At 54.9% G+C, this 62741-nt stretch overlaps 2 protein-coding genes across 6 annotated transcripts in view; both read right to left on the reverse strand.

Moving 5' to 3' along the window:
• Positions 1–254: 254 nt before the first annotated feature.
• PAK4 (p21 (RAC1) activated kinase 4) lies at positions 255–46657 on the reverse strand. 5 transcript variants are annotated; one of them, XM_059904315.1, is made up of 10 exons: positions 46481–46657; positions 11915–11988; positions 10317–10574; positions 6954–7415; positions 6330–6761; positions 4835–4968; positions 4432–4558; positions 3163–3288; positions 1764–1898; positions 255–1241 (listed from the first exon to the last, which is right to left on the reverse strand). In XM_059904315.1, exons 3-10 carry the CDS (start codon positions 10518–10520, stop codon positions 1086–1088), a joined length of 1776 nt encoding a protein of 591 aa, XP_059760298.1. In that variant the 5' UTR covers positions 10521–10574; positions 11915–11988; positions 46481–46657; the 3' UTR covers positions 255–1085. The 5 variants fall into 5 exon arrangements, with proteins under 5 accessions (XP_059760298.1, XP_059760301.1, XP_059760299.1 ...); XM_059904318.1 differs by lacking the exon at positions 46481–46657 and adding an exon at positions 22911–23014; XM_059904316.1 differs by lacking the exon at positions 46481–46657 and adding an exon at positions 21169–21370.
• A 4647-nt stretch (positions 46658–51304) lies between these two features.
• The window catches only part of ACP7 (acid phosphatase 7, tartrate resistant (putative)), a 12366-nt gene continuing 929 nt past the window's right edge, over positions 51305–62741 (reverse strand). The window contains 16 exon segments of the mRNA XM_059905474.1: positions 51305–51415; positions 52855–52933; positions 52935–52990; positions 56078–56149; positions 56268–56335; positions 56427–56484; positions 56577–56684; positions 56770–56816; positions 56819–56883; positions 56982–57044; positions 57266–57359; positions 57362–57388; positions 58489–58671; positions 58969–59094; positions 59097–59168; positions 60405–60421. Coding sequence (XP_059761457.1) covers positions 51305–51415; positions 52855–52933; positions 52935–52990; positions 56078–56149; positions 56268–56335; positions 56427–56484; positions 56577–56684; positions 56770–56816; positions 56819–56883; positions 56982–57044; positions 57266–57359; positions 57362–57388; positions 58489–58671; positions 58969–59094; positions 59097–59168; positions 60405–60421 — 1246 coding nt within the window.

Raw genomic sequence — 62741 nt, forward strand, 5'->3', positions numbered from 1 at the left:
ACTGGTCATCATGGCACATGGACTGGTAAACTGGCTGCTTCCAAGCCTGGTGGGGCATCAATCCAGCCCTGTAACCGGCTGCTTGGACCTGGAACTCCTGCCCACCCACAGACACGGCCCTGGCCCTGAACTGGGCTGGAATCCTGGGGTCAGCCAGGCCTCCCTCCCAACCCTAGAGCCCCTCCCCATCAATTCTCTCCCCAAGACGGCCTGGACGGGGGTGGGGGGGCCTCTATGCACACTGCACACACACAAAACAAGAAACTGGTTTAATTGTAAAACTAAGTTGAGGGAGGGGCGGGCGGGGCTGCGCTGAGGGGGCAGGAACCTGATTCTTCAAGCAGTGGTCCTGTCCCCAGTGCCACCCCGCGGGACAGGAACCATCTGTCCCCAGATGGGGGCTAGAGTGTTATAAAATGACAATATAAATAGACTTCTAGAAAAGAGGAGGCTGTCCCAGGTGCAGTAGTCATGTTCTGCAGAGGCTGGGGGTGGGTGGGAAGCCCTGACCCCTGTCTCCGCGTCCAGCCACAGAGAGGGGTGTGGGGCAAAGGGAAAAGGCCACTCTTCAGACATTCATGATCGACCCCCGCAATGGCTCAGGGGGGAGGGGCTGTGGATCAGGCGAGGTCTCAGAGACACGCACTCGCAGGCTGGAGGACAGAGGAGCTGGACCTTCTACATGCACACACGCATGTACACACACACGCGCACACACACACACACACACACACACCTCTTTCGTAGTGTTGTCTCCACCCCTGGCGGCCCCCACTGCAGATTTCCAGTGATGGGAAGGCCGCCCGTCCTTCCTGGAGACAGTACAACACTGGGGCGGGCCTGTCCCAGAGGGTTGGCGGGTCCTGGGAGCCTCGTGTGCTCCCACAAGTCCCTGCGTTTTTTTAAAAGTCACAAAATCAAAACGGCAGTTCAGTAGTAGGGTCCCGCACACCCCCCAGCAAGGAGGGCAGTGCCATACAGAGTGTCTCCTGGGCTGGGGGGGGCAGGGGCCGGCCCTCCACTGGCCTCTGTCAGGGCAGGGGTGACCCAAGGGGCTCTTTGGTTCAGGGTCAGGGCGCTGGGCCTCATCTGGTGCGGTTCTGGCGCATGAGGGGCACGATGCTGGCGGGCGGGCCCGCTTTGGCCAGGAATGGGTGCTTGAGCAGCTCAGCCGCCGTGGCCCGCTGTGCCGGGTCACGCACCAGCAGGCGGTCCAGGAAGCCCTTCAGGGATGGCGACACCTGTCAGGAGGCGGGCGAGAGGGTCAGGGGGTCTGAGAGCCAGCTCCACTGCTCACTTGCTGCGGGGCCTCAGTTTCCTCCTCTGTCAAATGGGCTGACAACATCTACTGCCTAGGGAGGGGGCAAAGAGGTCCCAGGAGCTTGGCCCCAGGGGCTCATTCCCTCCCCATTTACAAGGTTCGGCAGGACCTGGCAGCAGCTGGGCCCTGGAGGCACCCCTTTCTCACCAGGCAATTCCTCCACCAGGAAGGCCCCTCTCCTGGATCTGGCTATGCTGTGTGCGTCTAGCCAGGCCAGCCTAAGCACAACCTCCGGGATGCGGGGTGGTGAGGGCACAGAGTTCACACAGACACTCGAGGCCTGGGGGACACGGGGGTGACCCAGCACACAGTAAGCGCCACCTTGGGAGGGAGCCATCCATACCCCAGTGCTGCCCGCACCCAGCGCTCTGCTTGGGTTCGGGGCTGGGTGGAGCCCTGTCCCCCCACCCCAACCTGCCTGCCGCCTGCGGGAGGGGCCCACCTTGTGCAGGTTCTTCAGTCGGGGTGGCAGGTTGTCCCGAATCATCTTCATGGCTTTGAGGGGTGGCTCATTGAAGTAGGGGGGCTCCCCATCCACCATCTCGATCACCATCACCCCCAGAGACCAGATGTCCACCTGCGGTGGGGATGGGGCAGCAGGGCTGAGCTGTGCAGGCATGGCCAGTGCTCGAGGGACACCCACAGAGGGATGGCCCTGGTTCTGTCTTTGCCTCTTCGCTCCTGGAATCCTTGGGCCCTGAACACCCTCGCTGATACCCAGCCTGCCGGACCCTATGCACTCCTCACCCAGGGAGCCCTCTGAAGGGTTCTGCCCACCCAGCATCTATCCCCTTCTTTTTTGCTAACCCCCCTCCTCCCCCTGGGTTCCTCTGGAGAACCCCCTCTCCCCTACTTCAGTCCGTGGAGCATGACCAGGTAGCCTAAGCAGCAGAGTCCAGACACAGTAACTGGTTCAGGAACGGGCACAAGACCCAAGCTGAGCCAGTCACAGTCAACCCTGAAACTTCAACCAAGATATTCAGGAAAACAGTAGGGCTCATAGGCAGGGAGATGTGTCCTGGAGTTGCCAGGGTCATGTCTGCTTTGACCAGGGAAGCACCTGCCTGAGTGAAGACTACAAGGGGAAAATTCTAGGGACCCACAGCTTTCCATTTTGCTAAATCCGTTTGAGATGGTTTTGTCACTCACAGGCAGTCCTGACTGAGATGGTCCCTCAGAATCTCCTCCCAGCCTCCCCTCCCAGTGTGACCCCACTCCTGCCTGAGGTTCCCCCAAGATGTGCTTCCAAGGGCACCCTGGCCAGGCCCTGGGTCAAGCCTTGTTGACGGACTGTGGAGGAATCCTCAGGGCCACAGGCCACAGCTCAAAGACCAGGCAGGTAACAGCAGGGAGTGAAGCAGGTCAGTGTAGGCAATAAAGATGGGTGGGGACCATGGCCAAGATGAAGGCGCCCTGCACTTTCTAATGTGGAGCAGCCCCTGAGCACCTGCTGATTGCTGCCGTGTGGGAATTTGGCCTCCCCATGGCCAGAGCTCTTGGTTTTCTGACAGAGGATAAAATTCAGACTTTCACGTGAGAGCTCTCTTTTTAAAATGCTTGCAAGGGCGTCTTCAGAGCACATCGGCCAGTTTGTGGCCTCTGCCCCAGGCTGACAGGCAGGGCCAGGGCCACTTCCGCTCAGCATTCTGTTCCCATTGCCAAGCACTGGCCTGGCTCCAAATGAGAACCCAGTCAGCAATGAGTGCACGCCCGCATGCCTACTTCCCCCCCAAAACTGTCCCCAGGGACTGAGCCCCCTCACCCCCAGCACTCTGGCTGTTCCGGACTGTCACAGCGTAAACCAGTGCCCAGAGCGGGATGACCGGCCGCCTCTGGCTCACCTCTGGCCCGTAGGGGAGGCGGGAGATGAGCTCCGGGGCCATCCAGTAGGGCGTGCCGACCAGGGACTTCCTCCGCGGCACCTCCTTGCTCACCTGGGCACAGAACCCAAAGTCCGACAGCTTCACCTGCAGTAGGACGTAGGCAGTAGGGTCAGAGGTGCTGGTGGGGGCAGGGTGAGCAGAGGCATCTACCTATTTGATTCCTTGGCCTCGGGCGTGCTGGGTCTCCACGATGCTGCCCAGAGGTTACAGCCTCTGGGGAGCTCTGCCGTCTCCTGGCTGGGGCCCTCAGCCGTGTCACCTGCCCAAGATCGCACCATCTGCCTCCGTGACAGGGTCTGCGCTGGGGCTCTCGGGGGAAGTGGCCCGAGTCCCAGGGGTACCAAAGGCTGGGCGGGGGCTCAGACTGGGGCTGGCTCCCAACGCTGTGCCCTGGGCCCCTGCTTCCCGGCAGGAAGCACACCTTCAGCTGGCAGGTGTGAGAGGGATGCAACCCTGTCCAAGGCGGGTACAAGGGGACACAGCCTGCCTCTGCAACAGCTACGTCCCCAGACCAAGGATTTATACCTTTTTTGGAGCCGTGGGCCCTCTTCGGACTCTTGAGGACGTCTATGGGTCCTCCTACCCCCAGAGAGCACGCTCACACACGTCCCCCAAACACATCTGCAGACATCTTTAGGTGTTCGTGGACCCCAACTGAGACTCCCGGTGAAACTGAGCCTTCCCCCCACCCCCCGCCTCTGCTGACTGGCTTAACTTTCCTGGGGGAGGGCGGGCAAATCACCAACAAGAATTCGGTGAAAGTCAAGGGCCCCCTCCCACTGAAAATCACGTTCACTCTTGGAATATAAATGCAGGTTCCGGTCACTGTGAGGCTCATCCATGGACCTCAGACTCAGAACTTCAGTCCAGAAGATGGGAGACAGGACTGGAGTCCACAACCCACGCCTGGATGCCAGGCTAGGAGCACGTTCTCACGTGGCCGAGAGCTGAGGCTGGCCACCCAAATGGAGTCTCCCCTCTCTGGGCCCAGGGCTAGACTACAGTTCCCAACGGCCTGTGCTGACGGCAGAGCCCCCACCAGCCTGAGCCCCCTGACCGCAGGGAGAGAGGCCCCACTCACATGGACCCCTGACTCTGGACTGCTGCACGAGGAACGAATGAACTTACTGCTCCGCACGCGACTGAACTAGGGGGTCAGAGCACACCCCACCAGCAGAGGGAGAGCTGGGGAGAGGCGGGGGAAGGCCAAGCCACGCCATTCCTCACCCTGCCATCGTGGGTCAGCAAGATGGAGTCGCTCTTGATGTCCCGGTGGATGACCCCCTGGGCGTGGAGCACGGACAAGGCCTGCAGCACGGCCAGGCACACGGCGGCGATCTGCTCCTCGTTCATCCTGCGGGGGTGGGTGGGTGAGTGACGGGGACAGACAGGGCCCCGCCCTGGGGTTTAAGGGGGACACAACACTGCCCTGGGGTTTGAGGGGGACATGGCCCCACCCTGGGGGCCGGATGGGGACAGAGCCTGTTGGCTCTGAGACATGGCCCCACCCCAAGGGGTCTGGAGGGGGCCAGTCCTATCGTGGGAGAGGTCTGAGGGGACCCAGGTCCACCCTGGGGAGCCGGGGGAGACAGCAGGCTGGCTGTCACAGGGTCCAGCTGTCCAGCAGTACCTGGTGTGGGTGACGATGTCGGTGAGGGCGCCTCCCTCCAGGAACTCCATCACCACCCAGAGCTCGTCCCCGACCAGGTAGCTGTTGTACATCTCCACCACGTTCTCATGCTGGTAGTCCCTCATGATCACCACCTGGGCGTGAGAGGCCGGGTTGGCGCGGCGGAGGGAGGACTACCAGCCCCCACCACCGGAGCCCTCGCGCCTCCCTCTCGGCCTGGGTGTGGGCCCTGCCACACTGCGGGTCCGGTTCCACCCATCACTCCTGCTCATCGGGGTCCCCCTGGGCTGTCCTCCCATGGCCAAAGTCAAGAGACCTCAAAGGCAGCGTGGGCCTGATGTCTGCACTCTATTCCAGGGGTGCTCCCGCCCCGCACACACCCGACACTTCTGATGTTGGTCTCTGACCAGCCCTGAGCTGGTCCGCGAGTGGCTCTGATGGCCAGGCTGGTGTTGGGAGAGGGAGCTGGGACGAGAGCGTCTAAGCACAGGGCTGAGACCAGAAGGCCAAGCAGGTATTAGGCAGGTCAGCTAAAAGGCGGGGGCGGGGGTGGGGGAAGAGATTTCAGGGGCAGGAAGGCCTAGCAAGGCAAAGCCTCACGGAGCTGGGGGAACACGATGCCCACAGGGGCCACGTTACACTGGGGCACAGCTGAGGAGTGTGGAGAGGTCAGGAGGCAAGAGCTAGAGTCGGACGACCCCGGACCTGACATCCTCCTGGGACTCCTGCATCAGAGGCCGGGGGCTGCTCCCAACACAGATTCCTTTCGGGAAGCAGCCAGGGGTCTGCCTTTGCAACACGCTCACTGGTAGTGAGACCCCAAGGGCCAAAGCCTGAGGTCAGACAGAAGCGAGGCCTAGATGGGGGCGGATCTCAGATGCACGGCCAAGAGGCCAGGCCTTTGTCCTGAGGGCACCAGGGGGCGCTGCAAAGGGCAGTAAAGGGGTGTGTGGCAGTCCTTTGGCTGCGGTGTGGGGAATGCCCAGGGGGCAGGGCCGAGCAGCAAATGGGCTACACGGGGATGGGGACGGGGAAGGAGTGACAGGCTCAGGGCTGACAAGCCGGGGTGGGGGCCGGGGAGGTCCAGAGCTCTGGCCTGGGGACAGGTGTGGCGGGGCCTCTCTGAGACAGGGAACCAGGAGAGGCAGGTTTGGAGTACACGCTTTGGGGCCAGAATGGGACTTGGTGGGTATGAGGGGCCTGGAAGGCACGCAGAGGGTGGGGCTCAGGGGGCTGAGGGAGCCTGGAGCTGGGGCTCGGGGCCTGGCCAAGAACAGGACAGCCGTGGCCGTGGGTATCGTGGGGACAGAGGAGACAGCCTGGGGAGGTGGGAGGTGTGACGAGTGAGGACAGGAGCCGGGCCCAGAACCCAGCCCTGGGGTACCCCATCCCCGAAGGCCCTCTCCCATCCTCACCCCATGTGCCCTCAAAAACCACGGGGCAGAGGAGCCCCAGGAGGAGAGGTGAAGGGCGGGGGCGGGGGCAGCAGGCCCACCTCATTGAAGAGCAGCTCGCGCCTCTGCTGCTTGCGGAGGTCCATCTTCTTGACGGCCACCAGCCTGCCCGAGCTGCGCACGGTGGCGATGCACACGATGCCCGTGGAGCCCTCGCCGATCTTGATGAAGTTGTCCAGGTAGGAGCGAGGGTCGCCGGGGTCCACCACCAGTTGCAGGGCAGCCCGGAACTGCTCGTGGGACACTCGCTGGGGTTCCCGCTGTGGCGAGCGGGGGCCGGGGGGCCCGGGGGCGGGGGGTGCGGCGAGGGTGCGGGCTGGAGGGGCCAGCTGGGGCTCGGAGGCGTGGGGGCCCAGCACTCCAGGGCTGGGGGGGCCGTGGGCTCGAGCGGGGGGCCGGGAGGCGGAGGAGGACTGGGGGACGGCCAGGCCCCCCACCGATGGCCCATTGGGGGCCACGTTGTGAGGCTCCCCCTGCAACAGAAAAGAGAGGCGGCTGTCAGTGGAGGGGCCAGAGGGACAGGGACCCCGGCTGCGGGACAGACACATGGTGCTCAGGATGGAGATGGACGGTGGGCTGGGCACGGGTTGGAGTCGGTGGGTGGCAACGGGGAAGCTCCGGGCAAGGGGACAGTGGGGCGGTCCTGGGGCAGGGGGAGCAGTTACCTGGGCGCCCCGGGATGGGTGGTCCGTGTCGGCCCGCGGGTACGTGTTAAAGGGCCGGCCAGCTGCCACTTTCGCCCCGCTGGCCAGACCGGCAGGCTGGTGGGGGGTGCCGACGTCGGGCCCAGAGAGGGGGCGCTTGTCCCGGGAGGACTCCTGGGGCCCCCCTGAGCCCTCCCTGGAAGACTTGGGCCTCTTGTCCGGCCCCACCCGCCGCCTGTCTCCACTGCTGCCACCCGCCTCGCTGCGACCGGCGACCCGGCCTTGACCGCCTGCCTTCTCTGGGCCCCCTCTGGCCGTGGCGGCCTGCTCCATGGGCATCCCGTTTTCCTGGCGGGCACGGGCAGGTGGCGGCGGGCTGTCTCTCCGCAGGGAGTTGGAGCGCGTCACCGACATGTTCTCAAACTCGTCGAGCAGCAGCGTGAGGGCCCCATCCTTGGCGCCTTTGCTGCCCCGCACGATGGTCTGGGGTCCGGGGCAATGGCAGGGTGGGGGCCGGGCAAGGACGAGGGGGACACAGGACGTGTATCCGACACACGAGGACAGGACAACACAACACACACAGAGACAAGACAGAGACGGAATGAAGAAATGCCATGGGATGACGACAGGGCTGGGCGGTGGGGGGGGGGGGGGGGGCAGGACCAGGGAGGCCCCTGCTGCCCCTCCCCCAGCACCCAGCCATGGGTGGCAGGAGGGGAGCGGAAGGAGAACCTGCCCATTGGTCAGGCTGTTGCCCCCCAGCTGGATGCACCCGTCTTTTCCTTGCTCTCCAGACTGGGGGGCGGTCCCTGCCCTGTGGGGTGCAGGCGAAGAAGGGCAGAGACCACGCCACCCCATAATCAGCCCCAGAGAGCTGCAAATTACAGGATGCTGGGGCCAGGGCCCAGCTTGGCACTTCCTCCCCTGCAGCCCGCCAGGGCTGTTAACTCCAAACCACGCTCTCTGTTCCTCTGGAGGCTGAGGGTGGGTTAAAGGGAGAGTCAGAAAGGTTTGGGCCCAAAGTAGAGGGCAGGAGTGCCCCAGGAGCAGGGCTGGCAAATGTGAATGCCCATGTAAAGCCTGTCCTGAATCCACCCTCACCCGCCATGGCCACCATCCTGATCCAGGTCACAGCCTCCAGGGTTCCCCCTGCCCCCGACTCAGCTCCAGGCACATGGGCCTCCTAACTGCTCCTAAAACACACCGGACACACTCCAACCTCAGGCACTGGCTGTTCACGCTGCCTGGAACATCTTCCCCCAAGTTTGCCCTGAGCTCTCCTCCCCAATGCACCCCCCTTTCAGGTCTTTGCTGGAGGCTTTCGCTGACCACCCATAGTCTGAAACGCCAGCCCCTAACACTCCCTGTCCCCCTCCCCTGCTTTCCTTTTCTCTAGAGCACTTAAAACCAGCTGACATAAAGCATGCGCACATCTGTCCATGGCCTGCTCCCCCAGTGCAATGATGGTGAGGGAGGCCATGGTTTCCTCCTGTCTGTTTCTGTTCTGGCTGCATCTAGCACCTAGAACAGTGGCTGGTATGCAGAAGGTGCTCAGTAAGCATTTGCTGAACCCGTGAGTGAGTGAGTAAGGCAGGCAGGCTGGGAGGAGGCTGAGGGGAGCAGAGCCCATGCCCCTCAGCCCTGTGCTGTCAATCACTGGCAGGCAGGGACATGGGCTGCCAGACATCCTAAAGCCAGAACCACCTCAAATGTGCAGAAACACAGATCCCACAAAACCCACCTACAGGCCACCGTACCCCTGTGGGGCCAGCCCCCTGCCTCTCCAGGGCTTGGCTGCCAGCCTGGAGGCCTGGCCTTGCCCAGGGGCCCAGGGAAGCAAGGGAGACACCTGGTCAGGCTTTGGTGCTGGAATAAGAGGTTGAGAAGTCCCTGGGGGTTGGGGGAGGGTCTGGGAGGACTAGGGAGTTTTCCAGCTGAGGGCAGCAAACACAAGTGCCCACAGGGGCCCCAGGATAGTGCCAGCCCGTGTGGCACCTTTGTGTGACTTAAGGTGCCCCTTCCTCCTGGCAGACACAGTCCCAGGTAGGGCTCGTGGCTGGCAGGCCGAGCAGGGGCTAGATTTTAGGAAGCGCCCTAGTGTGGGCATAACCAGCAGACAAGCAGCCACAGGGCCGGGTAGGGGATGGAACTGAAGTGGGCTGGGTGGGGTCTGCGGGCCCAGAAGAGCTGGCACCCTGCCTGCGGCGGCAGCTGCCCCTCCAGTGGCCCCAGCCGAACTGTCAGGAGAAGCCAGAAATAGAGATTTGGATGCGAAGTCTCTTGCTTTTTTAGGCAGTGGCAGAGAATTCAAAGTATCCAAAAGCCCCCTGCCTGGGGCACATGAACGCCTCAGTGGGCTGCCAGCTGGAGACCCTGGGGGAGAGCTTGCGCCCGCCCGGGGCGGGCAGGATGAGTCAGCCCTGGGCCTGCCCCGCCCCCTGCCCCACCCCCGCCCCGGGGCACGCTGAGCCTGCTGACCAGCCCGCCCATCTCCACCCCTCCGAATAACCCGGGTTGCGTGCCCGTGGCCCTTCCCGGTTCCCACTGCCCTTTGGATATCCCACGGATAAAGTCCGTGCTCCAAGGCCGGCTTCGCAGGCTGCGGGGTGCTGCACCCCCCGCCCCCAGACCAGCCTCACCATAGGCCACGCCTGGCACTGGGACCACGGACACAGGAAGGGGGTTAAGAACATGGGCCTTGGAAACGGACCTTGATTCAAATCCCAACTCTGCCCTTTTGCTCAGATGGCAGGGAAAAAACCCAAACCAAAAACCCCCCAATGCTTCATGTGGGCCGCTTCCTCCACTAAAAGCCCTGCCTCTCCACCAAAAGCCCTGCCTCTCCACCATTTGCCCGAATGCCTCCTCCTCATCCTTGGCCCTCAGGGCTCAGCTCCAGTGTCCCCGACTCCACGAGGTTGGCCTGGACCCTGGGGCTGGTCAGGAGCCCCCTCTGGGCTCCCCCAGCCCAGCCCTGAGCACTTGGGGCAGTCGCCATGAGGGAACGAGTCTGTCCCTCGCCCTGAGATGGGAGCCGGGTGAAGGCCCAGGACAAGTCTGTGGTGCTGGGGGCCGGAGCACAGAGCTCAGGGCGCGAGGCTCCAGGACAGGAGCACGACTTGGGGCTGGTGTGGGGGACTGTCGGAGGGTCAAGGTCAGTGTAGGGTTCTCAGCAAGGTAAGGGGTTGGGGGTCAGCGCTGAGGCCAAGTGAGGGATCAGTGGGTGGAGGGGTGAGTGAAAGGTGAGGATTGGGCCATGTCTGTGTGGAGGTCAGCAAGGGAGGCGGAGGTGTTGGCCGCAGGGTCAAGTGTGGGGTTGAGGGCTGGGGTCACCCCGAGGGGGTTGGCGCGGGTCAGGAGAGGCGGTGGTGGGCACCAGCATACCTTGGGGGCCCCAGACTGGATGGAGGTGATGCAGGCGGGGTCGACGAGGGGCTTGGGCCGGCGAGCTGACTCCTCGATCAGGCTCTGCCACTGGCGGGGCAGCCCCGTGAACTTCTGCTCGTGCTGGTCGAAGCCCGTATGCACGCGGTGCTCGAAGTTAGACGGTGCCGAGATCTCGACCCGCTTCTTCTTCTTCCCAAACATGGCGCCAGGCTCTCAGCGTGGTGAGGGCGCAGACTTGGGCTCCTGCCGGCAGGCCTGTGGGAGGGGACGGCTCGCCAGAACCTGCTATTTCTCCTCGATCCTCTGGCCCCGCCCTGGTCCTATCCATCCTCCTCTCCTCCCAGGTCTCCCCACTCCCCCCAGCCCCCTCCCCAGTCTGTCCCCCACATGCAGCCCAAGGGACCCCGTGAACACCCGAGCCAGGCCCCTTGCTCAGAGCCCTCCTGTGGCTCCACCTCACTCAGGGGAGAAGCTCAGTCCTCTGGTGGCCCGCCCCACACGACCTGCCCCGTCACTTCTCTGCTCTCATCTCTCCCTCTCGCTCACACTGGCTTCCGAACCTCAGGGACTTGCACTGGCTATTCCCTCTGTGGGGAACACTCTTCCCCAGTATCCACACACATGGTCCCCTCCCTCCCTTCCTTCAGGTGTCAGAGTCGTTGGTGACTCCTTTCCTGAACACCCCAAGAAAAAGAGCCCCCATTCCCCATTGTCCTTCCATCACATTTCATAGCATGTTTAACTTCTGGAAGTTCTGCTGCTCAGTCTTGTGTTTACTAGTTCAGTGTTTACAACCCCCATCACTAGACTTTCAGTGCCCCAGGCCAGGTCTCACCTGCCCAGTTTCCTGGCGTCCCACTCCCTTGTCTCGGCCACGCCCAGCACACAGTATGGGCTCAGTGACTGGTTCCTAAAGGCCCGCCGACACTATCCCTGCTTTGCCAGCCTGCACTCTGGGCTGGAAGCACCACATACCTTTGGTTACTTGTTCAACAAATGGTTACCAAGCCCCTGTCCTATGCGTGACCCCTAGGCAGCCTCACTGCTATATGCCCACTTTACAGATGAGGAGACTGAGGCTCAGAGGAGGGAAGTTCCTCACCAAGATCACAGAGCGGGGAAAGAGCCACTTCATAACAGTTACTAACAGACCAAACAGTCCCTGTCTTTAAGGCCTGTGGTCTCCAGTCCTGTACTCAGAACAGTACCAGCACAGAGTAAATGCTCTATGAAAGCTGATTTAAAAACCAAAGGGGCCGAAGAGGACATGTGTGATGGTGGTGTCCCATAGGGTGACCAGAGAAATGATGGGCAGGGGAGCCAGATGGCCAGAGTGCAAATCTCTCTCTGTTGCCTACTACGTGTGACCTTGGGCAAGTGACTTAACCTGTCTGTGCCTCGGATCAGCCCCCACAGGGCTGCCTGGAGGATTAATGAGTTAATACGAGCAGAGCTGGCTGCAGGGCTGGGACACGGAGGGAGCGCCCCGTCGGCATTTGCTCTTCTGATGATTAGGATGACTCCTAGCCATGTCTGGGGAAGGGGGGCCCAGGTGCTGCCCCCCAACCCGCACACGGGCCCTGAGTCCCACAGACCTGGTTTGATGCTGGCTGTGCTAGAAGTGCCCTTGGGCACGAGATGTCTCCTCTTGGGGCTTCGGGTTACTCATCTGTAAAGTGGGAAGAACGCATCGTTTGTCCATTCATTCGTTTGCTCATTCATTCAGCAATAACTCACTCCTGTGTGCCCAGCCTTGTGCTGGTTGGTGCTAGAGATACTGCGGTGATGAGACAGACTCTGACCGCCCAGAGTGGTCGGCGCTGGGGTCACAGAGCGCCAGACCCAGCCTGGAGGGATGGCAGGCTGGGGATAAGGGAGGTTTCCCAGTAGAGGGCCCGTGTGAACTAAGACCCAAAGAACTAGGAGAAATGCACTGGGTGGGGACTTCTGTCTGGTTCATGGCTGGCTCCCCAGAGCCTGGCACAGTGCCCAGCACAGGGTCGGCCCCAGGCTCAGAAGGCTCGTGACCTAGCGAGGACGCCTGCGTGTGTCTGGCATGCGGCCCCTGCAGCCCCTGGTTCCACTCCTGGCTCCTTTCGCGGAGCAGCTCTGTGAGGTAAGGACGAAGAGGCCGCCACCCCCAGGCCAGAGGTAGGGCCATCAGTGGGCAGCGATCCAGGCGAACCGGTTTGGCAGCAGGAGCCGCCCAGTGGGAGGCGGGTGGGGACCCAGCAGCCAACCTGCCTCAACTGGCCTGGGCCTCCTGGCCAGCAGGTGACCAGAGCCAGGGCTCCCCCAGGGGTCCAGTTTCCCTGCCTGCTCTGGGGTGGAACAGGCCTGGCGAGGGTGGGGGGCTCTCTGCCCCAGCCCCTTCTCTACCCCCCAAGCCAGGAGCCCCTTCAGCGTCGCTCCCGCATTCCAGCCCCCGGGACGCTGCCTATCCCGCCCGCCCAGGCCTCCATTCCTGGCCCACCTGCCAGAGGCCCTGACCTACCCTGTCCTCTCTCCAGGCTTCTCTGCCCTCGACTCTCTCCCAGTTCCAGCTCCCAGCCTCATCCCTACACGCTGACCTTCCCCCATCCTCCCCGCTCCGCTCCGTCACTCCAGATGTGTACCCCATGTCCCACCACCTCCTCACTGTCTTCCCAGATTTGCCCCCGTTTGGCCCCGGGCCCAGCCTCACTCCTCACCTTGGCCTCTCTCACTCCGCCTGCCCATCCTCCGCCCCCCAGCCCAGGACCTGCGGGCCCCAAGTCAGCTCCAAGCCCTCTGCGCCAACAGGGTTAGCCACAGGACCCCCACTAAACCCAGGAGAGGGAGGCGCTCAGGATCCAGACGGGGTGGGCAGGAGGCAGCCTGGAAGACGGGGCAGCCAAGCCAGAACCCCTGCCGTAAACCCCCAAGCCGCCTCTGCCCACCGCCCCCGGCCCCGCCCCCAGCTGCCTGTGTGACCCGCAGGGGAAGGGGACAGAGGGGCACACCTCCGGATACTTGCCTGGGGCCAGCCCTTCCCTCTGGGCGCTGCGTGGAGGGCAGGACAAACAGAGGAACCAACCGTGTTTATAATGATCGGCGGGAGCCCCACCCTGGGGCAGCTCCAAGCACTGCCGGCTCCCCCGACCAGAACCCCCCTTCCCACCAAGTCCCCGAGCTGCTGACTTTATGGGGGCCACAGAGGGAAGGGAGAGGAGCTGCTACATGTAAAGCGGCCTGCGCCAGCAGCAGAGGGGGCGGGCAGAGTAGGCGCTGGGGTTCCCAGGCAAGCCCAGAATTTAGGAGTCAGACAGCCCAGGGCCAAGAGCCCAGCTCTCTGCCTGTGAAGTGTGGGTGAGCTGACCCACCGTGGGAGCTCACTGCGTGGCCCTGGGCGAGCAGCTCAGCTGCTCTGCGCCTCAGTTTCCTCTTCTGTTAAAAGAGGACCATGACAGTACCTGCTTCCTGGAGTTCTTATAAGGAGTCACAGAGAACCCAGGCACTGATGGCCTGGCCCCAAGGCCAAGCGCACACAGCAAGGAAGCGCGCGGTAAATGTCGGTCACCATCCCAGCAGCAGCCAACACTTGGGGAGCACCTACCGTGCCAGCCCCTCTCCTAAGCACTGGACCCGGAGTCCCTCATTTAATCTGCACGCCCAACCCCAGACAAAGGGGCCGTTTTGGGCCTTGTGCTACAGACAAGGAAGACGAGGCACAGAGAGGGCACCCCACTTGCCCAGGTCACACAGCTTGGGGAGCAGAGCGGACACAAGACTCCAGGCCTGTCTAACACAGAGCCCGGGCCCCGCCAGTTCTCGGAATCACGGCCGGTGCATCCTCGGAGACTCGTGTGTGCCCGGGCCTGCTCGGTGTTCTGTGTCTAATCGCATTCCACCCTCACCGCTAACCTGTGAGACAGGCACCCTCATCCCCAGTTCACGGGTGGGGAGACTGAGGCTCAGAGAGGGGAGATCCTTTGTCCAGGGCACCTAGAATTTGAACCCAGGCAGTCGGGGACCAAAGTCCAGGCTCTTACCCACCTGTCCTGCGGTGGTGCTTGTTTTTGTCATTACCATCAAGGTCCCGGCCTCCAACCCTTCCTCACCCCTTCTCCACCCTCTCTATCCACACCCAGACCTTGCTCTTCCTCTCCTGCCCTGACCCCACCTGGGGGTGAGGGTCCCCAGCTCCTCCGACCTGCCCAGGCCCCCAGCGGTAGTGTGGGAGGCAGCACAAAGTGGGGCTCCGACCACCGCCACCCCCCACCCAGGGCTCCTTACTCGCCTTTTCCACGGGCCTTTGGCCTGTCGGTCTGCAGCAGAAAAGCTGTCCAAGAGCCAGTCCCCACCACCAAATGTGGTTTACTGAGGCTCAGCCCCAGCACTCACACCCCTACCACCACTACCATCACCACCACCATGGGGGACCCATGACCCTGCGCAGACGCCCATGCTGAGCTCACCAACTCCCCGGCACTTAGGTGGAGTGGCTATTCTCACTCCCATTTTGCAGATGTGGAAACTGAGGCTCACAAAGGTGAAATCTCTCACTAAGGTCACCAAGCAGAGGTGGGCCTGGAAGACAGTCTGATCCACTAGAGTCAACATCCTTAAACTCCTCCCCGTGGCCCACGAGGTCCTGAGAGATCTACCCATCAGCTCGCCTCCCACACGGCCCCTCGCTCACTCTACCCCAGCCACTCTGGCCTCTTCACTGTTCTTCAAATGTCAGACATGCCCCCACCTCAGGGCCTTTGCACTGGCAGCTTACAACTGCCCCCCCACCCCCCCTGCTGGAACTCTCTTCTCAATGATCTCCATATGGCTCCCTCCCTCCTTCCCTCCACCCACGTCTGTGCACAAATGTCCCTGTTCCTGTCCTACTACCCTCTATGCCCCTTTCCTTGCTTTATTTTTCCTCATTGCACTCACCATATACTGTGTGTGTATGTGTTTGTGTGTGTGAGATTCTTTAGTGTCTGCTTCTCCCACCAGAATGTCAGCTCCACCAGGGCAGGGCCTGTCCTCTGTCTTGCTCCCCACTGTACCCCAATGCCTACAACACTGCGTGGCAGGCACTCAAGGAACACTTGGTGAACGAACACATTCGCCTGTACCCGCTATGCTACACCCCTGATCAGACACCTCAGACTCTGCCCAGGCAGTACCTGTGAAACTCTGGCAGAGAAGCCCCTGGAACTCAGAGGTAGAGGGTGAAGTAGTGACCCCAGCGACACAGAACAAAGGAGGACAGGGTGAAGCCTGCAGCCACCAGCCGGGACATAGATGCCTCTGAAGCCCAGTGTTTGATCCTTCAAATGCAGGCACATTTCCATCCTACTCTAAAATGTTTATTTCAATCAAAAAAAAGTCTTTTGAATTATTTCACATGTGGGACGGGCAGTTTCCGACCTGTCCTAGCAAAAGCTTCACATTTTCCAGTCACCCCCTATGCTCATGTGTTCTACCATCTGACCTTTCATGAGAAAAAAACGGCACCACTCTCCCCACCAAGGAAATCAGCGCACGTGGAAAGAGCCAGATCTGCTAGTGTGATAACACGGTCAAGGGAGTGTGTGTGCACGTGCACGTATATGTGTGCGTGCGCGTGTAGAGAACTCCTTCCCTCCTGCCCTCCACCTGCCCCGGCAGCCCTGAATAAAGCTGCCCCCCTCACCACCCCGCAGTGGAGGGAGCTGACTCAGCCAGGGCCCCAGGGCGCAGGGGCAGAGCAGAGGATGCGGCAGGGGTCACGGCCACCCCTTCCTAGTCACCAAAATGAAACTAAAGCAGGAAGGGGACGATGAAGAAGGGCTCACTGGCCCCAGCCTGCACTCAGCGCTTCCACCACTGGTTCCCGCCCACCCTTCTGCCATGATCTTCACCCACCAGCTCCAGAAGCCCCTTCCCTGCCTCAGTTTACCGCCTACCTCCCTGGGCTGTGCTCTGATGATGGAGGGGGGGAGTCTGTCTTAACGTGGCGGCCCACGGCAGGCTCTCACTGCCCCCTGAAACCCCACACCGTTCCTCCTTCACACCTTTGCTCAGCTCTTGCTGCCCACCTGCGTGTCCCCCCCCCACCCCCGCATTCTCCTCCTGCCCTGAACCTAGTTCCACCAAGGAACCCTCTGGCACCTTGTCCCCAGAACCTGCCTCACGCTTTGGGACTGACACGTGCTCAAGCCCCCTCCTTGGCAAACACCTACTCTACCCACAAATGATCCATCACACTCAGCCCCCCACCTCTCTATCCAATCATCAATGTCTACCGAGGACTGATCTCTGCCAGGCCCGGGGCAGGACCGACAGCAGAGGCCAGGAGCGTCAGGAATATCCCCGCCCTTGCAGAGCTCACATCCTAGGGGAAAGGAGACAGTCAATAAATGAGATAAATCAGAAAAATAGCTAGTAAGTCAGGTGGTAAGTGCTGAGGAGAAAAATACAGCAGGGAGCAGGAGAGTGTGGAGGGCGAGGGGAGGTGGGAATTTTCAACGAAGTGGTCAGGGAGGGCCCTGCTGAGGAGGTGACACTTGAGCAGGGACCCGAGTGGAGAGAGGAGAGGGAGCCCTGTGGGCAGCTGGAGGAGGAGTACCCAGGCAGTGGGAACAGCCAGTGCAAATGTCCTGAGGCAGGAACATGCTTGATGTGGTCAAAGAGCAGAGAGGAGGCCGAGTGGCTGGAGCAGGGTGAGAAAGGTGAGAGAGGAGGGCAGACTGTGTAGGCACTTGTGGGCCATGGGTAGGACTCTGGCTTTTTTGTTTGAATTTTTTTTTATGTGGACTATTTTTAAAGTCTTTATTGAATTTGTTACAATATTCCTTCTGTTTTATGTTTTGGGTTTTTGGCTGTGAGCCATGTGAGATCTTAGCTCCCCGACCAGGGATTGACCAGGGATCAAACCTGCACCCTCTGCATTGGAAGGCGAAGCCTTAACCACTGGATCACCATGGAAGTCCCCAGGACTCCGGCTTTTACCTGAGTGAGACGGAGCAACAGGAAGGTTCTGAGCAGGGGAGGGATGTGGCCAGACGCAGGTGTGCACCTGCTCCTGGTGGCTGCGTGTGGGGGCAGGGCAGGAGCAGGGACACGTGGGAGGAGGAGGGTGCGACAGTCCAGCAGGAGAAGAGGGGGGATGGGACCACGTGGAGCCTGTGGCGGCGGAAGGAACAGGCAGGTTCTGGGCACCCTGTAGAGGCTGAGACGGCAGGATTGCTGAGGACTGACACCACCTTTTGCAACAGCTGTAGCGTGAGCTCCACGGGGGCAGGGGCTTGGTCTGGTCCTGCCCATCGCCGCATCCCCCAGAGCCTGGCATCCTGGCATCCGGTCCATGCTCTCCCAGCCCTTGGCATCACCTAACATGTTATACGGTTATGATTGTGTCTGCTGTCTCCCTGCTAAGTCGGTGGCTCGGCGCAGCCAGGAGCAATGCTCTGGTTGGTTACAGGCTGGATCCCAGGTCTCCCCTCAGGGGCTGCTGGGTGGATGGAGGGGACGCACGTGTTTCAGCGCTGACTCTGGCCTATGCCTGCACCAGGCATGCGGACCAGGGCGCAGTGAACCCTCCCAGTGGTTCTTGGGTGTGTGGGTGGAGAGTCCTCTTCCTCCTGTTTCCCAAACGAGAAAACTGAGGCCCAGAGAGGGGAAGTCACTGCCCAGGGCTGCCCAGCGCCAGGGCACAAAAGCGTCGACTCTGACCCACGGAGAAGGCCTGTCACTGCCCCCTTAAGCCTCCTGCTTCCCAGCAGCCCCGGCTCCAGACAAAGCTTCAACTCCAGACAAAGGATCTCAGAGGTTTATGGGACAGGAACATGAACAGAGACAACTCTACTTCCGATGACCAAAACCAAGATCAGACAGGCTGCTGTGGTTAGCAGGGAATCTGAAGAAATGTTAAACAAAACTCTGCAGGGCTTCCCACCTGGATGAAACTCCCCACTGTGACTTAGCAAGGCCCTGCCCAGTCGGGCCCTGCCACCAAGGGCCCCCATCTCCTCCCTGCACTTCACTCCAGCTACGCTGGCCTCCTCCTTTTCAGTCTTGGACACATCAAGCTTGTTCCAGCCTCAGGGCCTTTGCATCCATTGTTTCCTCTGCCCAGAGCTGCATGGCTCCCTTTTCTTGATCTTCAGGTCTCAGTGCAAAGAAAACCTCCCCTGAGAGGCCTTCCCTGACCCCCCGACAAAATTTGCACCCCTGCTTTATACTTCTCCGTGGCATTTATTATCATCTGGCATTATATACCTGTTGACTGTTGGTCCCCCCTCCTTCCCCTCCCCGCAGCAGAGTATGGGCTCCCCAGGAACAGGGGCCTTCTTCTGTCTCACTCTTGTCGTACCCCTGGCAGCTAGAGCAGGGCCTGGCACACAGCAGCTACCTGGAAAATATCTGTGCAACGAATGAGTGACGCCATTGCCAAAGTGACGAGGCTGGACCCTGAGGAGGAGCAGGGAAGGGTGGTGGGGGCAGAGGGCAGCCAGGAGTCCCCAAGGCCTGTCCACACTGCCTGGAAGTCTGACCTCGATGCCTGTGAAGGAACTGAGCCTCTTTAGAGACTGAATCCAGCTATTTCGTGAATGACCTGGGGTGTGTTCCAAACACAAGGAGCGCCGGCTGTGAGCCCACTTCCCCAGGCCCTCCCCGCCACACGGCCTAGGCTGGGAATGGGAGGAAGGGGTGGTACATTTTGGCCAGAATCAGGAAGAACATCATACAGGGGATGTGCCGCCAGAGATCCGCGTTCCCCACGATGGGTGAGATCCCATAAAAAGACACAGATGGAGGGCCACCCCAGCCTTGGGGAGCAGGGCCTGGAGTCGGCCACGTGGGAAGTGAGGAGCGGCCCGCTCTCCGTGCTCTGGCCACATAAGTGCCATCCTCCCCTCAGCAGGCCTCTGCACTGAGTGTGCCGGACAAGGACTCAGAAGGCAGCCGATGAGTAAGAGCGGACGGCCCAGGCTCGTGCCCGCTCCACCACTGCCAAGCTGTGTGCCCATGAGCAGGTGACTCTGGGCCTCCGTGTCCTCATCTGCAAACTGGGGGTAACGATGGTCCCTATCTCCTGGGAGTGTTTGGACGATCGAACAAGATGACCCATGCAAAGCGCTTAGAACAGTGCCTGCAGCCAAGTGGGTCCTTGCTACTACAGGCTAGCTGCTGTTATTATTACTGGCACTGCTGTTGTTGTTGCTGCTGAACGAATAAAGGAAGGAACAAATAAAGGACAGAGGATGCTGAGCACCGTCTCCCAGAGCAAATGTGCCAGTCTGACTATCTCTGTTTAAGACTTTGCTTCTCCAGGGCTGGGATGGGGGAGCATAATGGGTCCCCGTTATGCTCTGATGACCCCTGCCCTCCCAAAGGACAGGGCCTGGGGCCCTCTCAGCCACCCTGTGTCCCCAGCCCTGCCCAGCACAGGGCGAGGCACAGCTCAGAGAGTGTGGCTGAATGCAGAGATGGTGTTTCCTTTACCCCGAGGTGCTCTACGCCCCCAGGGAGGCCAGGCGGCTCCTGTGGCAGCCCCAGGCTCGGGTGCCCCCCTCCCCGCCTGGCCAGGCTCAATAGGGCACAGACACAAAGGGCACTGCTGGTGTCCCTCACCCCCCGGAGGTGCCCAGGGTGGGGATGGATGCCACAACAAACCTGAGAGTGTGGGCGAGCCCCCAGGGACTGGGGAAATCAGATTAGACTTCATTCATTCCTCCCCTGAGGTGGGGCAGGAAGGAGGGAGGGGGCAACAGGCAGAAAAGAGGCTCCAGTGGCCTCCCAGGCCCCTCCAACCTAAGTCCTTCCCCTCCACACACACACACACACACACACACACGCGCGCGCGCGCGCGCACGCGCGCGCCCGAGACACAGAAGCAAATGAAGTCGCTCCACAGTGCACAGCTGTCCGCAGAGACTGACACAGACGTCCAGCCACACAACCACAGACACACAAGAACACACACACTGGTCGCATGGAAAAGTCCCCACGCAGCCTGAGGCGGAGCAGCCGCTTGCCCCACACTACCCGGGCACCCTGCTGGCGGCTGTACAGGGGCCTGGGCACAGAAAGGAACATCCCACCCCGAGCCTCAGCTCCCGCCTCAGGAACACAGGCCCCAGCAAGTGGGCCGGAGGCAACTGTGAGGTGGCAATGGGAGAAGGTGGGGAAAGCAGTCTTAAGAGGGGTCTGGCTCAGAGGAAGTTCTCAGAATGGAAGGGCCGCAACACTGGGGACCCACGGCTGGGACCCCAAGAAGTCAAGGACCCGGGAGCCCCTCCACAATGTAAAGACCCGTACACCCCAGAGATGGAGGGACTCCGGAGAGACCTAGAGACACATACAAGGATCCTGGGGGAACCAAATGACACAACGATACGGACTTTAGCCACCACCTAGAAACACAGCCACATGCTTGCATACACATAATCCCACAAATGCTCCGTTATGGCTGGACTCACTTGGGGGAAGGCAGACCCCAAGACCCTCCACACACCTAGGAACCCTCCTGAGACAGAGTTAAACCATGAGATCCGCACACAGACCCAGGCATGCCCACAGCCAACTCCAGGGTCACCAGTGGCCCAGGGAGGCACAGCCCCTTGGAAACACCTCCATGCAGACCAGACCCCAGGAATGTGCTCCCACAGAGATGCTCGGGGGGGGGGGGGGACCTGCGCAGAGGTGTGGGCTAAGCCCCAGCAGACAGACACCTGCCACCGCCAACACGGACACACACACGGCCACCCCGCCCCCGGCCCCAAGAAAGGTGTGGCCCCTGGCTCACGTGCTTACGCTGGCTCAGGTGGCTGCGTGTCCGGGCTGCCCTCCCGCAATCCAGGCAGCCCTCCCCCTCCTCCACTCCTCCCCAAGGCCTGGGCCAGCTCACCTCCACCATCCTCTTCCCTCTGTCCTGGGCCACCCGCAGTGGGGCAGGCCAGCAGACAGATGCTTCCAGCTGAAAGATCAGGGAGCTGGGATCAAGGGGTTCCCCTGGCCCACGGAAGAGAGCTGGCTGGGCCCTGCGCCCCGGCCTCCCTGGCAGTGGCTGGTGACGCGGCCCTGCCCTGGCAGGAGTTGAGCTTGGCTGTGGCTCCAGCCCATGGGAGGGGGAGGGGGAGGGTGGAGGGTGGAGGGTGGAGGGAGGGACGGAGGGAGGCGGGGCTGAGCCTGGAAAGCCTGGGCCACGGGGCCCACAACTGTCCCAGCGGAGGGAGGGGCTGGGCAGGGACACAGGAGCAGGGGACCCAACCACAGACCCTGCTTCGGCAGGGTCAGTCTCCCACCACACACACACACCCCCATCTCACTCCCTATGCCAGGCCAGGTGCCAGGGGCCAGGGAAGAAGTGGCTCAGCTTGGGGCTGAGTGCCCGAGAGTGGCTGGCGGGGCAGCCAGGTGTGAAACACTGGCTGGGGCTGTGGTGCAGGACACAGCGACGGGGGATGAGTGGCCCCTTTGACGGGGAGGGTGGCTGGAGATCCGGGGCTCGCTGTGTCCCCCTCTCCCCGCACACCCAGGCTGCAATGCCAGCAAGAGCCCCAGAGGGTGCAACGAAGGGGGCCCCTCCTGCTCCGCCCCACTCACCCATCAGGATGAACCCGAGACTTGCAGCCTCACCAGGGGAGAGCACGGTGAACAGCCGCCAGCCCCATGCCCCGGGCATACCTAGGCGTGAGAGCGGGGCTGGATGGCGGGAACGCGGAGAGGGAAGGGTGGGGACGGCTGGGACTCCCGTGTCGCTATGCTGGCTGTCTTGCCAGGATGTAACTAACCCTTCTGAAAATAAGTGGCCCAACTTGCCAGAGAACTTCCTCTGGGCCAGGTCCTGCTCTCAGCATCGACACACATTAAGTCATTTTAGCTCACCACTGCCCTAAATGGGCAGGTACTTTATCAGGCCCATTTTACAACAGAGGAAACTGAAGCCTGGAGAGGCTGAGTGACCTGCCCAAGTGGGCCGTCTGTCCCAGCGCCTGTGTCCTAGACCAGCCGCTCCGAGCAGGAGGCTAGGGGGCCCAGAACCCCTATGGCAGAACAGGAGAAAAGGACGCTCAGAGAAAGGGAATCTAGAGGGGGTTGTGCGGGCCCCGCCCCACCTCTGCCTCACACCTTCTCCCCCCTTCAGATCTCACTTTCTCTGAGATGCCTTCCTTGGCCCGGGGCACAGCTCCTGGCACGAAATCTGTTTCTTTCTGTCTCCCCTGTGGGGGGCAGGGGCCGGGGCTGCCCAGTTCATCCCTTTACTGCGGCCCCTCCTGCAGGAAGCCTTCCCTGACACCCCGGGCTCTATCCTGACCTGTTTGTCTCCCCCATTGGTTCACACATTTGCCCCACTCCTGGCACATACCAGGCAAGCCTGTCGGAGGCCCTGGCAATTCAGCAGTGAACAAACCAGACAAAACTCCCTGCCCTGGGGGCGGACGGAAGAGTAGGACTGCTCCCTGACTTGGGTGGGGGGCGGGTGGTCGTGTGAGCGGCGGCAATGACCGGATTCAAGCAGGGCCCTGGGCCCTGGCCAGGTACTCCGCTGACGGGGAGCCCAGGGAGAACAGTGAGTGAGCAGGTGGCCCGGGCGGCAGGTGGAGAGAGGTGCCCGGGTCCTTCCCACTCCGCTGCTCCGGCACCTACCACGGCTGCTGCCCATGCCGACTCCTCCAGGGCTTCATCACGGGGACCAGGACGACTCACTGGCTCCAAGCGCCTGGAAATCCCGTCTACCCCCTTCTGTCTACCACCTGCTCACTAAGCCAGGGGCTTCCAGCCAGGCCTGGGGCCATGGCAGGGCAGGTTTGGCCCCTCCCGCCCCCCCCCCCATGCCCCAGATCCCAGGCCACCCCCTCCCCCATCAGGGTGGAGCACCTGTCAGGCAACCACCCAGAGAGGAGCCAAATGGGGCGGGCTCCCCAAACCGGACCGGCTGGTTTGGGCTCTGGTGAGGAAGGCGGTCAGGACTGGGCAGTTCTGACCAGCCAGGGAAACTAGGTCCCAAGGGAAGGGACAGGGGAGTGGGGGAGGAAGGAGGGAGCACTCCTCCTCCAGGAGGAAGTCTCACTGGAAACAAGGGGTCCTCCTGGGGACAGGCCTCAGGGGCAAGGAGAGGTCGGTTCAAGAGCCGCTCACACCGGAACAGATCTTCATTATCAAACTTTATAAACACACCCCAAGCTAGAGACTAAACCAATGAACCCCCATAAAATCCATCGTTCGGATTCTCAACTATTAACATTCTGCCACATTTAGGCTTCATCTATCCCCTCCCTTTCCTTTCCTTCTCTCCGTCTCAGTCTCTGTCCCTTTATAATATGGAACATAGTTCGAAAGCCAATGGCACCAAAGGGTAAACAGTGACAGGACGATGCCCTCCTGCCCTGCCCCACCCCAGCTCAGCCCTTGAGTCACCTCTACTAGAATTTGTTTTCTTTCTGAGAGAGCTTATGCACACGTGTGTGTGCACACGCGCGCACACAGAGATACTTACACACTTTTTAAAAAGCCATAAATGGCAGCACACCACACATATGATTCTGCACCTTGCTTTTGCCAACAGCATTCCTTGGCTCCTCTGCGCCACTGGCACCAGGAGGAGTTTGGCAGTATCCAGTCGAGGTGAAGACACACTGGGGACCTGGAAAGTGCTCTCCCACGTCTGCTCCCAGGCACACACGTGAGAAGGTTCACACAGCACAGTCTGAATCGGCGAGGGACTGAAAACAACACAAATGCTCGTCTACAGGAGATGGACGATGAACTGTGATCTACTAGCCTCATGGAACAGTACACGACAGTGAGAATGAATGACCCACAGCTACGTGTGGATGGATATCAAAAACAATATTAAACAGAAGAAGCAAAACAAAAACCGATACATCCTAGGACTTAGTTCAGAAATAGTTTAAAACCAGACAAAATGAAATATGCTCTTTAGGGATGCATACAGAGGTAGCAAAACCAAAGAGAAAAGCAAGGCAGCAACTGCCTCAAAAATCAGGGGAGAAGCTGCCTCCGGGGAGCAAGAGGGCTTGGAATGGGCTTCTGGGGGGCTGGCACCATCTGTGTCTTCAACTGGAGGCGGGGGTTACGTAGGTCTTCCCTTTAAAGTAACTAGTCATACTATACATTTTTGCCTTAGGTAGGCTAATAATTTAAAATAAAAAATATATATATGTCTAGTGATATTTCCATGCTTCCATCTCTGCAAAGCACAGCCTTGTTGCTTTAGCAGCTGTGTGGAAGGGCCACGATGTCTTGAGCCAGTCCCCATGGGGCCAGGTCAGTGGTTTCCAGGCATTTGCTCTCACAAAGGGTGCAGCACTGATAACCGTGTGCAGATGTCATTTCACAGGTGTGCCAGCATGTCTGTGGGGCAAATGCCTACAAGTGGGATTGCCGGGCAAAGCTCAGCACTGCCAAGTTGCCCGTTCTCAGCCCCTCCCTCGGCCTCACGCCCTGGGTGTTGTCAAACTCTCCCATCTTCCCCAGTCAGACAGGTGAAATCTGGCCCCTCAGCCTAGTTTTCATTTGCGTTTTTCTACTTAGTAATTGTGCATCCTTTCATATTTATAAAAGCACCACAATTCCTTTTCTGCTAAGCGTCTCTTCAAAGCCTTTGCCTCCTGCACGTCGCACGGCATGGCCAAAAAAAAAAAAAGTTTGATTTTGGAACTTTCTGGGTCCGTGCTTCCAATGCAGGGGGTCTGATCCCTGGTCGGGGAGCTAAGATCGCACATGCCATGTGGCATGGCCAAAAAAAAAAAAAAAAAGCCGTTTCCTATTTTTCTGCAAGGGTCAGGGAGACCTCTGTGAACTCACCCCAGCTATCCCCATGTCTCCAGCCTCATCTCCCCAGCACCACCCCCAACCACGGGCTCCTTCCCACATTCATGGAGTTTGTCAATAGAAATCCAATGTGCGTCCACCAAGTCCAGTCCCGGCTGGCGTGATGGTGCAGCATGGTCCCTGCCCGCTGGGGCCTGCAGTCCAGCATCGGCTGATGAAGTGTGAAATCCCAGCGGAGACGGGTGGCTGGAGGGCTGAGAGCGCGGGGGAGGCAGGCTGGAGCAGGGCAGGAGCCAGGCCACGGGGAGGCGGGGGAGCAGGGGCAGGTGCTGAGGACGGGCTGGCATTTGGGAGATGTAACCCTGGCTGCCTTGTCTGTGGAGGATGGGATCAAGGGGGCCTGAGCGGGTGTGCGGACAAGTGACGAGACGGAAGCAGTGCTCCAGGAGACTGATGAAAGCAGCCAGGATGGCTGGACACGGAGAGAGGGGCACAGACCAGAGCTACGTCTGCCCCCAAAAAAGCAACGCTTGTTGATGAGTCAGATATGGGGGCTGAGGGCAAGGCAGGTGCCAAGGGTGACTTTGAAAGTAGGTAAGCCCTGGTGCCATCTTCCACGCAAGGGAGTGCGAGAGGGTCTCCAAATATGCCAGGCCCAGGCCCTAGAAGAACTCAATTGTGAAAAAGGTGAATAAAATGGGAAGACTCACTTTCCCCAGTAGTTTCCCCGATAGTTTAAGACCAGCTGTACAGGCACAGTAATCAAGACAGTGGGGATAAACACAGTAATCAAGACAGTGGGGATAAACACAGAGCCCGGTGAACGGAATAGAGAACCCAGAGACGGACCCTTACAAATACACCCAACTGGTTTTTAAAACATTGATTTTTTTCACTGTGGTAAAATATACATAATATTTATCTTTTAACCATTTGTAAAGTGTACACTTCAGTGGCATTAAATACATTCACAATGTTGTGTAACCACCTTCAAGGCCTATGCCTCAAACTTTTTCATTATCCCCAACAAAGACCCTGTACCCATTAAACATTAGCTCCCCACTCCCTCCTTCCCCCCAGCCTCTGGTAACCTCTATTCTACTTTCTTTCTCTAGGAATCTGCCTGTGCTAGGTGGAATACGTAAGTGGAATCTCACAATATTTCTCCTATGTCTGGCTTATTTCACCAAGCATGTTTCCAAGGTCCACCCACATTGTAGCATAAATTAAAACTCCATTCCTTTTTATGGCTAAATAATATTCCATTGTGTGTATGCAACAAATTTTGTTTATCCATTCATCTGTTGATAGACACTTGGATCGTTTCCACTTTTTAGGTATGGTTAATAACGCATCTATGAACATTAAAGTATACAAATATCTGTTCAAGTCTCTGCTTTCAGTTCTTTTGGATATGTACCTAGCAGTCGAATTGCTGGGTCATATGGTAGTTCTATATTTAACCTTTTGAGAAACCACCAAACTGTTTCCCACAGCAGCCGCACCATTTTACATCCCCACCAGCAATCCACAAGGGATCCAATTTCTCTGCATCCTCACCAATACAGGTTATTTTCCTTTTTTCTTTTGATAATAGCCATCCTGGTAGGTGTGAAGTGGTATCTCACTGTGGTAACTTATTTTTGACAAAGAAGCATAAGCAATTCAATGGAGGAAAGAGCATTTTCAACAAATGGTACAGGAACAATCAGACATCCATATGCTAAAAAATGAACCTTCACCTAAACCTCACACTCGCACAAACCTTAATTCATAATGGATCACAGGCTTAAAAATAAAATGTAAAACTATAAAACTTTTAGAAAGCAAACAAATCTTCAGGATCTAGGGCTAAGCACAGAGTTCATAGACTTGATACCAAAAGCATGACCCATAAAAGGAAAAATTAATAAAGTAGACCTCATCAAAATTAAAAACTTCTGCTCTGCAAAAGTCCATGTGAAGAGGATAAAAAGCCACAGATTGGGAGAAAATATTTGCAAGCCACATATCTGACAAGCGATTAATATCTAGAAGTGATAAAGAACTCTCGATACTCAACAGTAAAAAAAACCAAACAATCCAATTAGAAAATGGGCAGGAGACATGACACATTTCACCAAAGAGGATACACAGATGGCAGATAAGCTCATGAAAGGATGTTCAACATCATTAGCCATTAGAGAAATGCAAATTAAAGCCACAATGAGTTATCATTACATGACTATTAGAACAGCCAAAATAAAAAATAGTGATAACACCAAATGCTGGTGAGGACACAGAAAAACTGATCACTCATACACTGCTGGTGGGAATGTAGAATGGAACAGTCATTCTGGAGAACAGTTTGGCGGTTTTGCATCTACCTTACTTTCCAGCAGTTGCACTTATGGGTATTTGCCCCAGAAAAACGAAAATTTACATTCACACAAAAACCTGTATGAGACTGTTTATGGCAGCTTTATTTCTAATAGCCCCAAACTGGAAACAACCCAGATGTCCCTCAGTGGGTGAATGGTTCAATAAACTATGGCACATCCACTGTTGAGCAAGAAAAAGGAATGAACTATCGACACAGGCAACAACCTGGATGAATCTCCAGAGAACTATGCTGAGTGAAAAAAAGCCAACACCAAAAGGTGACGTACAGTATGATCCCATTTACATAACGTTGAAATGAGAGAATTATAAAAATGGGGAACAGATAGATGAGTGGTTGCCAGGAGTTAGGGACAGGCCAGGGAGGAGATGTGGCTATAAAAAGGCATCAGGGGGGATCCTTGTGATGGAATGTTCTATATCTTAACTGTATCTGTGTCAATATCCTGGTTGTGGTCTTGTACTAACCATAATTTTGCAAGATGTTACTATTGGGGGAACTGGGTAAAGGGCACAGGGGCTCTCTCTGTGTTATTTCTTACACCTCCAAGTTAATCTACAATGATCTCACAATGAAAAGCTTAATTAAAAATATTAATAATTTATTGAAAATGCCAGACCCTTTCCCACCTTAGAAGATGCTATTCATTCTCCTTGGAACGCACAGCTTTCCACACACTAACTCCTACTCCTCTTACAGCCCTCAGCTCAGATGTCGCCTCCTCCAGGAAGCCTTCCCTGATTTCCTAGGGTGGAGCCAGGTCTTGCTTCAAGTTCTCGGGGCTTCCTCCACCAAAGCCATGACACTCAGGTCTGTGCTTTCCTCAGGGTCACTCTGGGCTGTCACTGCTTAGTGCTGTGTCTTTCTCCCATCACTGGACATGAGGGCAGGGCCTCGGACAGACAGGTCACCATCCTGTCCCAGGCATCAGCCAGCACAGGGCTGGACTCAGAGGAGGCACACAGTGAAAGAGTGAGGGACAATAATGACAATTAATACTCTCAGCTAACACTTGTTAAGAGGTTTCTATGTGCTAGCTCTCTTTTGACTGCTTTACATGGATAAAATAACCTTTATAACAATCTCATTTTACAAATGGGGAAAATGAGGCCGAGGGGGGGCTGGAGGGGAGCCACGAGCCCAAGGTCACCCAGCTAGTAGGTGGCGGAGCTGGGTAGCAAACCCAGGCCTTCAGATCCAGAGCCTTTGATAGTCATCTCCACCCCACAGGGCTTCTCCATGAAAGGCTGGATGAGACTGGCTAACAGGGGAAGCAGAGGGGCAGAGGAGGCAGGGGAAGAGAAGAGACCCTCCCTGCACCCAGCCCCCAATCCATTCCCACGTGGAGGGGGGGGGGTCTCACCCTTCTCCAGGGAAGGCCCCTCCGCGGAACTGACAGACCTGGGATGGTACCAGAACCCCCTTCACACCTTAACAGGTGTCAGGGAAGGCCCCTTACAGGTCAAGGGCCTATAGCTGAATCCCAGTTGTCAACCTGGGAAGCTGGCAGTGCCCTCTATGGACAGGGAGTACCCACCTTCATTTGAGGCAGTGGTGTCACACCCAGCTGGAGCAGGGGGTGGCAAGCCGAGAGGAGCCCCAGAGCGCCCTCCTGCGGCTCCACCGGGGCAGGGCTGCTTTCATCTGGCTACGGGGAGGGGCTTCCATCTGACCCGTGCTGGGGAGCATTCCCACTGGCATGCGACTTCACTTATCCACCCTATTGAGAGCAAGCCGCAGCTGAGTGCTGGCGGTCTGGAACCATTTACATAGTTTTAAAACCTGCAGAACAATACGGGATACTGTTTATGGAAGCAACAAGGAAGCACAGCGAGTACCTGCGGGAGGGGACCCAGGGGACTTGAACCGTGGCAAGCGTTTTTCTCTCTGAGTTGGGCAACAGGCCCAAGGGAGTCCCGCAGGTGATTCTCTGATCTCTTGAGGGCAACTGTAATCTTTCATGATTCACAAACGAACAGGCAACAATTAAAAGGAAGAAAACAGGGCTGAATTTATTTGATAAACCTGGAAAGAGCACACGAAGGAGGGGGCTTCTAGGGTGCTGGCAACGCTTGTCTTCTTGATCTGGGTGGTCGTTAGAAAGGCGTGTGCTTTATAATTATTCACTAGACTGAACAGGGAGGTCTTACGCAGTTTTCTGTGCATGTGTCATATTTTACACTCTGGTGCAGGTAACACCAGGGGTAGCAATTCTGACAGCTGGAAGCTTCCTCCATACCTGCAGGTGTCCACAGACAGTCTCTTTTGCTCTCTCTCTGTCCATCTCTCTCTCTCTCTCTCTCTCTCTCTCTCTCTCTCTCTCACACACACACACACACACGCGCGCGCACACACACACACACACACACTCCCAAGGCTGTAACTGCTGCCGCGATCAGAGCAGTAGCCCTCCTTGGCCCCTTGCAGCTCTTGGCCTGTTTCCTGCAAAGGAGACAAAGGCCTGGAAGCAGCCAGACTCCGCCTCAGCCCCAACACCCAGGTCTCTCCACGTGCCCAGCACTCTGGTGTCCTGCGCGGATCACACTCCCCGTGGAGCCTTTCTGGCCACGGGGACGTATCTATCCACGGCGTCCCTACCCTGGGGTGCCACAGCCGGTCACCCAGAGTGGAAGGAGTTAGTTAAGATTTGGTAGAGTCCCCAGGGTGGGGACAGCCCTAGCTGGCTCACCTGTGCCCTGCGCTGGAGACACAGGACACCAGCGAGGCCAGCTACAGAGCCTCACGTGCGCGCACCACACTAGTGCAAGACAAGGCAGTGAGCAGGGTGCTGTGAATGCCTCCATGTTGCGGAGGAGGAAAGTGAGGCTCAGAGAGGGGAGGTGCTGGCCCAAGGTCACACAGCATGTATCAGAGCCAGGATTCCATGGCAGGTCTGACCCAGGCCAGAGTCCACTCACTTAACCACGTTCAGGCTCTTATTCGGTCTGTACTCAACAATTCTTTATTATGCACTCAGTATGTGCCAGGCATTGTTTTAAGCACTGGGGATACAGCAGTGAGTAAGCTAGTCCCTCCTTCCCAGAGATGACATCCTAGTGAGTGAGGGAGTTAAGACAACACAAAAGTAAACAAAAAAGTACGTAACAAGTGGGAGAGGGGACGATGGGGGGAGGGGTGTCTCTGAGGGGGCGGCATTTGAGCCAGAGCAGGGGAAGTGAGGGAGCCACGTGCGGATCTAGGGAAGAGCTTTCACGGTGGAAGGAACCACAACTGCAAAGGCCCGAGGACTGAAGCCTGCCTGGCACATTCCAGAATGCCCGAGGAGGCCAGCCAAGGAGGCTGGCGTGGCAGGAAGGGAGGGAGGGTGGAAGGGGAGAGTGGCCCGGCTGAGGTCAAAGAGAGTCTACACTAAATGCAGAAGAACAGCAGCTCCTGGAGCCCAGGCCTCTTGACCACAGCCCTCCAGGGGAGGTGTGGTCCCCCTACCAGCATCATGTTACAGAGGAGGAAGCAGGTGGGGGATGGGAAAGCTTCCCAGGGTGGCCCTGCTGGCCAAGGGCAGAGCTGGGGCAGGAGTCCCTAAAGCTTAACCACCAGGCCAGGCTGAAGAATGGGGGTGCGGCTCGGGGTCAGGGATGGCTCTCAGCTGGGGGCCTCTGGTCCCAGCAAAGCAGGAGCCCAAAGCTGTGCACTTATGACGATGGTTCACTGGAAGCCAGAGGCTCACACACAGCCCTTTGCTCCCAGGCCCCGGTCGTTCTGAAAGTCAGGCCTTTGGGTTCCTCCTGCTCTGCTCTGCTGTAGCTGGGTACCAGCCTTACTAGGAGTGACTTAAGCATTTTTTTTTCAATCCACTCACTTAAAAAAAACAAAACCAAAACTTCATTTATTTTAAAATAGTCACTCAGACACAAATGTTGGCCTGATGTTCCTACAGAGCACCACCTATGAAATAAGGGAACCTGAATCCAATAGCGCCTCTAGGCCTAAGGCCCAATATACAGGAAGTACAGGGGACAAAGGAACATGTGAAATGACACCACAAGGATGCATCAGTGAGATCCAGAGTGTGGAAACTTCCAGAGGAGAGAGGACCAGGGTTTTTGATGGATCAAGGACTCAATAAGCAAGCACAGGAAAGAGCCGACAGGGGAAACCCTATAGACTACAGAAGACTTAAGGGGCCTATCAAGCAAACGCAAAGCAGACCTTGCCTGGATGCCAAGTCAAACAAACACACTGAAAAAGGATGATAAGACAACTGGCGAAATGTGAGGGTATTAAGGAAGTATTGGTTCTTTTTCTCCTGTGACAATGGTATTGTGTGTGTGTGTGTGTGTGTGTGTGTGTGTGTGTGTGTGTTTTAAAGATTCCTTATCCCTCATAGGCAAAAAAATCTGAGATATTTATGGCTGAAGTCTATGATGTTTGAGAATTGCTTCAAAAGAATCAGGGAGGTGGGGATGGGGTACAGATGAAAAAGCTGGTGGTGACTGATAACTGCTGAAGCTGGGGACGGGGACGGGGAAGTGGGGAGGGCATCAGACCATTCTTCAGAGCATGTGTGGACACTTCAATTATACAAAGGTTTTAAATGTTTTGCAAAAGGAAATGTGACCTAGTCATAACAGTGAAGAATTATGGATCGCTCACCCCGTGAAACTTAATTACTAAATCCAAACACATATCCTGCCTCTAATAACTGTAACAGTAATCACGGCACCAGTAACCAGAATGACATAATGATGACAGCCCTGTGCTGAGCGTTACACACACGCTGACTCACTTAATTCTCGCAGCTACCCTGGGAGGCAACAAGAATCCTTCTCCTCCTGCTCCAAATGGGAACCAGTGCAGAGAGGCCCAGGGCTCAGGGCCTGGCCTCAGGTCACAGAGGAAGCTCTGCTGGAGGCGGTGAGGCCGGCGGGGGAGCTGGATGCCCAGCCCTTGCCGGGATGGGGCCGGAGAGAGGAGGCCAGGGCGCCCTTGGTGACTGGGGACACACAGGGGCACTGGACTCTTGGTCCCCCTCGTTCCCATCAAATAACGGCTCCTGCAATGCAATATTCACATCTTAGCACAAACCTTTCCTGAAATTGAACCGTGAGCCACCCCCCGGGAGCCTGAAATGGTCACCAGCAACAGATGACAACACCAGATCTGGGGCCCACGGGACTTGTTAGGCTCCACCCCCCCTGGATGGTCCTCCCCGCGAGGTTGCAGAGCCAGCCCCAGTACCCCCTGCCCCTGACCATCAGCGGGATGGGTGCCCTGCCTCCCACCCTCTCCCACGCCGGGTGCCAGGAGCAGCAAGGGAGGCTGGAGTGCGGTGACGTCAGCATCCTTCCCGTCCTTGTCCTGGGCCTGTAGAAACCATCTCCCCTCTGTGGCTTCAGCAGGATCCTGGCTCTAAACAGGGAAGCTAAGGAAGCCTCTTCAGGGGAGGAGGGAAGCAGAAATTGAGGGAAAGAGGGAGAGAGAGGAGGCAGAGACACAGGTAGAGAAAGACAGGAGCGGGGCGGGGACAGGAGAGAGCTACTCAGACAGGGGCCTGGAGGGCCCAGGGATGGGAAGACAGGACAGCGACAGAGGCTGCACCGCCAGGCACGGACACCTTCTTTGGGCCTCAGTTCCCTTGTCAGTAACATGGGAATAATAATCATATCTTCCTATAGTGTGCTTATGGAGGTGACATGACTTAATCACGCCATGTCAGAAACCCAGGAAAGTGCCCAAACATCGCAAAAGCTAATACATGTTTTCTATCATTCTGTAAGCCAGTGGCTCTCATCTTGGTTCAGAATTGCCCTAGAGTCACCCAGGGAGCTTTGAAAAAACCTCACAAAACCCAATGCTCAGGCCCCACAGCCAGAGATTCGGATTCAAATGGTCTGACCCTGGACCCCCGCATGGATGCCTGCACCAGGTAACCCTAATGTGTGGCCAGGGGTGAGCACGGGATTAGGGGTGGGGGGCCTGGACACAGTCCCAGGCCTGCGTCCTCGAGGGGTGGTGTAAAGTGAGACAGACTGATGGGGGTGTAGGCCTGAGGGGCTGAAAGGGAAAGGGCGGGGCAGGGTGAGCGCCCAGGAGGCCCCCCTCTCTGCCTGCCCACCCTCCCCCACCTTAGCCACCGGGAGTCTGGGGCCTGCTGAAGAATGCAAGGAATGAAGCCAGGCCTGGCACGGCCATCTCCAGGTCCCCTCCCCCTTCACAAACTCCTAAGAGCCCTTCCTTGGTCAGGCCACTGGCCAGATTGCCAACCACCTCCCCCGGGAAGGCCTCAGCAATCACTCAGTCCTCCGGGCCTGAAGCCCGCGCCCAGCCCTCTCCTCAGAGCACCCATCCTGCACCCCTTCTCCTCTTGGGTCCTCCGCAAACCCAGTGCTGGACCACAGGGCGCAGCCCAGGCGCGAAGCACTTATCAGTGGTGGAGGGAGTGACGCTGACAGCCAGCCTGTGGCTGGAAGAGTTTATCACCTGCTCTGGGGGCAGGAGTGGCCTGAGAAGGCTTCCCAGAGGTGGTGACCTTTAGGCCAGGACCCAAAGAATAAATGAGGTGAGAGCACTAAAAAAAGGCCAGAGAGGCTGAAGTGCAGCCGGCAAGGGAGGGGGACAGGGCCTTGCTGACCAGAGGCGGGACTGGGTCCCCCACCACCCCAGCAGTGGGAAGCATAGAAGGATTTTAAGCAGGGCGGGGACCTACTCTGACCTCTCCGGCATCTGCTGCCCTCCACTCCGTTCTCTCCCAGGGATGGAGAACCACAGCTGGCCTCCTGGGGGTGCCGGGGTATCCCCAGATCCTGCCATGGCCACGGAGTAAGGGCTGGGCCCTGGCTCCTTCCCGCCACGCTGTAAGGAGACCCCAGCAGTGCTGCTTCCTGCATCCCTGAGCCTGTTTCCCGATAATTAAATCGTAAGCTGATTAGTCAAGGAAAACCTTTAATTAGCCCTTGAAATCATTCAGGAAAATTACAACCTCCTCTCTGGCACCCTGCCTGCCCTCTGCCAGGGCCCAGGGGCGGTGCCAGGGAGAAAGCAGGGAATGGGGGAGGTGGGCTCCTGTCTCTGCTGTGAGAGCCTCACCCAGCAAAGCCAAGCCCAGTGAACAAGGCGCCTCGTGGGAGAGGAGGCCGCAGGCTCCCCCGCCACATCACACAGTGCCTTGGAATAAATCCAGCAAGCGGTGGGCAAGGCCCAGGCTGGAAAAGTGTGATACTTTGCTGAAAGACATCAGAGAAGACATAAATAAATGGAGAGACAGACCACGTTCATGGACTGGGAGACTCAATGTCACGTCTGTGTGTGTGGCAAGATGCTTGTCTCATATCTAAATGGAATTATGAAAAGTCAAATGGCCGAGACACTCGGGAAGAAGGACGTGTGGAAGGGCTTGCTCTCCACACCATCGAGACTTACTATCAACTATAGAAATTAGGACAGTGGGGTACTGACACAGGAATAGGCAAACCAAGCATGAGAAAGGAAGAAAGTACCCAGAAACAGGCCCACTTATACAGAGAGAGAATTTATGACACAGGTGGCAGGGGAGATATGCTGGTTTGTAATAAATGGTACATGGATGACTGGGGATCCAGATGGAAAATGTGAAACTGGGTGCCTATCTCACACCACACACACACACACACACACACACACACACACACACTCCAATTCCAGCACAAAGGAAGACTAAATGTGAAAAGTAGAACTATAAAACTATAAAGGAAATGGGTGATAACTGACTGCATTAAACTTAAAGGCTTCTGACTGTACTGCTGAACTGAATGAATAAGCATTTTCAGAACTCTAATGAAAAACTGATGAACTCATAAAAGTGCTAACAAAAGATCAAGATGAAAAAAAAAAAATTAATTACATGGGACTGAGTGAACTGATGAGGATGAGTATAATTTTTGTGACTTTCTGTCTGAATTAAAAAAAAAAAAAAAAAATTCCACAAGGACTCAGAGGCAAAGAATATACAAATCAATTTTCACTGCAAAGTAAAGGAGCTGTTACAGTGGAGGATTACTGGACTGAATGTCAATACTATGACATAGTATGAGTGTGTTTCATGTTTGGTAATTGCAATCATTGTTGCTTTTGTTGTGGTCATCCATGTACAATGCTTGGTGTCAGTCGATTTATCTCTTGTAAAAATAAAATACAGTGTGTGTGTGTGTGAAAAAAAAAAAAAAAAAAAAAAAAAAAAAAAACTTAAAGGCTTCTGTTCATCAAAAGACACAATAAAAAAAGTGAATGGACTTCCCTGGTGGTCCAGTGGTTAAGAATCTGCCTTCCAATGCAGGGGACGCGGGTTCGATCCCTGGTCAGGGAACTAAGATCCCACACGCCGCGGGACAACTAAGCCCACACGCCACAACTACTGAGCCCGTGGCCGCAACTAGAGAGCCCACATGCCACAACTAGAGAGAAGCCTGAGTGCTGCAATGAAGAGCCCGTGTGCTGCAAGTAAGACCTGATGCAGCCAAATGAATAAATAAATATTAAAAAAAAAAAGTGAAAAGACAGGCCATGGACTGAGAGAAGGCAGGAGTACCATCTAGGAAACACATGTTCTTGACCAGAATCTAGAATTTAACTAACAGAAATTCTAAATAAAAATGCAGACAGGGAATTCCCTAGCGGTCTAGTGGTTAAAAAAAAAGTACAGCCAGCTAGAGGAAAAAGAGGCAAGTGACGCGAATGGGCCCTTCATAGGAGGGGCGCTCCAGATGTTTGAGGAGCATGTGAAAAGCTGCTCCAACACCCCGAGGAGATACCACCACATCAGGTTAGCACCAGCCGGCAGGATGGACCCAGCACTCACCACTGGTGCCACCCTCACCTCCCTCATCTCTGAAACGGGTCGAATCCTTCCAGGAAGGACTGAGTAGAAACAGCATGAGAGTTGTGTGCGGGCACTGGGCCTGGCATGTGCAAACCCGCGATTAGTTCTCCCTATTAATCAGCCTCAGGAATAAGGACTCCCCAGGCCCAAGGTCTTTTCAGGTCTTCTCCTGCCTCTGAGCTGGGAGGTCGGGGGTGTGGCCAGAAGGTTGAGAGTCCAAGAGATAGGCTCCATCTGGGTAGCAACTGGGTCTGTTTATCTACCACAGTATCCCTGGAGGCCACAAAGGGCCAGGCACTCCAGAGTATTTGTTGGAAAAAAAGGTAATAAACCAATCACCTTCATATTTCTATGCCAGGCACTAGGATAAGTATGTTAGGAGCAGAACTTTACACATGCCCTAGGACACCCAGAGGAGCCTCAGTTCTAGAGGAAGAAACTGAGACATGAAGAGGCTCGCGTGGCTGTCAAGATTGGAATCCAGAGCAGTGGGAGAACGCCAGTCTTCCTTCGACTCCTGGAAGGCGCCCTGCGCTCTCCTGCCTGGGACCTCCGCACAGGCAGCTCCCTCAGCCTCGTTCACCCTCCTCCTCCCTGAGTTCATCCTTCATGCAATTCCTCCTTAGGAAAGCCTGCCCTGTAATTCTCACGTTGGGGGCAGGGCGGGCGGGTGGGGGAAGCACACCCCCCCCCCACATCACACACTCTGGCAGTGACACTCTCTGCTTATTACGGCTTGTTCATTCATTCGGCCCACCAGTGTTTATTGAGCGACGACTACGAGTCAAGCCCTGAGACACAACAAGGGACGCAAGAATCCCCCCCACGGCCATGAAGCTAAGTTATTCGGGGCAGGGCGGGGGGCGGGCTGAGAGGACACTAACCCACACGCCCACAGTCATAAGGGAACAGCAGTGATACCGAGTGGACCCGAGTGGACCCGGAGAACCAGGCAGGGGAAGGTGGGGAGAGAGACGGCGCTACTGCAGACGGGAGTCAGGGAGATCTGCCTGGATGCAGGGATGCGAGGTGCTGCAAACACAAGGGAGAAGCCTGAACAGAGGGCCTGAGGCAGGACCAGCCTGGAATGTTCCAGGAACTGGCGGCAGGAGAGGAGTGAAGGCGAGCAGGGAACCTGGGCCAGGATCTTGCGGGGCCTTGGAGGCGTTTCCCAAAAGAGATGAAGCCACGGGAGGGCGCCCAGCAGGGCAGGGAGCCCCTGGCTGGGCGTGGGGACAGACTGTGGGGGCAGCGGGGGAGCGAGGAGGCTGCCAGCACGGTCCAGGCAGGAGGGGAGGGTGGCTGGAACCAGGCGGTGACAGCAAGGAGTGGGAGGCGCCAGGTTCTAATTTGAAGGCAGAACAGCTGGCTTTCTCGACGTCGTGGATGTGGAGGACGAGGACAAGGGGAGCCAGGATGACGCCAGATTCCCGGCCCCATCGAGAGGACGGGTGGGGTGCCCGTGAACGAGGCAGGGGTGCTGGGAGAAGATGGGGCTTGGGAGTCTGGTCTACTTTACCTGTCTCCGTGTCACTCTTTGGTCAAGGTCTGGGTCGCCTGCCAGACTGAGCCCAGCGAGGGAGCCTGCTGTGTTCACCTCCGGGTCCTGGAGCCCGGGGCCCCAGCACAGGGCTTATCAACGAGTAAGCACTTGACTCCCACAGGTGGGATGGGTAAGAGCTGGCATGGAGAGGAACGCGGGGAGGAGAAAAGGACAAGAGGACTCATCTCGGCAATAAGAAGCACACTTGTCACTTCTGTAGGAGAAGAGAATATAAAATGTTCCAAGGTCGGTTACAAAGTCTGAGAGACCCAGCGCAGGGGAGGAGCAGCCGCTGCCGGGCGGGCGCGCAGTCACGGCCGCTCTGGACGCTGCGCGGCGGGCTCTGCTAAGCGGGTGAGACGCGACCCTCTGAGCTGAGCACCGCAGCCCGGACGTGATCCCTGGAGAAGTGCGTGCACACAGGCCCCAGCAGACGCGTTCAAAGAGCGCGGTCACCCCCGCGCAGCAGGGGCGGAGAAGTAAGTTATGGTTAGAAGGCTGCCCAGCAACGAGGGCGAACGAACCACCCACACCCACAACCACATGGCTGTGCCTCACAGACCACGGATGAGGGAGGACAGACCCCCACGAGGATGTGCTGCAGGGGTCCATTTATGTGGAGTCCCCGGGCAGGCGAGGCGGCAGGCTATAACTCAGGATGCACACCTGGTAAAACCTCTGGAAAAGCGGGGGCCTGGTGACCCCCAAGGTCAGGGAGGTGGCCTCTACTGGGGTTGTGGTCAAGAGGGCGTGGGAGGCCCCTGGGGTGCTGTGTTCGCAGTCTTCGCCCAGGTGTGGTGAAATGCTGCTCACCTTATAATTACCTGTTAAACTGACATGGGCACTGATGCACTTTTCTATAGGCATGTTACCCTTCACTACTGTGGAAGGTTTAAAGAGGTGGAATTATCAAGGTACATAAATGCACAAATAATCTGAGGCCAGATTTGGAGGGAGGGAGAAGGGAGCTGGGGAGGTGGCTGTAGGCAGCAGAGGCGGGGTCCCTAGGGAGAAAGAAAGCGAGAGAAAGAGCGCGCGCGCGTGCGTGCGTGCGCACAGGACTTGCGGGGTTGTCCTCACCTGGGGGACGGTAGGAGCCCAGCCCTCCCGCAATGCCCTACTTCCTCCCCATTCCCAGCACTCGCGTGGAGGGCTGGCAGGAGGGGCGGGGGAGGGGGAGGAGGCCCAGGCGGCTTCCCCATGTGTGGGAGTGGCCGAAAGCCGCCAGGGGAAGCAAGCCGCCAGGGGAAGCAAGCCGAAACTGCCACACAATGCCGCTTTATCAGGAGTTTCCAGGGCCGGGCTGGGGCGCCGGGGCGGGAGCAGAGGGCCCAGGAGGGAGGCTCTCTATGCAGGGCCCCTGCCCGGCGTCTGCACCTGCCAAGGTGTGCCCTCCAGAGCTCCGCTGCAGCCGGCTGGGAAGGGAGGAGCCTTCTAATCCCTCCGCTCAGTTAGCGGGTGGCAGAGGGAGCCCGGGGCCAAACCCCAGCCCTGCTGGCTCTGACACCAGGCTGGTCTCCCAGGTTCTCCATTTCCTCCCCTTAAAAGAGGGATAATAAGAACATCTACATATAGGACTTCCCTGGTGGTCCAGTGGGTAAGACTCTGGGCTTCCACTGCAGGGGGCACGGGAACTAAGATCCCACATGCCGCTAACAAAAAACAACCACCACCAAAAAAACAAGAACATCTACATCTTGGGGTTGCTAGGAGGATGTGATAAGTTCGTTCACTCAAAGCACACAAAACAGTGCCTGCTAATACTAATAATATAGAGTAATACTATGAGTACTAATACTAGCAGCTATCCGTCTTTGAACACTTACTATGCATTTTGTCTGAGTATGCATTTATATCCTCAAAACAACCCTATAAAGGAGGTATCATTATCATCCCCATTTTATAGATGAGGACGCGGAGGCACAGAGAGGTGAACTGACTTGCCTGGGATCACACAGCTAAGAGTGGCAAAGTTGGCTCCAGAGTCTATGCCCTCAATCTCCACTGCATCCGACAGGTTAAGAGCTCCAGATTGGAGCCAGGCAGGCCTGGATTTGAGTCCCAAGTCTGCCACTCACTCGCTGTGGGGTTTCCAGCCTATGCCTCAGTTTCCTCTTTTTAGGGAAAGCAAAAATATCACAAATAGACAGGAAAGGAAGTCCAGATGGCTTTCAACAAACACAAAGATGCTCCCCTTTACTCATATTAAAATCAGGGGACTTCCCTGGTGGTCCAGTGATTAAGACTCTGCGCTTCCACTGCAGGGGCCATGGTCGGGGAACTGAGATCCCACATGCCGTGTGGTACGGCCAAAAATAAAATAAAATAAATAACAAGAATAATTTTAAAAAAATCAGAACCACAATAAGGACCACTTGGCACCTGCCTGACTGGCAGAGGTCAAAGTATCAGGTAACACCCATCCACATGGTGAGAACGTGAGGAGACCCTGGCGCCACCAGACTCTGGGAGTGGGGTGCAAACAGGAGCATGCTCTCAGGCAGACCGGGACACTGTCAGCAGAGCTACCGGGGCACACATCTCAGACCCCCGAGCACCTCCAGAGGTGTGCCACAGCTCACACGCGTGGGGGGGACACCATGCCACGGAACCTCACACAGCCACAGAAAGCACGAGGAAGCCCTCTACATCCTAACACAGAACTTAAGAGTGAAAAATGCAAGGGGCAGGACAGAATACAAACATGGGAAGTCGGCTCCATGTGAGCAAAAACAAAAGCGGGGGAGAACATGTGCAGGAACAAACACCCAAGAAAGAAAAGAAACCGGGAACAATGCTGTCTCTGGGAAGGGGCCCGACCATTGGGGTGGGAAAGAGACTTTATCGCTGTATACCCTTCTGTGCTGTGCGTGGTTTCTCAACTGCAAATAGGTAATACATGCAGACAGGGCAAAAATGGGCCTTCTTAAAATTAAAATGCAGGAAAAGAGAAATGAGGTTAATAGCACCTCCTCCTCAGGGCTCCGGGCCGAGCCACGGCGGGATGCTCATAAAGCACACATCTGGCGCCTGGCACTCAGGGAGCTGGCGGCTAGCACAGAATCACGAGGGGCTGGGAGCAGGCGAAGAGGAGGCTGCAGCCCAGAGGGGAACACGTACCATGAGCTTACTATGTACCAGGTAATGTGCTAAGCACTCGACAGCACGGTTGCCTCCAATCCTCCCGATAGCCCATTTAACAGGTGAGGAAGGTGAGGCCCGGGGACGCTCTGGCTCTTCCAGTAGGGGGTCGGGCTGAGGGACGAGTGAGCGGAATGTGTGGCCCTGGCAGGGAAGGTGCCATTGGGCAGGACCAGAGGGCCCTGTGAGACAGGCTGCAGTGAGTGGTGGCTTCTGACACATCTGCCGTAGCTGGCTCCCCTGGGACCTGGGAAAGCTCCCCTTCTGACCCTCCCTGCCCCCCTCCACCAGCGTTCCTGTGGGCCAAGGCAGCTGGCAGACAATAAGCCCCAGCCCCGGATGGGTGGCTGGGCCGGGAAGGGTCCCATTTCCCTGGCTGTGACTTGGAAGGAGACTGCTTCCTGCTGGCAGCATCTGTGGCCGCCCGGCTTGGGTGATGGGAGAAACAGCTGCTGGGGACACCCCGACCGGCGTCTGGCCAGGAAGTCTGGCTCACTGTGAGCCAGCAGGACAAGGAGGGGTGAGGCAGTGGACAAGAAAGGGAAGGGGGCTGTGGGAGGTCCTGAGGGAAGTAGGGACCCAGTGCCCAGAAACCACCCAGGCTGAACAGGCCCCCGAAGAGTTTCTATCTAAACAGGAGCCTGGAAGAACAGGAAGTAGCCTTGTCTTATCAAGACCACTTCCAAAACACTGCAGGGCAACTGCAACCAGCAGTGATTCTGGAGCCCGAGGGCCTGGAGTTCAGTCCTGCCTCTGCCACTTGCCTGCTGTGTGACCCTAGGCAGGTCATATATCTCTCTGGGTCTCAATTCTCTTACCTCTAAAAAGGGGTTGATAACAGTACCTACCTCGTAGGTTGTTGTGAAGATCAAATGAGTCCATATGGGTAAAGAACTCACAATCTTGGCCAGCACACGGGACCCTCCTCCAACACCACCACCCTCATGCTACCCACTCTCTTCTGCTTGGACTAACCCAGCAGTCTCCCGTCAGGTCTCCTGGCCCCCACCCTCCCTGATCTGCTCCCCACATGGCAGCCTGAGCAATCTTTATAAAAGGCAAAGCAGATGTTGCTTAAGGCCCTCCGATGACTCCCATTACACACAGAATGAAGTCCACACTCCTCACCCCAGCCTGTCACCCCCTGCTGTATCTGCCACACCTCCCCACCTCCTTGACCTCACTGCCAGCTCTGCCACACTGGCTTCCTTGGTGGGACCTGAACATCCCAAGCTCCTTTGGACCTCAGGGCCTTTGCACTTTCCATACCTACTACCTGTTCTGTTCTTTCCAGCTCTTCCCGGGCCTGGCTCCCTCTCGTCAATCAGATGTCTCCTTCTCCAGAAAGCCCTTGTGCTGGTTCCCAAGGCTGGGTGAGACGCCTCCTCCGGATTCCTACCGTCCCCGTGCGTCCCCCATCCCAGCCCCAACCATTCTGCTCGTGCATCCCCATCCCAGCCCAGCCGCTGTGGGCCGGCACTGTCTGGGGACAGGTCTGTCTCCTTCACTGTCCTGTAACCCACGAGGGCAAGGCTTGGACTGTGTTGGTCACCACTGGGACCAGTGATCTGACACACACGAGTGTATCAAGGCTTTGCCCATCCCTTCCCGAGCTGCACCTCCTTCCTCTTTGCCTCCTTCCTGAGGAGGTTTAAGTCAGTACCGTTTCCCTTCCCAAATGTCAGTCCTGGGAGATGATCCCCAAGGAGAGTTGGGTCAAAGTTTCAGCCACTGTCCTGGATACCCTAGAGGGCGAAGGTCAAAGCCCAGCCTGCCTTCTCCTCTGGGTGTGAGGGCTCAGCAGGTGTCAGGCCCCAGCCAAGCCCGTCACATGAACCATCCCCCTGTTTCCAACCAGCCTGGGGTGAGGGGGGCAGGCAGGTGGCATAAAACCTACCACCTCATGGCTGAGTAAATTGTTTCAGCAAGGGCCGCAGACTTGCCCGAAGCAGGACACGGAGGCAAGGGAACCCTCAAGCACTGCTGGGAAGCACGTTGGTACAAACGCTTAGAGGAGCAATTTGGAAGGTCCAGCATTTCCACTGCGAGACATATGCCTAAGAGAGACTCTGGCCGTGGTACACAAGGAAACATGTCTAGAATGTTCATTGCAGTGCTGTTCGTTACAGTCCCAGTGGGAACCACCTAAATGGCCACCGAAAGGTGAACGGGTAACTCCTGTGTGTCACCAATACAAAAAGAAACGCAGAAAGGGAAAACGAATGACCTGCTCTAGACCGACACACGTCCACGTGGAGAAAAAGCCAAACTAACGCAGAGCAGAAGAGGCAGGCTGTTTACTGTGGTACCATTTATATGATCTGTGAAACTGTAAAACGGTGGGCAACGCTGGCTCACCATCAGAACCACGTGCCGATGCTGGCCCCACCCCAGACCAAGCCAGAATCTCTAGGGTGGGCCTGGGCAGCAGTATTTTTGAAAGCTCTCCAGGTGACTGCAATATGTAGCCAGGGTTGAGAGCTATTACTTTTTTGTTTGTGAATCCATCGGAGGGCAGGAACAGTAGGAAAACCTGCAGAGAAAGGCTGGACACCAAATCCAGCCCAGTGGCTACCGCTGGGAGGGAGGACGGGAGGGGAGGGCGGGGCAGAGAAGAGGGGCCTTTAACTGTATTCACTGCGTGCTCTGTCCCAGGCTGGACACTGGAAGCGTGGGTGTTTTGCTACATTGAAAGCTCTACTTTTTTCCCTAGTCTAAAATGTATCACAGGAACAAAACTGGCAAATAAGAAATCACTTGCCCAAGGTCCCATGGCTGGTAAGTGATGGGGCAGGAACCCGACTGTGGGTGTCTAGTGCCAAAGCCCTATCGTTCCCCCATTATCTGTGCCAAGCCCTGAGATGCTGAGCGAGCTGCCGCCGTGAGGGCCCGAGGCTGGCTGGCCTCATAGGGCTGCCTGGCCCTGTACCCACCCAGTGACCCTGCCAGAGCCAGGTGGGGGAGGGGTAGCTGCCAGAGTAAGCCAGGAGGCAGGTGGAGAGAGGCCCGGCCACCACCTCTGAGGCCCTCCTCAGGTAGCAGTAGCGGCAGCGGCCTCAAGACCAGTGCTTACACAGCACCTACTGTGTGCTAGGCCTTGGGCCAAGCGTTTTATGCTCTGCATCCTCACAGCAGTTCTATGAAGTAGTCACTATCATTATGCCCATTTTGCAGAGGAGGAAACTGAGGCCCAGAAAAGTTAAGCGACTCGCCCACGGTTACACAACCTGTGAGTGATGGATGTGAGCCAGGCATCCTTGCTCCAGTGTCCGCTCTCTGAACCACTCCCCAGTAGTGTCTCGGAGCTCCACACACACAGGGCAGCTACTCATCTGCCCCTGCTCCACTGCCCACCCTCCTCCAAGGCCAGGAACCCTAGGGGTCTCACACAGGCTACATGCTGCCAACAAGCCCCCAACTCTGCATCCCTGACCTCCCACTCACGCCTTTTCTTCTGCCTGGTGCACCCTTTCCCATTCCTCCTACTCATCCTTCAGAGCTTGCCCAGGGGACTTTCCAAGGGACAGAGTACCAGGCGCAGGGTCTGGGCACTCTCCTGGTGCTCTGAGCATGTCCTCGCAGGCCACGTCACTGCTGGTAGAGATGTAGCCATGTGTCCGCTCCCATCAAGGGACACTGAGGGCCCTCAGGGGTCAGGGGCTCTGTGTGTCTTGTCCGCTGCTGCAGACCCAGCACTCAGCACCACGCCCAACGTTCAACCACCACCAACCGAGCCCCCTCCGTGGACCAGGCAGTGCTTCAAGTCGGGATTCAGGGAAAGAACAACATGGAGAAATTCCTGCCCGTGAGGGGCCCACATTCTAGTGGGAGGCAGACAATAAACCGCGTGTTGATAAATAAGTTAAAGACCTAGTGAAGGGCTGGGAGAGAACACTAGTGAGATAAAGAGTGTGTGTGGAGGGCGGCTGGGAGTTCCCTGGTGGCCTAGTGGTTACGATTCAGCGCTTTCACTGCAGAGGTCTGGGTTAGATCCCTGGTCCGGGAACCATCCCACATGCCACACAGCACGGCCAAAATACCACAAAACACTGTCTGGGGGCAGGGTGGTCCTGGTCAGGCTGTGAGTGAGTGGCTCGTGAGTGAGAGGGTGCAGAGTGGGGAAGAGATTCCAAGCAGAGGGAACACGAAGGTCAAAGACCGGGAGGCAGGCATGAGCCTACAGAGTTGAAGAACAGCAAACAGGCCAGTGTGGTTGGACCTCGGGGAGGGATGCGGGAGAGCAGGGAGAAAAGAGGTGGCAGTGACTGAGGATCGTGAGGAGAGGCTGGGGTTTTAAGGGCAGAGAACACCCAACTTTGTACAGGGCACCACCCAACAACACCCTCCCCAGACAGGAGCCTGCCAGACTCACGTGGACTCCGGGCCACCCACAAACACCCCATCCCATCGGCCCAGGGGACCCTCTCCTCCCAAATCACACCCTTCCACGGAGACCAAACAGACAATCTGTTCCTGCCCAGGGAGCGGCCCAGCCTTGCCCAGCCCCCTGCTTCCACGAACAGACCTCTGGCAATCTACAGTGTGGAGACCAGAGGCAGGAGCTCTGGAATCATTCAGATCCAGCCTGGAATCTGCCTCCGTCACTTAGCAGAAGCTCTTTGAGCCTCACTTTTTGTGGCTGTAAAGTGGGTGTGTCTAGATTGTAGTACAATAAGACCAGGCGCTGAGCACAGTGTCAGCCCTCATTAAGTATTAAGCAACATTATGAGTATTTGAGAGGCAGCAGAGCATAGAACTCTGGGCCCAGAACTCCAGAGTTCCAATCTCAGCTGCAAAACTTACTCATGAGGTGGCCCTGGGCAAATCACTTAGCCTCTTAATAATGGCACCAAGCCCATAAGGTTGTGGTCAGGATTAAATACATGGAAAGCGTTTAGAACAGGGTCTGACACATAGTGCTTTATGAGTGCTTGGAATTCTTTTCATTATCTGCGGGAGGGGGGCTTCCTTCTCCCCCACCAGAAAGCACCTTTGATTTCTTTCTTGAATGTCCTACCCCTCCTCTCCAGCAATATGTCCCACTTGGGTTTTAACTCTTGACCCTTGGGAACATCATCTCTCGGGCCGTCAGATTCTGATTTTTGCTCGCTTTGGTCACACCCCACCTTTGATCCCATAAAGATGCCCCCCAACCTAAATCTCCTACATTTGCTCCACTGGCTGCTGCCTTAACTCCAACCCGCCGCCCCCACGGTTGTGACCTCTGACCCTCGTAGGCACATCCTCCCATCAAATTATTAATTTGACCCCCCTTTTTTGACATTCACTCCGTGCCCCTCCAACGAACTCCCACTTCAAATTTCGAATTTTGCGCCCCCCTTCGCCACGCCCCCTTCGTTAGTCTGACCTCTGACCTCCTATACACCTCCCTCCCTCCCGCTCAGCGTAGACCCAAGACCCCCCGGACGCGACCCTTCCCTCCACAAGTGAACTTTGACCCCAGCGGCCCCGCCCCCTACTCGCCTAAACGCTCTACAACCGCCCGGCGCACCCCAATCCCCTGGCCAGACCGCTTATCCTACCGGCTCGGCACCGCAGTCGCTCGCGGCCTAGCTGCTCGGCCCGGAACTCGGCGCCCTCACGCCGCCCTCAGCTCTCTCGCGCCGCCGCCACCACGGCCACTGCCGCCGCCATGTTGAATCCCCAACGAACATCCGGGGCTTTCCCCCCTCGCCGTCCACCAGTCCCCATAGCAACGGGGCTGACTGGGCCGGGGGCAGGGCCCGCTCAGGGGCGGAGCTGGGCTCCGGGCAGCGCCGCTCCAGCCTCTGATTGGTGCTGATAGTCCAATCGGAGACCTTCGGGAGGAAAATGCCAAGCAGGGATTGGAAAATTTGGAAAGGGTGCGGAGAGGCTGGCTCCCAGCCCACTTGGATTCTTAAAGGGGAAAATGGATATCCTCTGGTAACAGAGCTTCCCACCTTCCCTCAAAAGGAGTTAGGGGGTGGAAGGCAGTAATGGTAATAAATGGCCAGAAACAGTTCGTAAGCATTTACTATGTGTCAGACACCCCGCCAAGTGAAATTTCTCGCTGAATACTCACAACAGCCGTATTGTATGTTAATACCCATTTTACAGATAAAACTGAGGTTTAGAGGGGCGAACGAGGTGGTTCGGGATCACAGGAAGTAAATAATGAGTTTTGGACGACGTCTGTCAGTCTGTCTGAGTCCGGGAACTTGGCCCGGAATTAAGGCACAGTTTGATTTAATCTTTTTATAAGGTATTTTTGTTCGTTTTTGTTTTGTTGTTTGCTTGTTTTTAGTATTTATTTGTAAAAGATTTTTTTGGGAAAAAAAAAACTCCGTAATCTAAACTCGGACATCTTTTTCTGTGATTGCACTCATTGAGCTCCAGCCAGTTTGCTCTTCCCCCCAAAAAAAAAATCAGGTGCTCTCCCACTTCAAGGTCATTGCATTGCCTTTTCCTTCGGTCTGGAATAGACTCTTCCCCCAGGTATCGTCATGGCTACCTCCCTTCTGTCCTTCAGGGTTTTACTCAAATGTCATCTTATCAGTGGGACTGTTCCTGCCCATCCTGACTAATGCAGCAAACATCCCTCCCACGTGCTACTAAACCTCTTACCTTGTCCGCTTTTTCTTATTTTCTGTTGCTCAAATCACCTTCTAACATACTAGATGATTAGATAATCATAGTTACTGTTTTTTTGGCTCTGTCCCCTGCTGTCGTGTCAGCACCATGAGAGCATTGATTTTTGTCTGTTTTGTTTTGTTCACTGTACTTGCCCATTTGTTGAATAAACATTTGTTGAATGGATGGTTGGATGAGTTGTAAATCCACCTCCTCAGAGGTACTTTTAAATATTTAGTGCATCTCCCTTGCCCCAGCAGTGTCTAGCACATAGTAGGCATTTAATTAATATCTGCAGAAGCAACGAATGAGTGATTGCATAATGTCGTTTTTTTCTGTGTATTTACCTACCTTTTATTTATTTTTTAAATAAATTTATTTTTAATTTTGGCTGTGTTGTGTCTTCGTTGCTGCGCACGGGCTTTCTCTAGTTGCGGCGAGCGGGGGCTACTCTTCGTTGCGGTGCACGGGCTTCTCATTGCCGTGGCTTCTATTGTTGCAGAGCACGGGCTCTAGGCGCGTGGGCTTCAGTAGTTGTGGCTTGCAGGCTCTAGAGCACAGTCTCAGCAGTTGTGGCGCCTGGGCCTAGCTGCTCCGCGGCATGTGGTATCTTCCTGGACCAGTGCTCGAACCTGTGTCCCCTGCATTGGCAGGTGGATTCTTAAGCACTGCGCCACCAGGGAAGCCCCCTACCTACCTTTTGAAACAGAATTGGAAACACATTTATAAAGAATTTTGTATCTTTTTAAAACAAGTTTATAAATATCACCAGTATCTTTCCAGCTCATTAAATATTCTTCAAGAACATTTGTTTTGATGGCTGCATAAGATGCCATTCTATCAATGAATGCTAATTTGTCTGAACCACTCTTTCTTGTTGAACATCTAAACTGTGATAAATATTTTGCTATTATAAATAATTTATCCCACCCCAAAAATCCAAGCAGTTAAATATTTGTGCACATCTTTAATTATTTCCTTTGAATAGATTACCACAGACGGAACTGCTGGGTCAAAGGAAATGTACATCTTTAAGATTTAATAATAGTAACAGTTCCCATGCTTCAAACATTTCTGTGTACTATACATGGTGCTAAGTTGCATAATTTAATCAGCAGGGGCTGTGATTATCCCTGCTTCACAGAGGAGGAAACTGAGGCTTAGAGAAGTAACTTCATTTGCTCGAAACCACACACTGGGCTCATCCCCAGCTTTGATGCCCAAGTAAGGCTCTTGCTAACTGCCCTCTGCTGCCTCCCCACGGCCTGGGACACACATTGCCAAGTGGTGCTGCAGGGATCCAATTCACACACCCGCCAGTGTTCAGAGGGAATATGCCCTTTAAAGTACCCTTGCCAGCATTAAACAATCTTGTTCTTGTGCTCTTTTGAAGTCTTTATGCCTTACTGAGTCTCCGTTTTTAAAAAAAACAAGTCTTGGGACTTCCCTGGCAGTCCAGAGGTTAGGACTCTGCCCTTCCACTGCAGGGGACACAGGTTCGATCCCTGGTCCCTGGGCGGGGAAATAAGACCCTGAAAACCCACCTCACCCCCCCCAAAACAAGCAAGTCTAGTAGCTGAGATGATGGCACTTATTCAAGTCACAGTGATGGGAGGATGGCTGGGTACAGCCTCCATCTCTCTCTTTTTTTTTTAATTTTTAATTTGATATTGGACTATAGTTGACTTACAGTGTTGTGTTAGTTTCAGGTGTACAGCAAAGGGATTCACTTACACATATACATGTATCTAGTCTTTGCCTCTTTAATGCCCTGCACACATTGCAGGGCATCAGGCTCTAGAAGCCATGTTTGGGGAAGCCCTCTTGTAACTTAGTTGGGGATCTCAGTCAGAGATCAGAGCCCTGGAACAAGCCCAGTGGCAGATCTGCTCCAAGGGTTTCCTCAGGATGGGCAATCAGGCCCTTCTATTTCAGGGCCCTGGGAGAGGAAATCGGGCCCGAAGAGCCACCTATAGCAGGCTTTCTGGAGGGGTTGGTGAGGAGGTGACCCCCAATAGATGGATACAGGTGAGGAGAGCGAGGAGGATTTGGTCTCATAAAAATGATAAATTTCAATACATCAAGGAAAAAGATCAGTGGCAATATATAGATGGCAAGCAAAGCTTCCTGTCCTTTATATGTAAAGAGCATTTACAAATTTGTGGTCCAGTGGTTAAGACTCCACACTCCCAATGCAGGGGGCCCGGGTTCAACCCCTGGTCAGGGAACTAGATCCCACATGCCGCAGATAAGAGTTCACATGCCACAACTAAGGAGCCAGTGAACTGCAACTAAGGAGCTCTCGAGCCACAACTAAGAAGCCAGTGAGCCGCAAGTAAGGAACCCGACTGCTACAACTAAGACCCGGCACAACCAAGTTAAAAAAAAAAAAAAAAGAAACTGCAAGGAGCCTTGGGCCTAGTGGAGCCTGGGTGGGAAAAAGATGTGAGGAGGCTGAAACTGCATGGCACAATGGAGGAATACGTGTGCCATCAGCCTGCAGAGCTAGGGGCTCACAGGCTTCTCTCGGGGGAGCCCTCAGGCCTGGGGCCAGAGCCCAGCCTTTGCCTAGGACCTCTGGAGTCAGATCCTGTCCATCCCCAGCTCAGAGCCCTCCCTTGGTTCCATGTCACTCAGGATAAAGGATGGAGTCCTCCCTGTGACCCACAAGGCCCCACACGATCTGCCCCAGTCACCTAGCTGCCCTCATCCCCACTCTTCCTCTCACTCCCTCTGCCCCTCTGACAGGACAGGCATGCGTCTGTCTCAGGGCCTGTGCATTAGCTGTTCCTCTGCCTGAACTATGGCTCCTCCTTCAGATTCCTTCAGATCTAAACATCACCCTCTCGGTGAGGTCTCCCTGACCACCCTCGTGAAAACTGCCACTGCCCCCCACTACTCTCTATCCCCCTTCCTGCTTTTTCTGTGCATTTATCACTATTTACCATTATATGTTTTACTTATTTATTGTGTTTGCTGTCCGACACCCTGGATAGAATGTCGGCTCCATGAGGGCAGACACCTCTGTGTTGTTCACAGCACGGAGAACAGGTCCTGGCACATGACAGGTGTTCAATAAATACTGATTGAATACAGGAAAGGAAGAAGGGAAACAGAGGGAGGGGGAAAAATTTAAAAAGGGAGGAAAATGGCAGCTCCGTGAGCTCCTAAGCTTTTCAGCTGCCCCAGTTGGAAGATAGGAGTGTTAACCCTTCCCCTCTTCCAGGATAAGTCAGTGTCAGGCTGGGAAACTGAGGCATGAAGGACACTGGTTAGCGCTCCTTGGGCCATTGGAGACAGGCCTCTGATTGGCACTAAGGGCCGGCCTGGAGGAGAAAGTCACTGACGCCACCTGCTGGACAGTGGTGTCATGACAGCCATGCCCACCCTGCTGACTTGGGGCTGGTGATGGCCCTTGCTCGGTGGTCAGGAGAGGAGTCGGCCCAGTGGGGCATCCCCAGCAGAAGTTCAGAGTCCACGGAGACACAGCCATAGGCTTCTTTATTCCTGAGGCCCTGTGGATACTCCACCCAGTCAGTGCTATGCAGGAGGGCAGGGTTGTGTCACCCAAGACCTGTCTTGCTTCACTTTGCCTGTACAGGTGCTCTCCCAACACAGCAGGTTGGGACCCCCACTTCTCGGGGAGGGGAGAGCTGCTCCAGCTCCCTTGGGGCTGCATCCACCCCACATGGGGCCTAGGAAGGTAGAGGAGTCGAGGACCTCCCTGACCCCCTCCCGGGCCTGGGTACCCCAGCCTAGGTAGCAAGGCCCAGGGTTCCAGATGAAAGCTGTCTCCATCCCCAGAGGTACATCATCCGGCCAAGCAGGGGTCTCACCACCCAGACGTTGTCCACAATCTTCCCATCCTGCAAGGGACAAAAAAAAAAAAAGGAGGTAATGAAGGCTGAAAGCCCAGATTCTGGGGCCGAGTGGCCTGAGTTCAAATCCCAGCTCTACCTCTGATAGGCTGTGTGACCTTGGGTGAGCTGTTAGACCTCTCTCGGTGTCAGTTTTCCTCAACTGGGAAGTGAGGATGATAGTAATAGTACCTACATCATAGATATCGTGAGAATTAAGTGAGATATTTGGAAAAGGCTGAAAAGGGAACCTGGCACAAGGCAAGGCCTGGGTAAGTGTAGGCTATTATTATTAGAGCACAAACCCTGGCGTCAGACAAAACTCACTTTATATCCCAGCAAAGCCACTCCCTATGTGGCCTTCAGCACATGACCCTACTCTGAGCCTAACTTCCATATTCCATAAAATGGGGAGAACTGAATAGATAACATACACAAGAGCCTGCCTGTGGTGTATGGGCTACTCAGTAAATAGTTATTTATCATAAAAAGAATATGGTCTTTGGGGTCAGATCTTAGTTCTGCACCCTCTGGCTGTGTGACCCTGGGAAAATTACCTCCCCTTTCTGAGCTGTAAAATGGAAAGAAAATTTGTCCCATGGTATTGTTGTGGTGATCAAAGGGACTAAATATAAGGCATCTAGTTCAGAGTCTGGAACACAACAGGTGTTCAATCAATCATAGTTATTAGCACCTTTATAAAACTACAATGACGGGCTTCCCTGGTGGCGCAGTGGTTGAGAGTCTGCCTGCCAATGCAGGGGACACGGGTTCGAGTCCTGGTCTGGGAAGATCCCACATGCCGCGGAGAGGCTAGGCCCGTGAGCCACAGCTACTGAGCCTGCGCGTCTGGAGCCTGTGCTCCACAACAAGAGAGGCCGCAATAGTGAGAGGCCCGCGCACCGCGATGAAGAGTGGCCCCCGCTTGCCGCAACTAGAGAAAGCCCTCGCACAGAAACGAAGACCCAACATAGTAATCAATCAATAAATAAATCTTTAAAAAAAAAACAAACAAACTACAATGACAGAAATAAAGAAAGGTGAGCCATGATTATTTGGGTCCATCTAACCTTAAGCCATCCCTACCACACACACATCATACTGCTTTCCCTCTACCTGTCTCCCACCACCTACCTTTTTCTTCCCCTGCTTCATGTTGATAAATACCTATAGAATCAACCGTGTTTTAGAAACTGTTCTAAGCACTTTATATATAATAAGTCATTCAACCCCCATTCAATCCTGTGAGGTAGAAACTATTAACATCCCCATTTTGCAGATGGGAAAACTGTGGCTCAAAGTTGCTTGAGGTCATCCAGCTGGTAAATAGCAGAGTCAGGATTTGAACCCAGGATTTCCAGCTCTCACGTCCACTTTTGAAACCACTTGGCTCCAGAGCATTCTAGGCCTGGTTACTCAGGCAGGTGATTGGGCCACTGCTCACTGACCTGGTCGTCAGACACCTGCTGGATGTGGACATGGGTCCCATTGAGGTTGTGTAGCCGTGTGTACCCGTACTCTGATGCACACGGCGCTCCAGGGCCACGGGAAGAGGGTGAAGGGGGTCAGCCACTCCTCACAACCCTGCCGGAGAGAATCATTTAGACCCAGGGCTGGCGCAGGTGGAGTACCCACTGGGGAGCAGAAAAGACCTGCCAGGCCGGGACCCTGCCACCCCTAAGGAAGACAAAGTCAGTTAAGACTTGACCTTGATAATGCTCACAGTTGAGTGTTTTGACCCAACCAGGCTTCCTGGTTCTTTGACTTCTAGAACAGTGCATGGCTGTACAAGACTGTCCACTGCAGCATTTCCTCTAAAAGCCCTGAGCTGGAAGCCAGCCAAATGGCCATCAGTGGGGGTCAGTTAAATAAATTATAGGGTAGCCATCACAAAGTGGGGCGGTATAGAAAAATGGCCAAGACGTATGGTTAAGGGGAAAATGCAATTCACAGAATAGAAGAAATTGGTGGCTCTCAACCCTCGCTGCACAGTAGACCCTCCACGAAAGCTATTAAAATCATCATTGCCTGGGAGAGAGGAAGTGCTTATCCTCGCAGTAGAAAGCCAGGTAATGTGAGCAGAAAGGATGAGGGACCACCACCCTCAAAAACAAAAAAAATCACCATTTTGCAGCCATCATCATAATAACTGATTGAAGCCAGAACCATCAATGGATGGTCAAAGTAGTGGAGAAAATTTGAGGAATATCAGGATGTTTGTGTAGTCTCAAAGTATCTCCAGAAGACACTTGTTAATTTTAAAGGGGAAAGTCATAACTATGGTGGAGAAGATGTGTAAACTGAGACTTAAAGGGGCAAAAGAGATACCACGCACTTCCTCATAGGGTGCACTGAAAAGAACACAGTATCGTTTTTGTCTGTTCTTACCAAAAATGTGTAACTTCAATCTAATCACCAGCAAACATCAAACAAACCCAAACTGAGGGATAGTTTACAAAACAACTTTGCTATGCTCTTCACATTTTTCAAAGTCATGAAGAATGAAGAAAGAGTGGGGAAATGTTTCTCATTAAAGGAAGGGAGAGAGATAAGACACGGAAGTAGAATGTATGATCTTAGACTAGATTCTGGACCAGAAAAAAAAATTCTTTAATTTAAAGGACATGAATAGGACAACTGGCTAAATTTGAATGAGATTAGATAATGGTATATTACCAATGTGAAATACTTGAATCTGATTATTATACTGTACTGATGTAAGAGAATGTCCTCGTTTTCTTAGGAAATACAGATGGAAAGATTAAGGGGCATCATTTCTGCAACGTACTCTTCATCGGATCTGAAAATAATAGTAAAATGTGTACACACACACACACACACACACACACACACTTAGAGAGACAGACAGAGAGGCAAAAATAGAGATTGAAACAAGTGTAGTTAAATGTTCACATTTGGGAAATCTTCATACAGGGGATATGGAAAGTCTTTGTATTATTTTTGCTACTTTTCTGTAAGTCTAAAATAATTTCAAAATTTAAAATGAAAGAAAAAAGCTAATCTGCACTGATTAAGGTCAGAATAATGATCATCTACTGCTATGAGGAGCCACCTGTACTGACAACATTCTATTTCCTGCTGCAGGTGGTGGCCGCACAGGGGTGGCAATGCCAGGGCCGAGCCCTCGGAGATTCTGGTGTCTGTTCTGGGGTTGGGCCCAGGCAGTGGAGTTTTAAAACCTCCCCAGGTAATTCTAACGTGCACCAAGGCTGAGAACTGCTAGGGTATGAAGCATGATCCAAGCGGTTTTTAAAAAGTGGGTGATGCTGTAACACATCTCTATTGAGACAATGACTCATTTGCATACATGGAAAATATTCTCAAATGCCACCCGAGATGTAACCATTGAGAGTGGGACTAAGAAGGGTGTGGAGAGTTTTACCTCTTGCCCTCTGTTCTGTTTGAATTTTTATCATGAGACGTTCTTACTTTGATCTCACTAATTTGTAAGAAACAGCTTAAAAGATAAGCCCTTGCTTCTTGTGGAAGTGACTGATTCCAAGCCTCGGTGGGTGGGGGTAGGGGGACAGAAGAAGATCCTGGAGCGCCCTGTAGTGCCAGAAAGTAAGAGAGAGCCCACAAAACGACAGGGACACATCGAAAGAACACAGGGCCTGATCTGAAGAGTTCCCAGTGGCCAAAGTTAGAGCAATCTAGGCAGCAGCATGAACAGCAGGAGTATTGGATTAGAGCCCACGGGAGAAGATAATTACCCATGAGTCCGTACTAGTATAAATCCATAACTAACTAACCAAATAAATGGGGCAGAAGGAACAACTCTTCCTCATAGGAGGATGCTAATTAATAAATCGAGGAGGAATGAGGGAAATAGAAGATCCCCAGTAGAACACCCCAGTAATCACTGTAACAGACAAGACCCACTGATGGGTTCAAAAATCAGCAGGTGAAAGTTGGAGGAGAAACAGGACATTTGCAGGGTCTAAAAGCTTCTCCCCCAAGATGTTTATCAACTAAAAAGGGAAATACAACAACTTTACAGAGGAAGAACCCAGCAGACACTTCCTTAAACAGGTGATTCAGAGAAATCTCTCCAGGAGTGAGATACAGTGAGGACATGGACCCCCCGGTATGACCCGCTGAGAAGGACAGACCATCATTTGTGACTGTGTGGTCCCAAATGCATAACCCAAATCTTGGCAGGAGAAAATATCAGACAAACCCAGATCCAGGGGCATTCTGAGAAAAACAACTGGCCTGAATGAAAGACAAGGGAAGACGGAGGAACCATCACAGTTTGGAGGAGACTAAGGAGACACAATAACTAAATACAGTGTGGGATCCTGAAACAGAAAAAGGTCATTAGTGGGAAAGCTGGTGCAATGTGAATGAAGTCTGGAGTCCAGTTACAATGATAATAATAAGCCCTCTGCCCTGGATCCATCCAGTAGACCTGGGCAAGCACCCCCTGCCCCCGCCACTTATTGATCCTGTGATTCTGAAGGAGTATTTTACTGTCTGAGCCTCTGTTTCCACATCTGTGCAATGGGCATGCTATTGATACTAGGTGCATCTAACCGCCTAAGAGATAGCAGCTGTATAAAGGATGAGGCACCCAGGCTGGTACAAGTGCAGCCCTCAATAGATCAGAGACCAAAGGCAGCACACCCCTCTCCCCCCCACCCTGCTCACGGCAGATCCGGTGATGATGTGGATGGGGCCTCGAGGGTGGGTGTAGGGCATCTCTCGGCTGCTGTTAAATACCTGGAGAAGGGGCCAAGGGGAGGGGCCTATCATACCCAGCCAGGCCCCGGGGGTCTGATGTTGAGGGGGCGGTCCACTGACACCAGCCACATGGGCCTCAGCCCACCACAGGCCTCACATGGTAGTTGTAAATTGGCCACAGGCGTTCATAGGAGTATTCGTGAGCCCACAGCTGCAGGTCGACCCCTGATACAAAGCAAGACGGGGGTCAGGTCCCTGAATCCAGGAGAGATGGGAGGTGGGGCCTGGGGCTGGGGAGTCCCCTGGGGTCACTCACCGTATTTATAGAAAGGATCCTCCAACCCATAGAACTTGCCGAGGAGGCCTTTGCGAACCTGGGCCGGATGAGCAAGGAGGTGAGGGGTGACTCGGGCCAACTCCCCCACCCCGGATTTCAGCACGTTTTCCCCAGGGAGGGGGTCCTCACCTTGCTTTCATGCCAGGTGCAGTCATCCAAATCAGCACTGGAACAGTACATGGGCCGGTGACCCATGGTAATGATCCACCGCGGGGCTGTCCGGTTCTTATTGGCTTTCTGCCGAGAAGGGCGCAGTGTGAGGGGCAGGGGCTGCAGGAGGGGCAGGTGAGGCAGGTCCGGGGGGGGGACATCCACAGGTTACCTGGAGGTCGCTCTCCAGCCAGCGAAACTGTCTCTCTACCAGGTGGCGCCGTAATGGAGAAAGAAATATACCTCGGTGGAGAAGGAAACGATGTGCGCAGGGCCCAGATCCCAGCTGGAAGGGTCAAAGGGCAGGGGTCAAAGTTGGGGTCTCTCCTGCATCTCCCATCCTTCAGGGGAGGGAGGCCAGTCCCCCAGCTCCCCCCAGGTTACCTGTACCATAGGCCTTCGCTGTTCCCTGGCATGCTGAAGCGAGCTTTGTAGTTGGAGAAGTTGCTGGATAAAAGGAAGTAAAACGGTGGGGGGAGGGTCTGGGTGCCCCCACCCACCCCCACCTCCCACTGTCAGGCCAGACCCGGCTCCCAGCCCAGCCCTCGTCTCCTTTCCTCTCACTTCCACAAATGAGCTGCTGCAGGATGAGAGACTATGGTGAGACACTAGGAAGGACTGTTTTCTTTGGCCAGGCCCTTGCCCATCCCGAAGCCCTCAGGCCTCACGAGCGTTCTTCGTGATTCCCAGGACACGTCACGTATGGCAGGCTGGCGGCCACAGGTTCAGTGAGATTCATGAACTTGTCCCTGACGCGAGCTTTTCCTGATCCATGTTGCAGGCAAAGTCTCCTGGGGGGTGGAGGAGAGAATGAGGACCCAGACCTGGCTCTGCTTTCTCCAGATTTGAGAGACCTGGTTGGTCATGTGCGGGCTGTGCAAGTCCCGGTCGCCCCCACCGTGAGGCATCCCCGTTCTCCGATCCCTACCTCACACCCACCCGCGTGTGCGCTTGGAACCATTTCCTGAGCCTCTGGTCCCTGAGGACCCCTGCAGGACCTTGCCGGCCTCCTGTGCTCTGAGCACACCAGCCGCCACCTCATCCCTTCTCAGAGTAATAACAACGTTAAGACTGACATAGTCTGGGAACTTGCCTGGTGGTCCAGTGGTTTAAGACTCGGCGCTTCCACTGCAGGGGGCACAAGTTCGATACCTGGTCAGGGAACTAAGATCCCGCATGCCGCTCCGAGGGGCCAAAATAAACAAATAAAAAAAATATATAAGGGTGACTTTAAAAAAAAAAAAAAAAAACTGACATAGTCTAGTCAGGTACTGGTTTTGTACCAGGCACATTTTCAAATGCTTTATTTACATGCTCAATCGCCTGAATCTTCAAAACACCCTCTGAGGTGGATGTTATTATCATCCCCGTTTCAGATAGGGAAACTGAGGCCCAGAGGGGTTAAGTGCTCGTTTAAGGTCACAGAGCTGGTTAGTGGGGATCCAGGAATCGAACCCTGGGAGCTTAATTCCAGAGTCTACTGTGGCTTTGAACCATATCGGCCCCAATCTCCATCTCCCATCTGGTTCCTGTCCTCTCAAATCACAACAGAAATGATCATGACAACACTTATGTAGCACTTACAACACGACAGGCAATATCGACTTATTTAGTCATCACAACAGCCCTATGAATTCTAACCCAGTCTTAGCCCTTATAACAATAACACAGAGGAGAAAACCAACGCACGTAGCTCGAAGCGTCAAGATTGGTTTTAACCTGGGCAGCCTGGGTGACCACAGCACCGTCTCTGTGGCCAGTCTCACCCCCTCATCCTTCAGAGCCACGCTAGCCCCATCCCAGGTCCCCTCCACGGTCCTGGCGTTGCCTCCCACCCAAGCTCCCCCTCCCCGACCCCAAACCTCCAGGCGCACCCTGGCCGATGCCTCACCCACATGAAGAACAACGTCATACGTGCCCTGCTGGGTGTCCCTGCACAGTCGGAGTAGGGCCCTAGGATTGTCAGCCCCCGTGTCCCCAAACACAGCCAGACAGGGGCTCCAGTGGGGCCCATTCTTCAGGGCCCTGAAGAGGAACCGACGGCTCCGGCCCTGAGTACTGCTGCAGCGGTAAACTGTGGGGAAAGGAAAAGGTCACAGTCGGCTGGGGAGTGGGGTGGAGGGGCGCCCCAGGATGTCTCCTTCACCCCTATCCGTCTTCAACTGGTGCGGGGATGGAATGGGTCTGCCCTATGCCCCTTCTGTCGACCTCACCCCAGGTCCCCAGCCTTCCATTTTCATCCCAGCGTCTTATACAGTAGGCTTGCAGATAAGCAGAAGGGGTACCAGCCCACCTGAGCCACCTGCCAATAGCAGCTTCTAGCCCACATTCCCATTCCCCCTACAACACCTGGGCCCAGGGCCCCTCTCACCATACTGGACCCCGGGCAGCAGCCCCTGCAGTGTGACTCGGTGTATGTAGAGCTTCCGCCGGAGAATGCCCCCATCCACAAAGGGGCTGAAGGTACCCTGAGCCCGGAGGGGCAGGGGCCCCATAGCTGCAGCCCAAACTGCACTTCCGATGGGGTTGGGACCCATGTGGTCCAAGTTACCGTCATGCAGCCTGGCTCACCTGGAGAGAAAGGAAATGGGGGTCGGGCGGTGAGGCCTGGGCAGGGGTGGGGAGGGATGTGCGGAGAGTGAGGGGCAATAACGAGAGACTGAGGGGCTCTTGAACATTTAGTAGTTAAGATCACAGGTTCTGGAGCTTTCCAAGTTCAATCCCCGTTCCACCATTTCCAAGCTGTGCTTTCCTTGGGCAAGTCACCTCACCTCTCTGAGCCTCAGTTTCCTTCTCAGTAAAATGGAATAATAATAGTGTCTTCCCTATAGTGTTCTGTGAGGCTTAGATGAATAAATAAAAGTAAAGTACTTGAAACAGTGCCTAGTACAGTCAGGGTTACATGAGTGAATGAATATTATTATTAATACCGTTACTGTGTGCAGGCCTGTTCCACATATTTTACACATGACATAGTTTAGGGGTTGTAAACTCAGATGTCTAGAGGCCGGCTAGGTAATATACATGGGAACAAGGGCCAGCTGTAAGGAGGAAGGCAGCAGGGAGACGTGGGGTATGGGGCAAAGCGTAGAGCCTGCCCTGTCTCGGAGAGGAGCCATCGTTCAGCTCTGGGGACGGCTGCTGTGAATGAAGCAGGCCCGGTACCACTCAATCTGTCAACTTCTAGAGCAAATCTTTATACGGTGGTTTTTATATCCCCAAAGCATGTAAGAGTAGATATACAAACTTTTAAGTGATAGCTCCTAATTCTTAAACGTCAGCAACCAAATCAAGGTTTTAAAAATACCGTGTGGTATAGGATGACGTTAAGAGCATGAGTGGGCTTCCCTGGTGGCACAGTGGTTAAGAATCCGCCTGCCAATGCAGGGGGCAGGGGTTCGATCCCTGGTCCCGGAAGATCCCACAGGCCGCGGAGCAACTAAGCCCGTGCGCCACAACTACTGAGCTTGCGCTCTAGAGCCCGCGAGCCACAACTACTGAGCCCACGCGCCGCAGCTACTGAAGCCCGCGCACCTAGAGCCCGTGCTCCGCAGCAAGAGAAGCCACCGCTCGCCAAAACTAGAGAAAGCCCGTGCACAGCAATGAAGACCCAAAGCAGCCAAAAATAAATAAATAAATTTATTTAAAAAAAAAAAAGAGCCTGAGGTCTTCCTCCTGCAACATGCGTACAAAAACGCACGTGCACAGGGTATTCATTGCAGCACTGTTTGTAATTGCAAAATATCGGAAACCACAGAAATGCCCATACATAAGAGAATGACTGAATAAACTATATAACGTTCATACCGTGGAGCACTTCGCAGCTGTCAAAAAGAAAGAGGACAAATTCTAGGAACGGGTGAATGACGCCCAGGACATAACGTTAAAAGAAGCAAAGTACACAAGAGTATCTATAGTCAGCTACTCCTCACATAAGAGGATATAAGAAAATACACAGTACCTGCTTATTTATTTGTACATAAGAAATACAGGAAGAATACACCAGAAACTTAAGAGATGGATTACACGGGATGGATGGGGGAAGGGTAGAAAAAAGGGGGACTGGGAATGGAGTAGGTAGTCGGGATGCAGAGGGAGGACACTTCTCTGAGTCTGTCTTTTTCTTATAATCCTGAGTCCCAGAGCTATAGTCTTGTTTCATAGTTCCTCCACACACCCCAAAAAATTAACTAACAATTAAAGCCACCCAGGTTGTGGGGAAAGCCAATATGGAACATAAACACTAACAAATGGCTGTAACTATATTAAAAAACAAATAACCACAATGAAGTGTTGGAGAAGAAAAGTCACAGTGAGCATTAGTGTTTTGACTGGACAGTAAGACTACAGAGAAAAAGGACTGCACATAAATGCCATCATCTAGTAATTGTTCCTCACAGGGATACAGGCAAACAATTCTGAGACCACTTGATGCTTATTCTAGCACGGAACGAATAAATAAGTCTATTGTAGATAGGGGGAGCTTGGTTTCTCAATGGTGGAGAAAGAAGTTACAAATAAGGAAAGAAGGCTAAAATAAACCCTTGATGGTAGACTGAAATCAGATGTTTCAGTATGATCTCATGGTATTTTATATATAAATATATACATATATATATATATATACATTCATATATATACAGAAATATATAGGTGTGTACATATGCATATCAACATACCCACATATATTGTCAAGCTCTGTTTGTGAGAGGGCCTAGGAGCAGCAATGCCTCAGTAGCAGTGAGCACACCTAGTGCTCAGATCTTAGTTTCTAAATACCCATTCTCCCATCAAAGGAACCAGGGCTCCTTGGAGAAGTAGTTGATTCCAGAGATGGGGTAGGAAATATACAAGATGAGTCTGGAATAATTGGTGGTGCCAGAAGGTGAGGCAGTGCTCAAGACATGATGGGAGTGGGGTTGTGGAAAGAACACAGAAGCCAAGCTGGAGGAATTCCAAAAGACCAAATCAGAGACAATTTGAGCCACGAAATAAATAGCAATAGTACTGAGTTTAACTCGTGGGATAAAATAAATATCCGAGAGTCCATACTGAATAAATAAATAATCAAAGCAAACAAACAAATAAATAGAGGGGGGGAGAGATAGCCCTTCCTTACAGTAAAATTTCAATGAGACAGAGAGAGGGAATTAGAAAGTTACAAAATCACAATTAGGGACACCCCATGCTAATGATTGTTGCAGACAAGAGCCACCAATGAATGCTAAAATTAGTGCACAAAAATTTCAGGAGAAACCTGATTTCCACAGTCTTAAGGAATCTTCCCTTAGATATTTATTACAAAGATATTTATACAAAGGAAAGAATAAAAGCTTTACAGTGGAGAAACCCAGCAGGCACCACTTTAACCAAGCAATGAAGGTTCACATTACCAGTGACAGCAATAAGACATGTCAGTGTCATGAACACTCTGATACCAGGCACTGAGAAGGGCACTACATCCCACTAGGACAGTCTTGCCAGAAAAATACGTAATTCAATATGCTTAATTCCAATCATGAGAAAATAGCAGATAACCCCCAAGTGAGGACTATCCTACAAAACCCAAACAAAATCAGAAAGACAACAGCTCAGTACTCCAAAATGTCAAGATGTTAACATTAGGAGAAACTGGGTGAGGGGGATACAAGAACTCTAATATTTTTGCAAAATTTCTGTTAAATCTAAAATTAGTACAAAATTTAGAGTTTTAAAAACAAATATGACAGGCTTTTGAGCCAGCCTGCCTGGGTTCAAATTCCAGACTATGTGACCTGCGGTCAGACTCTTCATCTCTTTGAGCCTCAGTTTACTCTTTTGTAAAATGGGAGGAACAATAGTACTTACAGCTTAAGGTCCAATAAGAGGTTAAATGAGTCTTCCATCTGAATCACTTGTAAGAGTATATTTGTTATTATTATCATTATTGTGTAGGCCAAACAAAGGACAGCTGTGATCTCACTGGGTTTTCACAGTGAGATGGGTTTTATTTTTGTTCCATTTTACAGACGCCTCCAGGCAAAGTGCCTTGTCCAAGGTCACTTAGCCAGCAAATGCCAAAACCAGTTCATTCATGTGGTTTCAGATTCTCATTGCAACTAACCCTTAAGAAACGACCTTAAAAGTGTCAAGGACACAAAAAAA

This window comes from Balaenoptera ricei, chromosome 19, assembly GCF_028023285.1.
Source record: "Balaenoptera ricei isolate mBalRic1 chromosome 19, mBalRic1.hap2, whole genome shotgun sequence".
In the NCBI taxonomy this organism is placed as follows: Eukaryota; Metazoa; Chordata; class Mammalia; order Artiodactyla; family Balaenopteridae; genus Balaenoptera; species Balaenoptera ricei.

Coding starts and splice junctions, on each gene's coding strand:
- PAK4 (XM_059904319.1), bottom strand. CDS start 10,520: ATGTTTGGGAAGAAGAAGAAGCGGGTCGAGATCTCGGCACCGTCTAAC. Junction 4,559..4,834: donor GACATCGTCACCCACACCAG/GTACTGCTGGAC, acceptor CCACCCCCGCAG/GATGAACGAGGAGCAGATCG. Junction 3,289..4,431: donor TGCTGACCCACGATGGCAGG/GTGAGGAATGGC, acceptor GTCCTACTGCAG/GTGAAGCTGTCGGACTTTGG.